Source organism: Plutella xylostella, chromosome 19 (genome assembly GCF_932276165.1).
Source record: "Plutella xylostella chromosome 19, ilPluXylo3.1, whole genome shotgun sequence".
Lineage (NCBI taxonomy): Eukaryota > Metazoa > Arthropoda > Insecta > Lepidoptera > Plutellidae > Plutella > Plutella xylostella.
In genome coordinates this window covers 1,114,423-1,186,511 of record NC_063999.1, presented here as the reverse complement: position 1 = coordinate 1,186,511, position 72,089 = coordinate 1,114,423, and the positions used below count along the sequence as shown (strand labels likewise).

General features: G+C 37.0%; 2 protein-coding genes across 3 annotated transcripts; both read left to right on the top strand.

The window, feature by feature from the left end:
- The first annotated feature begins 33,957 nt into the window (after positions 1-33,957).
- Positions 33,958-35,538, top strand: LOC125489995. Its single transcript, XM_048627898.1, has one exon. The coding sequence runs from the start codon at positions 34,075-34,077 to the stop codon at positions 35,536-35,538; it is 1,464 nt and encodes a 487-aa protein (XP_048483855.1). The 5' UTR covers positions 33,958-34,074.
- A 4,266-nt stretch (positions 35,539-39,804) lies between these two features.
- LOC105383359 (zwei Ig domain protein zig-8) lies at positions 39,805-68,244 on the top strand. 2 transcript variants are annotated; one of them, XM_048627994.1, is made up of 7 exons: positions 39,805-40,006; positions 48,124-48,308; positions 49,135-49,251; positions 53,659-53,752; positions 54,625-54,776; positions 63,989-64,157; positions 67,118-68,244. In XM_048627994.1, the coding sequence occupies exons 1-7, from the start codon at positions 39,958-39,960 to the stop codon at positions 67,216-67,218; spliced, it is 867 nt and encodes a 288-aa protein (XP_048483951.1). In that variant the 5' UTR covers positions 39,805-39,957; the 3' UTR covers positions 67,219-68,244. The 2 variants fall into 2 exon arrangements, with proteins under 2 accessions (XP_048483951.1, XP_048483952.1); XM_048627995.1 differs by having other exon boundaries at positions 39,812-40,006; positions 54,625-54,752.
- The last annotated feature ends 3,845 nt before the right edge of the window (positions 68,245-72,089 follow it).

The following is a 72,089-nucleotide window of genomic DNA, read 5'->3' as shown; positions in this document are numbered from 1 at the left end:
GACACCAAAGAGTATTTTTCGCCGAGAAAAGTGGAGTTACAATGTTTGCGATCTAAAGTGATGATAGAACTAGAACTTATTTTTTCAGTTCACCTGCTGTTGAGTGAAATCGTAATTAGGTAAATGACTCCTTGACATGAAAATAACTTTTTTTTAATAATCGTTATAACAAAACCGTTTTTTTTTAATACAGCAATATTTGTAGGTGTACTTACAGTGAGCAAAAGAGCGCAGCAAGGTGTAAATTTTTTGGTTTTTAAGAAACAAAAATATTATTTCTATCATATCCCAAATACACATAAGTACTTAAAAAAAAAAATACACACTCTCGCCTTGTACTAATGTACTCCCTTGCGGGGGTACTTACATGTTATTATTTTTCTGGTGACCTCCCCATATCCCTTTGCCAGCTACGTAACCTTTTGTGACACCCTGTATATGCAGAGTTCTGCAAACTACTGTTCTGCTTTTGAAACACCAAAAAAAAACAGGTCGTCTAACTAAAAGGTCACGTGACCAAAAAAAAATTATATGAAGAAGCGTTTTTTTCATGAATATAAAAAATTACGTAGGATAAAAGTTTTTCAGAGTGACGCCTGAGTAACGCCCTTTCGGATAACTATACTTTTTTTATTACACGGGGGCAGAGTTTAATACAACACCCTGAACTATTAAACTCTGATAATATTTTCGCGATTTTTTTACATTCTGATTTCATTTCCTGGCTTAGAAATAACATCAATAACATACTGCACACGTAGGTTTCGGCATAGTATTAAACCCTTTTTGCAACAACCTGTATAAATATCGGCACGGGTACGACTTTATATATAATTAATTATTAAATATTAAAAATACTTTCAAATAAAAATAAATATTTTCGTATCACAAAACAATACTACTTACTTAGTATATTTTTAACAAAGTGGCATGTCTACACTTTTATGTTTTCGAGTACTATGTTAAAATTTCATGTCATTGTCCGTAGAACGCCCCGCATACCTCAACCCCCCCTCACTAGATTTGACAGATTCTGATTTTCTTCCAGCTTTAGTGACAGCCTTAACGTAGATTCTTAGTTCGTCAAACCGTACCTACTTCTTTTGAATCAGCGAAATCGTTCCAACATGCTACCTCCGTCTCGCTCCCTGTTCAAAACCTTTACAGATAAAGATATACACAAAAGTTCAAAAGTCGTGAGCAGGCAAACATAAACAAACATAATGTACATACCTATGTTTTTGAAACTCAAACACTAACAACTTTGGAACTGCCAAGACGTAATTAAGCAGCAAATGTTTGTTAAGGAAATTTAAGCCGTATATTACAAGGGATTAGAGCTGAAGTTGTTTTGAGAGGTTCTTCCTGAGTAATCTGGGTGCGATGCTTGTAATGCCTCGGTGTTCGAGCGGGGATATTCAAATTATGTCGAGCAGGGCTTGGTTACTCCGTTAATACGGGAAGATTATTGTCTTCTGATTTCCTTTCGATATACAGGGCGGGACTTTATTGACTGTGTTAACCGTGTAGTGCTGAACGTTCTAAATCCTAATCCTAACTAATATTATAAATGCGAAAGTAACTGTGTCTGTCTGTCTGTCTGTTACTCTTTCACGCCAAAACTACTAAACGGATGTGAATGAAATTTGTTATAGGTACATACATCTAGAAATGGGAAAGAAAATAGACAACAACCTCTTGACGCCAATCCGGCAAATATTTTAATTCAATTACAACTCTCTCAGCTAAAGCTTGCTTGTGTTGGGGTCCACTGTGTATATACATATAAGGCCTAAAACCCTTCTTTCATTGGTAGGAGATCTTTGCCTTAGCAGTGTGGACTTTATAAACACATAAGCCACGTAAGAGAACTCGATTGGCGACAAACAGATAGGTATAACAATCAAATCACTATCGAAATTATTTTACAAAATATCACTTCAGTATTAACGAGTTACATTTATTACGCTACCCTACCGCTCCTTCTGTAGGTCAATCTTGAAACGAAACTTGACTTAACCTAGTTGAGAGGCGGGCGGATCGTTGCAGATAGCAATCTACTCGTCTATTAGATACCGATCGATCTGTTAGTACAAGGAACCCAGATGCTAGACTATTTATTGGACCGAGAACACAATGTCCGCTTGTGGACCAAGAGGGTCTCTCTAGAATAGAATAGAATACTCTTTATTTTGCACCATTAAAGAAAACATAACAATTTCACAACTTATATATAAAATAGTACAAAAAAATGCGGTTTTATTGCTTAAAGCAATCTCTACCAGACAACCTTTGCATGGAAGAGTCAATTTTAACTTTTATTACTTACTAGCTGTTCCCGCGCGCTTCGCTTCGCCTTAAAAAGTTTTCCCGTGGGAATTCCGGGATAAAAAGTAGCCTATGTTCTTTCCCAGGGTCTAAACCGTATGTATACCAAATTTCATTCAAATCCGTTCAGTAGTTTTGGCGTGAAACAGTAACAGACAGACAGACCCAGTTACTTTCACATTTATAATATTAGTTAGGAATAGTTAGGATTAGGATAATAGGAGTAGAGGTGCAAGGTATACTACTTAAACAGTACATACTATATATAAATAAAACAACACAATATAAAAACTATACCTATTCAAAACTCACATATTATATATTACATAATGTCGTTAACATAAATACATATATAAACACTAACTACCTACATATATTTATAATCAACTGTTCAGTGAATATTCAATTCTCTATTTAACAATTTTTTCATTGACGAACCGCAAACTCTATCATCTGACTCAAAGAACCATAATATAAAAAATAATGTACAAACCCTTTTTCTGACACCCTCCTTACCCACTGACATAGTCAAAATTATAAAAAATATAAAAAATACATCTAGCGTAGGTTACGATGGAGTATCAACCAACGTCATAAAAATGGTCGCTGAAGCTCTATCATTTCCGCTAAGTTACATTATTAATTTAAGCATCACAGATGGCATATTTCCCACTAAACTGAAAACATCTGTAATAATACCAATGCATAAAAAAGAAAATAAAGAACTTATGAAATATTATCGACCAATTGCACTTCTTTCCGTCTTCTCCAAAATTTTTGAAAAATATTTATATAACAACATTTATAACTTTTTGGAGAAATTTAGCATATTAGTAAAAGAACAAAATGGCTTTCGCAGGAACACCTCAATAAACATGGCTTTCTATCAACTTTTAAAAAATACAATACACAATATGGACATCAAAAAAAGCACATGTGCTATTTTCATGGATATGAAAAAAGCCTTTGATCTTGTAAACCACAAGCTTCTTTTAAATAAACTCGAATGTTACGGAATACGCGGAAATATATTAAAACTTATACAATCTTACCTTAGCGACAGAAACCAACTAGTAGAAATATCAAAAATTGACTTATTATCAAAATCTGAAATAAAATATCAATCTAAACTTAGAAGTAATAATCGTGGAGTTCCGCAGGGTAGCGTATTGGGGCCACTTTTATTTCTTTTATATATAAATGATCTCCCGTTGTGCGTAGAATATCCCATGGTTTTATTTGCCGACGACAGCACTCTTATCGTTGAATGTAACAATCCAATAGATTATGAAAGAGACATAAATCAATCACTTGTATCTATTACAGAATGGCTAACTAAGAATGACCTTATTATTAGCATAGAAAAAACTAAATTAATGCATTTTTACCAAAGGATAGCACCAGTCTCTATAAATGTTGCTTGTCTAGGAGAACCAATTGAAACTGTGTCGGTCACTCGTTTCCTAGGGTTAATGATCGATAGCGGTCTAACATGGAAAGCTCAAATAGACCATATATGTAAAAAGTTAAGTCGCTCCGCATATGCTCTTAGAAAACTGTCAGAAGTTGTCGATATAAGCACAACAGTCATAGCATATCACGGATATGTGTCCTCGATCATTAGATATGGAATTATATTTTGGGGCAACTCAACCGACAAAGAGAAAGCCTTTAAGGCCCAAAAAAAATGTATAAGAGCGATGTATAGACTCAAACAGACTGACTCGTGTAAACCCTACTTCACTAAATTTCGACTATTAACTCTGCCATGTATGTACATTTTTGAAGTTGCAATGTTCATAAAATGTAATCCAGATCTTTTCAAAACAAAGGGATGTGTAACTAATAGGGCAGGCCGAAATAGAGATAAACTATACACAGAACCTTCACATACCACACTGCTACAAAAGAGTTTAATCTGCATGGGACCTAAGATTTACAATAAACTACCTAATCATTTAAGAAACCTTGACATACCTAAATTTAAGAATGCTCTAACATCAATGTTGCTTGACAAATGCTATTATTCAGTTCAGGACTATTTTAATGATTACTAATTTTATTTTGTATTTTATCACAATAATTAATTAATGAACTTATGTGAAAATTTATTCAATTGACTGCACAAATTACTAACTAACTTACTTGTAAATAGGTGTGTCTTTGTAATATATTTGTATATAAATTTGTACGCCATTAATTTGAGCAAAGCATGGAGCACACTATATGCATTTAGTATAAGACCTATATTGTAACCACCCATGTTTACAAATAAATATATTTGATTTGATTTGATTTGATTATACGACGAAAAACGAACGAACGGGAGCTGTCGCGCAATCGGCACGTTTAATACAACGAGATAGAGTCGTGACTCGCGCAGCTGCGCTCTAAAACGTTTTTCGTCGTGGAGTGACCCCCCAGACTCGGATAGACGCTGTTTTTAGAGGCCATGCTGTATGTGTGTTGAATTGTGTACCATTCCTTTTGTAGTAGCTAATAAGACGCTCTGAGTATTGTTTTAACTTTTTTTAAATAGTTATACAGGTAAAATTTCAAAACTTTTTTTTGTATTGTAATTTATTCCTGATTATTAAAACAGTACATATAATTTAAAAATTCTTACAAGTAAGATTAAGGAATTTTAATTTAGTTTTGTTAATGATGAAGCTTAAAATGAATCTGAATCTAGTTATGTTTCAAACGAAATTATACTGTAAAAAAAGTCTGTTTCTACGTTAAACTCGTTAATCTAACGTCCCTTGATACTTAAAGCGAAACTGCAAAACTAATATCGTCAGAAAGTGCAAAAATTTCCAGCTTTTTCAGTTTAAAAGTATAAGTTCCTACGAAACGGGCCATCGCATTATGCGAATAAAGAGCCCAGGGGAAAAATATGGTACACCACGTTTTATTTTTGGAAAACTTTAAAAGTAATAGCCATAAAGATGTAATTTTACAATAACTGGCGTAGTATCTGAGAGTTATGGGCATAGTTCAGGGAGCTAGTTTGAGTTATGCTGAGGTTTTATCATTTAGTGCTAGTGATTTAGATCCTAATTTTGTTTGTGCAACTTACTTGAGAGATTTTGATATCTTATTTGCGTACATCAATTATTATTATGATTATGTTACAAAGAAAGTGTTGGAAATGAGACCTGAAGGAAGGCGCAAGAGAGGAAGACCAAGAAAGACGTGGCTTGATTGCGTGAAAGAAAATATGAGAGAGTGTGGAGTGAATGAGGATATGACAGAGGATAGGGTAAAATGGCGTGACATGACCAACAAAGCCGACCCTAAATAAGGATAAGGCAAGGAAGAAGAAGAAGAAGATTTGCGTACATCAATGACTGTTATAGTGCAGGCAGAAAAATACGTCAATAACTACTATCCTCAACAGTACGTGATAGATAAAAACAGTTTTTTTCTCGTATAATTATATAAATATATTTCATCAAAATATTGCTGGCCTTTTGAACAAGTCAGACCTACTTACTTTAAGACTTGAAGAGCTTTCATCTAAAAATAAAGCAGTAGATATAATATGTGTCACTGAACATTTTATTCAGGAAGGTCATGAAGAAATGCTCACAATAGCAAATTTTAAATTAGCCGCTCAATTTTCCAGGGACTATGTAAAACGAGGGGGGTCATGTATTCTTGTAAAAAATGTACACCAATTTAAAGAACTGCCTGAAATTTCAAAATTATCAATCAATTCAATTATTGAGTGTTGTGGAATAGAATTACCTAGTCATAAAATTATAATTGTATGTGTATATAGAGTACCCAAATCTGACATTACTGTATTTTATGAACAACTATGAACAACAAAGTTGAAGGAATGCTTACTCAAACTAGATTATTAATGTACTGAGGATATCCTATAATACTCGTAGAATTATTACCAGCATTATCTATTGATTGATTTAAAGATTTTATTTAAGATTTAAGATTTTATTTCTATAATTAGTTACCATAACAAGAAGACTGCTTAAGATAATTTTATGTTTTGTTTTGTTTTTGAAATTTTATTTCACTCTTGTGTGACATAGTTACACTGTTTATGTTTTACTAATTAATTTAAATTCACTTTAGTCAAGTCATTTTTGGTACCCCAAGATACGGGCTGAGCCTAGTTTGGGGACCCCTGCTCCTTGTGATTGATGTCCAATTCAGACGTGTGCATAGATATACTTTAAGTATAATACCTTGTTTAGTATATAGTAAATATGTAACATTTCTTTTGCGCAATAAAGATTTTTATTATTATTATTATTATAACTGGAAAAAATATTATGTAAACTTATCACTAAGAAGACTAATAGCAAAATAATATTTTGTGGGGACTTTAACATTGATATTCTTAAAAAAACATCTCGGGCATTAGATTTCGAGCATTTCCTATTATCCTACAACCTCAAACTCGAAATAAGACAACCCACTCGTCTCTCAAGTAAAACATGTATAGATAATTTTGCACACAACATTAATAAGAACTGTAAGGGTGAGGTGCTTGATTTCGCGCTCTCTGATCATACGGGACAATTGTTTTCCTGTCCAATAAAAAAGACATGCATATTTACCAAATGGTACAAAAATGTTCGAGATTTTAGCAGTGAAAACTTGGTTAAATTTCGATCATGTATAGAGAGCCTTTCGTTTTCAAATATATATAATACAGATGACCCAAATACGGCATATAACGAATTCATAAACTTATTTAAGTTATTCTACGAATTATGCTTCCCATTTAAAAAGATCTGTGTAAATTCATTAAAAAAATCAAAATGGATTTCTCGCGGCATAAAACAATGCAGTAAAACACAAAGGCGATTTCTATGGAACTACAGGTTCAATCCGACCGCTAACAACAAGAAAACCTTAAACACTTACTCCAAACGACTTAAAAAAATAATTCAATTAACTCAAAAAGCACAAAACAACAACTATATAAAAACAGCAGAGAATAAGTCAAAGGCCACTTGGCAAGTTATAAATAAATGCAAAGCCGTATTTCCAAAGGAGCCTATACACAAGATTAAACAAGGGGGCAATGTACTGACAGACCCTAGTACAATCGCCAACGCATTTAATGATTATTTTATAGATCTAGTCAAACCATCCTCTCAAAGTTCAACTCAAAACCAATCACAACCTGACATAAAATCCTCGCTTCATTCCATGTTTATTGCACCTACAACAGCTGAAGATGTCTTTAAAATCATCCTATCCCTAAAAAATAAAAGAAGTGTAGGTTACGATTGCATATCAACTAACGTTTTAAAATATGTAGCAGACTTAGTAGCATGCCCCATGAGTCACATAATTAATCTGTGCATTAGTGAAGGTATATATCCAGACGGTTTAAAACCGACAATTGTAAAACCTTTATTTAAGAAAGACGACAGAGAAGATATGCAATACTATAGACCTATTGCATTAATACCCATCATATCTAAGGTATTTGAAAGAGTCATTTACAATTCAATTTATTCTTTTATTTCTAAAAACAATATTTTGGCAACCGAACAGAAAGGTTTCCAAAAAAATGTAAATATAAACATGGCCATATACGACCTTTTAAAAACTGTCATAAACAACATGGACAATAGAATGCCGATTTGTGCAGTTTATATGGACCTTACAAAGGCATTCGACTACGTCGACCACAGTAAATTATTAAAAAAATTAAGCATGTATGGTATAAGGGGTAATGTCCTCAGTCTTCTAAAATCATATTTATCAAATAGAATTCAGATTACACAGATAGATAAAATTAACATTAAAAATAAATTTGAAGAAAGTCACAAGTCATTAGGACGCTACAATACAAGTGGGGTACCTCAAGGCAGTGTATTGGGGCCTTTGTTATTCTTGCTGTACATAAATGACCTGCCAAAGGCCATACCACATCCTATGATCCTGTTTGCAGACGACAGTACAGTTTTAATTAAATGTGAATCAATAGATAATTATGAAATGACTATAAATAATACAATAAATAAAATTATTGAATGGCTTTCATGTAATAATTTAAAAATAAATTTGTCAAAAACAAAAATTATGCAATTTTACCAAAGAATGAATAAAACACCAAGCTTATATATACACAATAATGGAAATAAAATAGAAGAAGTTGCAATGACAAAATTTTTAGGATTAATAATAGACAATAAACTGACATGGAATGAACAAGCTGATACGATTTGTAAAAGATTGAGTAAATCATCCTACGCTCTTTACAAACTTAGTAAAATTGTCGACAAGAATGCTGTTGTCACAGCTTATCATGGCTTAGTAGCATCGATATTGCACTACGGCGTAATATTCTGGGGAAACTGCACCAAAAGAGAACAGATCTTTAAATCACAGAAACGCTGTATCAGGGCAATGTGTGGCATCAAGTCAATAGATAGCTGTAGGGATCATTTTAAAAGATTGTCACTGCTTTCATTTCCATGCATATATATCTATGAAGTGGCTCTTTTTGTAAAAACCAACCCCGAACTGTTTAAAAATGCAGGTCAAATACATAGTCGCAATCTTAGAAACAGAAAAAGACTTGTCAGTGTCAAATATAAGACATCCTTACTAACAAATAGTTTACTTCTTTGCCCGCGCGGTTTGCCGTTAAAATTGCACGAGTTAACTCTCCATCATATAAATTAAAAATATAGTCATTTATCAAATAATAAAGTCAAAAACTTATTTGCCTACAATCATAAACACTAAAGTAAAGTAAAATTAAAGTACTGGGTGGTAAATATCTCGATTAAAGTGCTATAGTGATCGAAAATTCGAAAATATCCAACTGCGGGTGTGAAGATAAACACCGCGGTACGCCGTGCGGCAGTAAACAACTCTCGCCGCTACGCGTGGGACGCAGCGTCGATATTTGCCCAGCAGCCCTCCAGCCGATGACTCAGTGACGCCAGAGCGGGTTTGTTATAGATTAAGCCGCGTAGAAGCGAATATAACTTTGCACTGACGTGTCTTGCCTCTGCGAGGAAACCCGAATTTTATCTTCACGGCCCACTAATTGGAAGTATGAATGGGAGTAAAGCAGTTATTTGCAAGCACTGCAACGACAATATTTCCGATGGCGCACTGTGTTCGGCTTGCAAAAATCTCTACCATCTAAATACTTGTGCCAACATTACGGAGACGGGATGGAACAGACTTGGATCCCGCCAAGCGGGCTGGAAATGTCCCCAGTGTAAGATAACTAAATCTCCAAGCATTAGTCACTCGTTACCCACGGCTCTCCCTTCGACTCCTACGCAGCAGGTAATACACGAGGATCGAGCTTCAACTGGCGAAATAAATGGACTGGCATCGGAGGTTCGCCTCCTAACTCAACAGATCACCTCACTGAAGACGAAGTTAGAGGAAGCCACGATATCCCTCTCACGCTGCAACGAACGCTTGGAGGAACTTGGAGGCTTTATGGTATCAGCTGATCAACGCCTGAAAAAACTAGAGTCCCGGGAGATTCAGGTCCTAGAATTACAGGCCACAGTGACGGAACTAAAGCTAAACCTAAATACACAAGCTCAAAATCAGCTCAAAAATGAATTAGAACTTTCTGGGATCCCTGAGCATGCTAATGAAAACCTCCACCATGTGGTGCTAGTTGCCGCCCGCAAGGCGGGAGTGTCACTGGCAGATCAAGATATAGACTGGATAAGTCGCGTAGGTCCACGACGCCCTTCAGCCACACCTACTGCCAGTGATTCAGATATTGCAAGCAGGCTCCCTCGCACAATTGTAGTGAGAATGCTCCGTCGCTCGAAACGGGATGAATTTATCAAAGCGTTTAGAACCCGCAGGAGTAAGTTAACGAACAAAGACCTAGAAGTGGACGGACCAACACTCAAAATTTTCTGCAATGAGCGACTCACAAAGGAAAACCGCATGTTATTTCGTGAGGCAAGAGTTCGATCCAAGCAGCACGGCTACGCCCATTGTTGGTGCCACCATGGAAACATATTCGTGCGACAGCGGGAGGGCAAGCCCTCTAAACAGATTCAGACTCGAGATGACCTGGATCGTTTGCTACCTTGTATTACTGAACCTCATGCTTAATAATAAGTGCTATACAGTTCTAGCCAGTAGATTATTTTTAATTTGGATATTTGCACTATTTCTTTTCTCTTGTACAGTTCCCGTCTCTTTGTATTATCACGTATGCCATTATTATGATAGTACATTCCTAAATATATACCTCTATTATGCTTATATAATATATAAAACAGCTGTATGTATCTGTTATTCTTCTCGTATATTTATATATATAAATAATAAAGATAAAGACCAAAAACTATTTAAGATGCTTCTTACCTTGATATATGTAATTTGCCAATCGTTCGTGACAAAACCCAAACTCTTCGTTTCAATTGCGTCCGTGAAGCATCACGTCGTAATATTATTTCAAATAAAATGATATTAAACGAATTTTGTGATGATTTAGACTCGTTAAACATTTCATGTCACGAAATAATAGAAGCTGAGCTTTGCGAGACAATACTGACACCAAATTACAATTTCAAACTGTTAAGTTTTAATATAAGAAGCATCAATAAGAACTTTGATAATTTTCTGGTCACACTTCAACGCCAAAAAATCACTTTCGATGTTATTGTATTGACAGAGTGTAGAATATCAGAATGCTCAAATATACCTAGTTTTCCTGGTTACAACGCACATCGTACCAATAAGATAATTAACCAAAATAGTGGAGTTGTGGTATATGTTAGAGAAAACTGGAACACAGTGGTCACTGAGCCATGTTTTGAGGAAGCAGACTGTTTGGCTATTGATATACCTAATATATTATCCATAATCGCGATATACAGATCTCCGTCCTTCAAACAAACAAATACATTTCTTGCTGATCTCTCATCTCAACTGGAACGCTTCAGCGGTAGTCTTAATTTAATCGTTGCAGGTGACATAAATATTAATATATTACCTAACGAAAAAGAAACACCAAATATCGAATATCTCTGCTTAACTGCCGAACATGGTCTGCTACCAGCAATCACCAAAACAACTAGAGGTCAATCATGTCTGGACCACATATTTGTAAGATCCCAGTGCTCTTCTACTGCTCTAGTTTATAGGACTGATGTGACAGATCACTCTATGACAATGCTTGGTCTTGCCACTAAGAAATTAAATGCGCAATCTATTAAACGTAAAAGACTGAAAAGGGATTATGAAGCAATTAAAGTGGCCCTAAATAACACCGACTGGAGTGAACTTTATAACCAAAATGATGTGAACGATGCTGTAAAAATATTCACTGAGGTTTTGACGAATATCGTTGAAAATCACACATCAATGGTAGTTATCAGTCGCTCGAAATTTAATTTGACTCCATGGATCACTCCAGGCTTAATGAGGTGTATGAGACATCGTGATCGTCTACATAACAAAGCCAGGAAAAGTCCAAATAATCCCATCCTCCAGATAACATACAAGAGATATCGAAACTTCTGCAACGAATTACTTCGAAAAATTAAAACAGAATATGAATCCAAACAATTAAAGGACAGTTGCGGTCAACCTAAAAAACTATGGAAAGCAGTCAAAGAAATCTGCAGTCTCTCTCGAGCAAATAAAGATCCGGTTGAGTTATTGAACATAACAGGTACATCTACCCCTGCCCAATCTCTTGGATTATGCAATGAATTCTTTACTAATGTTGGACTAGATTTGGCCAATAACACTCTGGACTCCTTGGGTACCACTGAAAATGAGCTTGCTTCTTCAATCAAAGTTGGTAACAGCAGTTCAATAGACTCGATATTCCTGGAACCCACAGACTTTGTCGAAGTAGAAGGACATATAAGGCATCTACAAACTACCAAGGCACCAGGAATCGATGGTCTGGGAAATATTCTTATTAAATCCATTGGGTCATGTATAATTGAACCCTTGACACACATTTATAATTTGAGTATTGCTTCAGGTGTTTTCCCAACGGAATGGAAGGTCGCTGCAGTCATACCAATACATAAAGGGGGACCCAAAGACATGCCTGATAAATATAGACCCATATCATTACTTGGAGTATTTTCAAAAATTTTAGAAAAACTTATTAATAAACGGCTTGTAAAATATCTAGAAACGAAAGGTCTAATATCCCCACGACAATTTGGCTTTAGGGAAGGTATGTCAACAGAGGATGCAGTGTCTTTACTTGTAAAAATTGTTTCCGGTCACCTAGATAATAACAAAAAGTGTGTGGGTATATTTATTGACCTCGCAAAGGCTTTTGACACCATTTCCATACCAATACTTCTGAAAAAGCTAGAAACCTTGGGCGTACGCGGGGTTGCTTTAGACTGGTTCCGGAGTTATTTGACCAACCGAAAACAATGTGTGAAAGTTGGCGAACACATGAGTACACTACTCGATACCCGTTTTGGTGTTCCACAGGGGAGTATATTGGGTCCGACGTTATTCATCCTCTACATGAACGACATCCATTCGCTAGCCGTTACAAATGCGGATTTATTATGTTATGCTGACGATACTGCAATAATTTTTCATGGTGACTCGTGGGACCAAACCTTTGCAAATGCTGAAGCTGGTATGGAACTGGTGGCAAAATGGCTGCAGACTAACCTACTAACCCTTAATACCAATAAAACCAAATATCTGGCATTTCGAATTACTCAGGCTTCGCAAATTCCTTCGAACAAAGAAATAAAAGTACATATCTGTAACCATACTGACTCTATGTGTGTTTGTGAGGGAATAGCGAATGTCAAAGAGATTAAATACCTTGGTGTTATAATAGATGAAAAGTTAAACTTTCAGTCACATATCAACGCACTGTCTGCCAGAATCAGAAGGACTATACCCATTTTTAAGCACCTCAGACATGTAGCTACCCTGGAACTACTGAGAACCATATACTTTGCTCTGTGTCAATCTCTTATAGTATACTGCATATCCTGCTGGGGCAGTGCCCATAAATCAAGTTTGATAGTAGCCGAAAGAGCACAACGTTCTGTCTTAAAGGTATTACTGAAAAAGCCGCGTCGATATTCCACAAAAACGCTCTATGAGGACATGACAGTTCTAAGTGTACGTAAGTTATTTATTTTAAAATCCTTCATTACTGCATACAGGCACACTGTAAACTCAAATAATTACGCGGACATCCTAGAGAAACGTGTGTTTAAAATTCCTTTGCCTAAAATTAAAACTGCTTTTGCAAGGCGTTTTGCACCCTTTATAACAGCTCACATATTTAATGAAATCGCCAGGCAATGTAATATCAAACATTTATCCGATAGAGAAGCCAAAGTGGTAGTCCTGCGCTGGTTGACCGTATCATCCTACTCCGATGCAGAGAACATGTTAATGTGCGTTTATTAGCTATTTATTATAATATATATTATATTATTCTTTTATTATTTCTGTATCTATGTATTCCATATGTTATATATATTGTACTTTTGGCATACGTAATTACTCATATTTTTATTTCTTATATGCATGCCTAAATAATTTTAATATAACAAATCTTTTTATTTTGCGTCCTGCGTGACAAACTGTGTTTTACGGCTTGTTTTTGTGTAAGTTCGAACCTGATCTCTCACGATACAGGTGTTACCTAGTGTGAGGATCACAGTGTGTTGTGATTTAAGTTAAACTTTTAAATTTTAATAAAGATTTTTTCATTTTTCATTTTCATTTCACTTGGTATGGCGTCAAAAATATACAATAAAATTCCGAGCACAATCAAAGACCTCACTCTCCAGAGCTTTAAAAAGGAACTGAAAAAATGTCTTATTGATAAAACATATTATTCTTTAAATGAGTTTTTTAATGACAAACTGTAATATTATTATTAAGTGTGTACCAATTATTATGACCTCATTGATGACAATTTCCGTAATTTAAATTAATTTATTCTCATTGACATTGTAAATAATTTAATATATTTATAGAATGTAAGCTGAAAGTATCTGACTTATTTGTATAATAAATAGTTTTAACTTAATGCATGCATGCTACCACCAACATAAAATTTTGTGCGCCAATTAGGCATAACATAGAGGACTTAAACATAAACACCCAACAGCATTTTAATTGTACCTATGTTAACAAATAAATGTATTTGATTTGATTTGATTTGATTTGCGCAGTAAAGAGTTTTTTTTTTTGTCATGTTTAAATAACAATAACGTGTAACAAAACAAAATAGTTTTTATTGAACAAATTGAAATTCCTCTCATACATGGGTAAGAAAAAAAAAACTGATTTGGATACGTTCATAAAATAACTTCACTTATAAACAACTGAACTGTAGTTAATAGTACCTTGTGTACTAAGTACTTACCTTCCTTACAACACACAAAATCGATTACTTTTCTCTTTCCATTTTGTTCTCACAACCATTTATCTACAAAATAAAACAAAAAATAAGTGGGTACGTACAATTTACACCAGTTTATTTTTAACATCGGTGGCAAAGTACTATTCAGCTTAGTGCCAATTTCTCCATACTCGGTTATCTAACCGACAGGGATTGATTCATAAATTATACGTCATCTCCATATAAAATTCATGACCGATGTGTAAAAAGATAACCAATACTCCCTGGTTATGCTCTAACCGACTATGGAGAAATTGGCACTTAAAAAGCTAAACAAGATCGGCTATAGCTTCCGACGTCGATATAAGCGAACCGTAAGATTACACAACTCATTTACCTCTTACAACCTCTTAACACCCAATAATAAGTCTTAAGTTCCCACAAGACCTTTACCTGTGCCCCGATCTTACGAAATTAGCCGCTTTGAGGTCAGAATTAGGGTGTGTTTTCGAGTGCTTTGTGGAATGAAATCGCATTGCCGCTAGCGACTCGAACTCAAGTCTCAGTAACTCAATTTTTCGCTCCGAGTCGACTGTTCGAGGACTCGGCCTGCTAATATGCAATCTCATTTTTAAAAATAATTTTTCGTCTTTATTTTTGAACGTATGTTGAATTCCTATCTTATTTTCTCTATGAATGCCGGATGTCGTAGCGAGTGCTACGAGTTTTGCTACGGCGTAGGCTTTGGCTACGAGATGGTAAATTATTGTACTTTTACATTAGAAACACGCGTATCTTTTTAAGTATAGTAGGAATATCTTGTTTGCTCTTTTAGAGCTTGGATACCGAAGCGAGCATCCTGTATTAACCCATAGGTTACTTTCCATCCCAGATATTATTACGTTAATAACTTTTAAAGTGAAAAGAAACACGTAGGAATCACTTAAAAAACACAACAAGGTAAGAGTTATCGGACTCAATAGGTACTTTACATTAACTTAAATGATTATTATTCATTACCTTTATTCACACTTCAAAATCGTTTAGATAAACACTTCAGTTCCGACTCAATCAACGATATTAAAAGGTCTCGATTCCAGATTGTTGTTTATCTGAATTGTTTGTTTTGGAATATTTTTAGACTTTATTAAGAAATAAAATTGGAAAGAAACTCTCTTTTAACATGACCGCCTATTATTTTTTCGGGAAGTTTTTCTTTTGAAGTTTCCTGTATTTGAATTGAAAAACTTGGAAGTAGCAGGTATTTTGGACGCATTTTTTGTAGTGCTTTTTATGTTAAAAAGATTATACAGGGTGTTGCAAAAAGGGTATACTAAGCCGAAAGGGGGTGAATCAGGGCGTCATTCTGAACAACACTAGTGTTTTACGAGTTTTGGAGTTCGCGAAAAATAATTTTCGTTCTCCATTGTAAAAAAGTAACGTGACCAACAAAGTGTCTATGGAAAAGGAAATTTTATATATAATATACCTAAAATACCTTATTTTAATGCAGTATTTTTATAAAATGTATATTATATCTAATAGGCACATACCTACTTTTTATTTTTGCAAATCACTACGCACCTTTTGTAAAATGCTGAGTGTAAAAAGCAAACCCTTGGACCCAGTAAATTCAGCCCTTTCACATTTAATTTATGCAAAATCATGAAAAAGTCGTATGTTAACTCTGTTTAATGCATTATATATCTTTCCTAAATAATTTTGTTTAATTTTTTTACTAAAATTTGTCGTTGTGAGATTTGTGTTGTAATTTAAAATAAAATTAAGTGATAATTATTATGATGACGATATAAGATAAGTACATTAAATTATAATGATATATCTGTGTTTGGAAAAGGAGGTATATAGCGTCTTTTTATGATTCTATTCTATTCTGAGAGGCGGTGAAGCTCCTGTACGTCAAACAAATTTTATAGTTTTTTTTGCAGTACCTACCTATTGTTTATTTAAAAAAATATGTATACCGGTTATAGTTTAATCAATTTAATATTTTTGGTTAACAATGATTTTGTGATACAAACTCAATTATGAGTTAAAATAATTAAATTTGGAACCAAAAATCTTATAAAGCTAAATTACATTTTAGCGCATTCTTTTGTACAAAAATAAAAAGTTGAATTTGTAAGATGTTCTCAAGTTCGAACTAGAACTGTAACAATCTACTCGAACGGAGTACTCTACTTCGACATCCGTATCCGGTAAAAAAACAACCTTATTTACAGTTTGTTAACTCAAAGAATATGATTTGGTTTCTATTAGTTTTACTAGTGTTTATCATAATTCTTATTATTATTATATTGAAATGCATAAAAGATAAGTGCGTTCCCGTGGAAATAACGGGGATGAAAGTACATAATTATAAACGTTCCATCTAAATCACTATATCTATAAAAAATAGTGTCAATATTCGTTATACAGTAAACTTTTAAAGATCTTTACGTACAAATACAAAATTATTGAATGTTTTATTTATGTTAGATCTATTTTTCAACCGAATCTCATTCTATGAGCTATTCTTTGTACATACACATTGTCTATAAATTTCCTTTATTATGTTTTCCTCTGGAAAAGCGGATTGCTGGACCTATTTGTCATATTACAAACAATAAAGATAGCTTTACTTGTGAGGAAGTGGCGTATCAACAATATATGGATGGAAGGAATTCAATTTGACCAAAGAATGTGGTTCGCGATAGAAAATATTACTTTGTTGCATTCTTAGTATAACATAAATAAAATATAATACGTAGTAGCTATTTTCACTCACATTTCTAGCTTCAGTAACATCAAAATGTGTTGGAACGTGGAAGAAAATATGCACTGTAAGTATTCGTGTCACGAACGTTTTGTGATACAAGTTCTAGACAGTTAATGGTGCTATTGTTTTTTTTTAAATTACCTTCAGCTTTATTTTTCAGTTGTGTCCCTAAAATTACTAATCCACAAATCTTTATATGCAAAATTAAACATTATTATGACTATACTTATGTTAATTTATATTAAAAGAATACTGAATGCGATTGGTCCGTTGCGCACGATGCCTACACGGTGGACTTTCACATCACATCACTGCTTTTCTGTCAAACTTTCAATAAAGAATATGCCAGTATAGAAATATAAACAATGCTGTTGAAGTATTGTTTATCGATGTTTTGTATGTGCGTTAGTAGCAGGCATGTAAAGGGAACACTCTGTAACTGCCAATTTCTATAACTCTATCTATCCACAACTGGTAGTTACTTTCATACGTTGTTGACAGTTTGTTACTTTTGATTATGTCAAAATCGTATGAAAATAACTACCAGTTATGGATAGATAGAGTTATAGAAACTGGCAGCTAATCGACGAAAGAACGAAAGAGAATGGTCACGCTATCAGCACACTTAATACAACGACATAAAGTCGTGGTTTCCGAAGCTTTAGAGCGCTGCGCTAACCACAGCTCTATGTCGTTGCGTTAAGCCTGCAAATTGCGTGATAATTCTTGTCATGTAACCCTGCTGACATGTAGCAGGTGCGATATGCTGTCATCTTTCGTGAATCAAAGTTGAATATCACTTTCGGTGTATTAACTTGCCAGTTCACACACATTATATCACTTGCGGTTTATCCATTCAACTGTACATTAATAATACACCTTAGTGAGTCTCTATTAATAATTATGTACAATTATATAGAAGGACTGAGAGTCAATATAATTAGCCGCATTCCCCGTATTTGCATATTATTCTAATTGCGTTCATACCATTGAATCTATAATGGGGGTCGTTTCATATCTACTGACAGTCTGGAGGCTGCTCTAGCTTATATTTTCTTACTTTTTTTATTTCGACGACCGAATGGCGTAGTGGTTAATAGTGGTACTGACTACTGAGCCGAAGCTCCCAGGTTCGATTCCCGGCTGGGGTAGATATTTATTTTAACACAGATATTTGTTCTCGGGTCTTGGATGTGCCCGTAAAATGGCAATAGACCCGCCCCCTATTACATTGGGACTAACATAACACTGACGAAAAGTGGGTGCAGCAATGCACCTCTGCCTACCCCGCAAGGGAATACATTAGTACAAGGTGTGAGTGTTTGTTTTTTATTTTTTTTATTTCATTTTATAGTCAGAGTAGATCACGATTAATCAGATTACTAAGATTCGATCAGTACCCGCTTGAGAGTGATTTTTATGTTTTATTTGCAGGTTTTGTATCTATAGCATGAATGAATTCTTATTTCTATACAAAAAGAGTCACTTTAAAATTATCACAAGTGATGATCTGACATAAGTAGTTTTTTTTAAGTTAAATTATTTTTCGTCTTGTCCATAACAGTTTGACTGTAGATACTGTTCGTGGTACGACTTAACTGAATAAATAGTCTAACTAAACTGACGAGCCATGAAAAAAAAAAACAGTGACAATAGCAAGAAATTACTCCTAAACGGAAAAAGCTAGCTCAATAGCCGTCTGCAATATTGAAGCAAATAAAATGTTGAAAAAATCGGGGTCATTTTGGTGTCAACATTTTGTATGTGGAACTTTTTCATTGCTTGTGTGTGTATTTATAACTTTATAACTCATGCTAACGTTTTTTTTATAGGTAAGTGTAGAGTTTATCTTTATAACTTAGTTGGGTGTAACTTTATAAACACAAATAAATAGTGTAATAAAACACAGAGCATTAGTCATAAAAAGTTTTAAGACGACTCTCCGTAACAGTTTTCTAACTCAAGATATATTCTGACTTGAATAGAAATGTCTCAGCAATAAAATTTCTATTTAGGTCTGATATCCATGCGGAGTAAGATCAGAAAGCTAGCAGGAATTATGAATGATTTCATTTGAATACTAGCTAGTAGCTTATCTTTCGTAGTTAAATCAATAGACATGAGGTTACTTTACGTTACATATACTGTGTTTTACTTTGCCAATCGTAGATGTCTTAGAACTTTTTATGTTTTGTATACTTACATATTTTTATCATAATTATGTATACTTTTCCTATCCCAACATGAATACAAATTAATGTACTCACAGCGAAAAGTGGGTGGCTTACTTGCGAGTCACCTCTACCTAGCCCTTGGGAGATTACAGTCGTGAGCATTACGTATCGTATGAGCCTGATTCAAGCTATTCAAGAAACCTCTAGGTTATTTTATTACGAATTTCAAACTTCTTAATTTTAAACTTACAGATCAAATTATCGAAATTTCACTCTTCACTTGGTAGGTAACGACCCAAGAACTGCGTAAGGACAATTATCGCTTGAACTTTAATAATTCGATTTAATACGAGTTGCCTCGGGGTTCGAGTCATTTTAAACTATGTTAATGACTCTTATTGTACTTAAGGTGGTGGAGGGGGGAGTAAAACTTTAGAGTTTACGCATAAAGCAGGGTGTTAGGAAATTTTATTAGGTAGGTATTTAGTAACCGACATATCTCCATCTCCAGGGTCACTTGCACGAAACATTTAAGTTAAATCTATTGCTCTCTTACTTCGACAGTATACTGATTGAGTAGAGCAGCAATAGATTTAATTTTGTTTAAATATTTGTTGCAATTCACCCTAAATGTGCAAGCCAAACTAGCAGTGGGCAGGCCATGAACCGATGACCGGTCTGGCAAACAAGATCACGAAGGACGACCACGAAGAAGCAAGCGTGGGACGCCCTCCGGCCCTCTGGTCCAACGACTTTAGACAGGTGGCTGGTAGAGGCTGGAGGAAAATGGTTAGAGACAGAGTTTTATGGCGCTCGTTAGAATATTACTTTAGCCATTGTCAAGCAGTATTTAAAGGTTACATACCCACATCTGATCGAGCACAGTTTTTTTTTTTCAAAGGAGAAAAGTATTATATTTGTATATTATCCATACACATTCTTGTCTATCTGTGTCTGTGTACATACATTACAATACAATATAACTTTATTAAAAAAAACACAACATACATTAAATAACAAAAAGGGGTAAGCACAATAGGCGGCCTTATCGCTAAAAGCTATCTCTTCCAGGTAACCTTTGAGTGAATGAAAGACTTATGTAAATTTAATTAAATAATATGGAGTACATAATTACAATCATAAATACAATTTTATGAATGAACTGGAATATTTCATTGATATTACGTTATAATCAGACTAATGGATAATCAACACCAGTCCTCGCTGCACTCTAATGAACACCGCTCTTAGATTCCTAGCCTTGTCCTCTTGATCTAGAATCTAGACCAAAGCCAGTGCTCGTAATTAAGTCTAGCCTGCGCACCGTCTAATAGGTTTTTATTTGTTGTAATGAAATAGAAGAGAGTAAAGGATCTTTCATTGAACTTTATTGCTTCTTTATTGGATTAAAATTGAGTTTCATTGTTGTTTGAGATAGGTACATTGATAGATAGATCTATACATAAATGCTCCCAACTGTAATCCCCGAAGTCTCGCCGTTTTTTTATGAGTACAATGCACTGCGTCGTGTATTAAATACATCCAATAAAACTATTAATAGAGCGGTAACATTATGAACATCCTGTGTGTTTTTAATCATATATTATTATTATCTAACAATATACAGAGACCCTGGAAGTGTAATGGTCCACTGAATCCTCAGGCTTTAGTGTTACTATAATCGCTTGCGCTTACAAAGGGGCAGTGGTCAAACAAGGTATTTTGCTCAATTATTAACACACCCTTAGTTTAATACCTGCTTAGATTTAACGTAATAATTATGTATTATGAGGTTGTCCTATCGTGGGAGTGGTAGATAGGAAACAAACTCAGGGAATACACTATGTTCACAGTATATTTCAGGTTCTACAGACACGAATAGGCAAGTAGGTAGTCTTTGTGCTTAAAACTATTAACTATTTCCGAAGCGGCGCAAGAGCGAGCGTGTAGCCGGGAAACGGGTTGGCGCCGACTGACTGCGCGGGCTTCGCTGGCCGGTGGCGCGAGCGCGGGGTGCGCGCGGGTGAAGGGGAGGACGCGGGACGCGGTCTGCGCAGTAAAGCTGCGCAGTAAAACGGCGCGGCGGCGTGGGACGCTAACCGTTTTCGGCGCGCGATTTGTTTTCGCGGGAAAACGGTTAGCAGTCTTGTTACATCCTCCCCCTCTAGTCCGAACTAAGCGCCCTCGCGTTCGGAGTAGCATGGTGACAGCCCTGGTCCTCCCCCTAAACTGTTCGTCGTCCTCGAGAACACTGATGGTCGGACGGTGGGGTGGTCTGCGCAGGGGTTCTGCGCGCGCGGGGGTACTGCGCGCCGCGCGCTGCGTGCTGGTAGAAGGCACCGGGCGGGCCAGCTCTGCCTGACGAGGCGGGCGGCCGGGCTCCGTGTGCTCCCAGAAGGCACCGGGCGGGCCAGCTCTGCCTGACGAGGCGGGCGGCCGGGCTCCGTGTGCTCCCAGAAGGCACCGGGCGGGCCAGCTCTGCCTGACGAGGCGGGCGGCCGGGCTCCGTGTGCTCCCAGAAGGCACCGGGCGGGCCAGCTCTGCCTGACGAGGCGGGCGGCCGGGCTCCGTGTGCTCCCAGAAGGCACCGGGCGGGCCAGCTCTGCCTGACGAGGCGGGCGGCCGGGCTCCGTGTGCTGGTAGGCGAGGCGGCGGGAGCGCGCGCCGCGGTCACGCTGGGCGCGCCGGGGCGGGTCATCACCGTCCTCTCCATGAAGCCAGAGAGCTGCGCCGCCGTTACGCAGGCGAACGCGTCGAGTATAGCGGCGGTCGCGGCGGGGGTAGCGCGCGCCGCGGGGGCTGCACGCCGCTTACTCGTAGGGCGCGTCGTGCGTGGCGGGCGCGTCGTGCGTGGCAGGGGAGGCGGCGGGAGCGCGCGCCGCGGGCACACTGGGCGCGCCGGGGCGGGTCATCACCATCCTCTGCATAAAGACGCGGTTGGTCTTGGCGGCCTTGGCGACGGTGTCCAGCAGCACGCAGGCGAACGCGTCGAGTGTAGCGGCGGAAGCGGCGGAATTTGCGCGCCGCGGGGGCTGCACGCCGCTTACTCGTAGGGCGTGTCGTGCGTGGCGGGCGCGTCGTGCGTGGCAGGGGAGGCGGCGGGAGCGCGCGCCGCGGGCACACTGGGCGCGCCGGGGCGGGTCATCACCGTCCTCTCCATAAAGACGCGGTTGGTCTTGGCGGCCTTGGCGACGGTATCCAGCAGCACGCAGGCGAACGCGTCGAGTGTAGCGGCGGGAGCGGCGGAATTTGCGCGCCGCGGGGGGGCTGCGCGCCGCGTACTCGTATAGCGCGTCGTGCGTGGCGGGCGCATCAGGCGCGGCGGGGGAGGCGGCGGGAGCGCGCGCCGCGGGCACGCTGGGCGCGCCGGGGCGGGTCGTCACCTTCCTCTCGCCGGTGCAGCTGCGGTCGTCATCGTCGTCAAGGCCGCGCGCCGCGTGTCCATAGGACGCGCCAGGCGGCCCGGGCGAGGCGGGGCGGTCGCGCGCCGCGTGCTCGGAAGACGCGCCGGGCTTGGCGGGGGGGCCGCACTGCAGGGGGCCCGCGCGCCGCGTTCTCCTCGTGCGCGTAGGGCGCGCCGGGCGAGGCGGGGCGGCTGCGCTCTGCGTCCTCGTAGGACGCGCCGGGCGTGGCGGGGCGGCCGGGCACCGCAGGGGGCCCGCACGCCGCGTGCTCCTCGTGCGCGTAGGGCGCGCCGGGCGCGGCATGGAGGCCGCTCGCTGCGGGAGGGCCACGCGCCGCATGCTCGGCGGGCGCGCCGCCGCTTGCGGGCATTACCGTGATCTCGCCGGCGGTGCCGCTGTTTTCGTCACGACGCTTCGCTCTTCCTTTTCCGCTGGCATATTGTTTTCTCCTCGCACTAAAAGTTCGCACACACTTAGTTTCGCGTCTCCGCTAGTTGGGCGCCACTATGAGGTTGTCCTATCGTGGGAGTGGTAGATAGGAAACAAACTCAGGGAATACACTATGTTCACAGTATATTTCAGGTTCTACAGACACGAATAGGCAAGTAGGTAGTCTTTGTGCTTAAAACTATTAACTATTTCCGAAGCGGCGCAAGAGCGAGCGTGTAGCCGGGAAACGGGTTGGCGCCGACTGACTGCGCGGGCTTCGCTGGCCGGTGGCGCGAGCGCGGGGTGCGCGCGGGTGAAGGGGAGGACGCGGGACGCGGTCTGCGCAGTAAAGCTGCGCAGTAAAACGGCGCGGCGGCGTGGGACGCTAACCGTTTTCGGCGCGCGATTTGTTTTCGCGGGAAAACGGTTAGCAGTCTTGTTACAGTATTTATTTATTAGTTCAACGTCATTTTTATAATATGAATACAAATATACACTTATAAGTACAAAATTATACTGTATATTTAACTGCATATTCCCATTTCATTCTTAAGCACAACAAAACCTAAAAATTTAATCTGAAAGGTCTGTAAAGGCACTACATTTTCGAGATAAAGAAACACGGTTTTACTTATTAGCCCAATAATGTTTTCACTTAAGATTCTGAGGCCTACTTCGATGTTTAAATTAGCATTTTTTGAAATAAGAGCACTTCAATGGATGGAAATCCACAATTAGACACAAGAGTCTCTTCTCTTTACCCTATATTTTTTAATAAAAATATCGTAACCTTACAAGAGGATTACTCTAACATGACAAAAAACGATCGCCCGAGAGCTGTTATGTAACCGGTACGTTTAATACAATGGAATAAAGAAGTGGTTAGTACAGAAGCACACCCAAAGGTTGTCTGAAAGAGATCGCTTTTAGCGATAAGGCCGCCTATTGCGTTGTATTGTAAATTGTTATTTGTGTAAATTGTTTTTAAGTCAATAAAGTAGTATTCTATTCTATTCTATTTTAAATTTCGTTTTTGCAAGGCAAAATAGCCTCCTCAGAGGTAACACTCAATAGGATACCTAGTTAATAAAATCGGACAAGCTGTTTCGGAGTAGTATCTATCTAGCATATTAGTCGAAACGGGATCAGCAACCCGAAATGACAATTGCAACCCAAGAAAGTTAATAAAGGAAAGCACTATAAGTATTATTAAAAATACTAGGTTACTACCACACTAATAATAAAATTATTATTGAAAACTTGAAACAGTAAACAAGTTATCAATAAAATTAAATCTGTACTCATTTTGTCGAGATTGCAGATTTCCGTCAAAATAAGAAGCTAGAGATGGTGCAGTCAGAACTATATTCTAATGATGAATACAGTTCAAAACAGAACCCTCTTATGTCGCAACAATTATTTGAGTAAGACGAACTGCTAAGAACGGAACTACACGCTTCGACGGCTTTGTAAAGAAGTTTCTTTGAGTGCTGCAACCCTGGTACCGCTCTATTGGATATGAAGGAATATTTAGTTAAAAGGATGTTAGAATTGTTTTTTTTGTTTGCATTTTTTTTGTTATCTACTATTTTCTTAACTAATTTTACGTAATTTTAAATATTTTCAAATTTAAACCCATTTTTGGTGTAAACACACTTTTTTTTCGAACATACACACAAATTACGCGGTTACGTTATAAGTCTCCTAACTAAAAAAAACTCCGGATAAATGCCATTGAATCATTCAGCAGTTTTGACCAGAACATCATGTGATTGTGTTTCCAGAAGCATGTCATTCACACCCTGTATGAATGATAACACTGCCTATGCATATCCAATAGGATTATCAAATCCTATGCAGCGAGTTCGGAAGTAGATGTACAGGCTGCTTATTTTCTTTTAGTTATCTCAGCAGTAAGGTGAGATGAAAAAGTTCCGCGTTTGTTGACTCGACATTTTTCTACAAAAAACCACTACAACACTGTGTTTTTCTTGTACTCTGGGTTGTCTGACTGAGTGTTCTGGCTATTTTGCAAATGCTAAATGCTTTTTGTTTTTATTTCCATGTTGGAGTTGCCTACTTTGCGTAGTTTCGGTGTAAGTTTTTAGAGAATAACCCATGTAAAATTCAGACAGGAGACCACGAACAAAAATATAAAAGCGTAGCGTAGAACGCCCTATACAATAGAAAGAAAGAAAGAAAAACTTTATTAGGCATAGACAGCAATATTAATTTACATTTAATTCAAATTTAATTTACATATACAGAGAAAGAGAAATATATACTAGTGATAAATCATAATTAATATAATGTTTTTTGTCGTCGTCAAAATGGTGTCCACTCAACTACTGCAGCGCCTTTGGTTAGTTCAAAGGACACTGCGCTGGTTTGCAGTGGAAGCCTTATAATGACGCACTACGTGTAGGTAGTTACAATACAGTCACCTGTTATGGCAAGCTTAGACAGCTAACCAAGCACTAGCCTGATTGAGGAAAAGATTTTAGGGTAAAAAGCTTTCATCCAGTGGAAAATTACGGGTGATGACCAAAACCTTCCTAGAATGTATGGGTAAAAACATTATTGATGAAACTGGATACCTACGGCTTGTAATTATTGCTTTCATAATTGATTACTTTGTGTATTAGTCTAGTCTTGCGCCGACTAATACGACACGTGATCGTATTACATTACTTAAGAATATTACTAAGAGAAAAATATTTGGGTACAATCGCCATTTGCTAAAAGATTCGGACCGTCGTTCTTACTTTAACAAAGACTTAATGCGTTAATTTCATAATATTGAAGCTAAACATTTTTTAAGTATATTTACCAGATCCATCCAACCAACCAAAAAATTAAAATCTAGCTAGGATGGCAGTATGGCTGTATAGTCTGGATACATAGAATAACCGTATAAAACCTTACTGTTACAGCGAATAACAACTTAATTACCTATATGATTATAAATGCACATAATATGTGCACTGTGATTCTTTCCATTTACCTCAACCCTACGTTTCGTTGACCAGATCATTATCAGTCCAACTTCAAGACTTAACGTGGATAGACATAGTTGATTACCGAGGTTTCACGTTTCTATTTCAGGAAATTCAGCCCTGTATACTGTAAGATAAGACCATTCTGCTATCGTGAAAGCCGTTGCGCCGCCGTAACGTATACCATTACCAAATCGATTAACAAGCCCCGATTCACGCCTCTATCTAATTCCGAGGAGTCGATATCGAGTCTGGAACCTGATTCTGGTAACTGGACTCTAGACTCTCATTCATTCAACAGAAGTCCCGTTTTTTCTTTAAATAAATCTAATCACGTCACAATATTTTAACCAATACCAGCTTACATGAAATGCATGTCCAAAAAATCACACTTTGCAATAAAAACCTGTGCCATGACAAAAAAAGTTTAATAGGATTTCATTCATCATTCATTAATTTATGCAACTCCGAAAAATTATAATTACAGTAAGGTGTTGTAAACGTTGTATACAGGGTGTTGCAAAAAGGGTATACTAAGCCGAAACCTACATGTGCAGCTTGTTATATCTAAGCCCGAAACTGAAATCAGAATTTGAAAATTCGCGAATTTTTTTTATCATTTTCCATAGAAACTTTGTTGGTCACGTGACTTTTTACTATGGAAAATTAATATTTTTTTTCGCGCATTTTCAAATTCTGATTTCAGTTTCAGGCTTAGATGTACCATGCTGCACATGCAGGTTTCGGCTTAGTATACCCTTTTTGCAACACCCTGTATAGTATACGAAATGGAGTGACTCCCTGAGCCACCCTCTTTCGGTGTACTATACCACTCTTTACCCCGTAGGTATGAAAGAGGTAGATATGGCAAAGCCCCCCGAAAGTTGTAGCGTGCAATATTTAGTTTTTTTACTATTCCCGTCGTATATATTGAATTTTTTCTTGATGAAGGTCTATTTCAGAACTAACTGTGAGATCATGGGCAACATATCTGTAACCAAGGGGTATATTGCTATGACATGACATTATTAAAAAGTATATCACTTTTTTGGTTATCTCCTTAGTTAGCAGAATGAGCCCCGGTGCTAATACGATGTATGTCGTTACGGAGGACAGAAGTGCTATCGATCCCAGACTGAGCTGAGCTGAGGAGTCTGAGAGGTTACTGAGGAATCTGCAATGTGAGCTGCTCAACTCTTGATATGTAAGATTAGGCGTATTGTATTTCAGAATCGTATCCCTACAATGTCAAATAGATTAAAAAGCGGTGTATTCGTGAATTCGTGAAAGTATATTTTATTTATTTATTTCCACACTTAGGGCCAGTTTTTTGATCCGTGGTCAACTTTTTAACCATTAGTCAAGTCACTTGTCAAGCATGAGAGCTGCATACAAATTTGGGTGGTTTTTAACTAATGGTCGCCATTTTTGACCAATGGTTGAGTTAACTAGGGATCAAAAAACTGGCCCTTAATTGTATTCAAAACATAAACTAAAAATTGAGTTAGAAATAGTAAGTACAAAAAGGCGGGCTTATTGCCAAAAAATAATTTCTTCCAGGCAACCCTTGTAAGTGACCATAAATGAACAGACAAGCTAAGTAGTTGAAGAGGGGTCGAACTTTAGTACATCGGACAAAACTCAGGTACAGTACCGAATCATAGCACATACTCACTCGGTAAACTTACAACAGCCCTAAGGGGATAGGTAGTTAGGAAGCAGAGTTAGACCCTAGATTAATCTGTTACCGACATGGTTACTGGTGAAACGTGTAACCAGTAAATTACTGATGTAGCTACGGTTATGTCACGCCAGGTATACTTGTACCATTGGGAAGACATGGTGGCCCGATTATCACAACAACATCTCTTGCGCAGCTCGTGCGAGCGTATGTGTTTATACAGGGTGTTGCAAAAAGGGTATACTAAGCCGAAACCTACGTGTGCAGCATGTTAAATGTAAGCCCAGAAATGAAATCAGAATGTCAAAATTCGGAAAAAAATATAATTCGTGAATTTACTTCGTGAAAATATTGAATCATTACAGTATTTTTTTATTTATTCTAGAGCTTAAATTATTAAGTCGCCATGAATTCATATTTCATTAAATAAAACATTTTATAATATTTTACCTTACCTGTAGCATTTTCGTTATTATTCTAGTGCTGGTGAAGAGGAAAATTTAAATGAAAATTATCATTAACCAACTAAAGCACTAACCAAAGTCATTTTACTAAAACTCCGGGAACCTTCAACAACTACCGACAACTTTAAATTCGATGTTTAGAAACCTACAACACCTGGAAACTCCCACAGAAACCTCTGTAAGCACTATTCTGAAATACTCAGAGATTCAATGGTGGCACTGAGTTTATCTTAGATTAACAATATACTTACGAACAAGATGATAATATAATATGTCACATACAAATACAAAGAAAAAAGACAAAACGAACGCCAGCCCCCGTATTGTGTAACTCCGAGTGGGGTTGGTTGGTATAAAATGGCTGACAGCTTAGAGCATTATTAATTAATAACTTTTTACTGACTTGTCTGATTTCACAAACGTTTACTTATGTTGAATGTAAGGATATATTGTTAGGCTTCTTGCATATTTCTTTCACTAAGATTTTTGGTGTTTTCGGTTAATAAGTCTCTAAGTTGATACCAATTATCACCGGTTGCTAACTCTCAAAAAGTTACAAAATACGGGGGCTGGTTAACAGAAAAAAAACGTTTTCGTTAACTTATAACATGCTGAGTGCTGAGACCGTTACTTGTCGATATGTTTCATTCACTAAACTCCATCTGATTCATATTAAGCTGCGTACAGACCGGCCAAACGAACGCCAACAAACGGGTTACGTTGACCTTCGTTGCTGCAATCTGCCCTGTATTATGTATGATAAATATCCATCGTTGGGCGTTCGTTCGGCGTTTGTTGGGCCGGTCTGTACGCAGCTTTAAAATATCGTTGGTAGGCATCGATTAATGTATATGCATAAAACACGTATTCTTCTGTCACCTGCACATACTTTGTGCTAGTAATGATATGATAGATTCGCGCAATGTAAACTTTCCTAGTTTATGAAAACTATCAAAACCTAACCGACTAGGTATTGTGTAGTAGACGATGTGTAAACATGGCCAAACTTTTTCGACAATCACTTCAATATCTCCGTTCCCTTTCACCATCACTTTAAAATCGCTTAGCGCCCCCGAATAGCGTGGCAAGTTTGCGGGTTGCCAGCAGCCTAGCGGGGTGGAAAACGCAGGGAGGAAACTGGCGCATTCCAGCCCAACAGGTACAAAGATTTAATTACAAATTGTACGTTTTACACCGGCCCCGAACACGTAATTTTGTTACGCCAACTGCAGTGGTTTAGCTGCGGGTAGTGACTAGTGAACTGTTGCAGTGCTATGTTTAAAACATGTGGTCTACGGTATTTACTTACCTATACATTAGCCCCCTTTGTCCTTCTCCTTTAACTGTTTTGTCACTCTCTGTCAAAGAACAAATTGTTCTCTGTCAGAGAGTGACAAAACAGTTCATTAGATAGAGCGTCCAGTAACTTTTTTTATGAATAAGGGGGTAAAGCTATATGATATAACATGTATAGCATACGCTAAGGGGCACTTTATTTCGTTACAGCTAAAAGGATAGACATACGCTAGTAGCTATTGAATTTTAAATATATGTTTTTTGGGCTAAGTAAGGAAGTACTTTATTATTTTCCAACTATCCCTGTACTAAGTACTTTTAAAACAATATGCTAGAAACCCAATATCATGAATAATCCAAGCGGAAGGCAGGAACTAGCAAAACAGTAGTTAATTTCGAAGGCAACCTTTCAAAGTCAGCCTTCCTGACTCTGCTTAACGACTGCCAAAAGTTACCGTAACTGTAGTCGAGGGCTGACACTTTGACGTTTTATAGTTATTCATGTTGTACAGCAGCATGCGGGAATGTTCCAGAAATAGGTTGTAGTCGTGGTCACGGTAAAAGCGCAGAATTAGGCAAGAATTAGATAAAACATGACCAAAACCTACATGCAAATTGCAAATAGACAGAGTAATAACGTACCTAATACGTAGTTATAATAAGTATCTATACATTTTAATTGTTGCCAGGGTCAAATTATATCGTCCTGTTAAATTGTATTTTTTACCAAAGCCAAATCACCATTTATCATCTCTACGTAATACTTAACCCGCGGATAGTCGCGCGTGGGTCGAAAAGACCCAGCACTCTATTTATAATTTATGTTCCTATGTAGATAAATAAGAACATGAAGCATAGTACTTTTGAAACTGTCAAAACATATTTTTTTATCCATAAATTCATAAATAATTATGATTTGAATATAGATTTATTACTAACCTTACGTTTGATGTACAATAATATCTAAATTTTCTTTTTTTTCGAGAAAATAGATCAATTTACTTTCGGGTCTAAAAGACCCACATGCGACTGTTTGTGTCACGAAATTTGACGCGAGCACTGGCGGGTTAACTTATCAGGCCTTATTCAGGGACAGATAATAAAATAAAATTAAATAAATAGTCACCTTTCACAAATCAATCTCTCGTCCAAAAAATCCATAACCGTCAATAAAAAATCTGTAACGTATTTTTCGATATAAACTCTGCAAGATCAGCAAGCAGTAAGTCTATCAACCTTTAAAACTACTTAAATACTAAGTCTGCCGTTCACTTCACACCCAGACTCCGGCTATGACCTAGACTGTAATCTAGCGGCTGAGAGCGTCGTGGCACCAGGATATTGCCTGCCAGCCTCACACGACGCGCGACTCTGTACGTAGCAGAGGCGACATGTATCGAGATATACACTTTATATGTGGCTGATGTAGTTCTATCTATCATGGCGAGCTGATTTTCCGCATTTAGCCTCTAAGGTGGGCCATTATGCGTGAAATACCTATGGGGTAACTAGCTATTAAGCCACCCAAGCTCAAAAGACTAGACAACCTTAGGTAGCTTACGACTTTCCGGAGAGACCCCGGAGATCCGAGGGTGTTTTATCGTAGTGTCTCCACGTCTTTGCAATGTAACAAGACATGGGAAGCTGTTTCATCTTCCTCGGGCTGATGTAGTGATGTATCTGTGTATGAATGCGCAAATACTGGGTGTTGAAAAGGCGTATAAAAGTGGGTGACCCAAATAGTCAAAAACTTTTTATCTACAACTTTTGAAAAAACAAGGATCATGTGTGCTGTGTATACTGAGTGTTGGAAATGAGTAATAATACAATGTGTTTTTTTTCGAACCCGACATTTCCATTTCTAGAATATTGAGATTTGACCCCACATATGGGGGTGTTTTCTTGATGGAATCACTCGTAAAATACACCCTTAAAGTTTGTCGGGTTCGAAAAAAAACACATTGTATTAAAGTATGTGACCCAAAGAGTCAACAACTATTGTTGTACAACTTTTGAAAATTTGCTATATCGGAAGAATTTATGCTTTATCGGACGACTTTAAACCGTGTGTATAACGGCAGGAGGAGGGGTGATTTACCTACTCCACCATAATAAATCCAAGATTTGAATTATATAATTGCTTTCTACAAAATGTATACCCGTTGTCCGTTTTACTAATACAGGGTGTTGCAAAAAGGGCATACTAAGCCGAAACCAGCATGTGCAGCATGTTTTATCTTAGCCCGAAACTGAAATCAGAATTTCAAAATTCGTGAAAAAATGACAATTCCCATAGAAACGTACTAGGTTACGTGACTTTTTACTATGGAGAATGAATTAGTATACCCTTTTTGCACCACCCTGTATACCGACCAATATTGCATTGATACATCATTGTGTACAGCACGATGTATGTAGTAAGTTCGGACGGTTATCTGCGGAAGTTGCTCCAGTACAACTTGGTCGGATTGTGCGGAAGACGAATGGGCTATAATTTGATTGGGCCGAGGATGCAGCTTGTATGTTAGATTGTAAGTAGTGTTGTGTGCTCAAAACTTCTGCGTGGCGATCTGTGGTCTATGTATGTTTGTGGGTTTAGGATTTCAATTTGAATACGTATAGTTTTGTTTGCGTATGTTTTTATGTATTCTTTGCTGTTTTATTCTTCCATTTTGCTATGGAAAGTGTACATGTAACAATTTTATTCACGAATTTCCAAAACTTTTTTTCTGTAGCACAGAATTTATTCAGAATGATCCATTGAGTCCCCCTTTTCAGCATACTATAACTCTTTTGCAACACCCTGTATACTAACTAACGTCGTCATCGTAAAAACCCCAAACCCCAAATTTACCCATTTATTCTACCAACCTGCAGATTATGTAAGGATCTAAAAGCTTTATCATTTATCAGTCACTCTAGACAAAACCTCTAAAATATTTCAGTTTTTACAGAGAAAAATGAATGAAAACTCCAACAAACCCCTGTTCACAATACCCTAGGGTTGTTTCGTTGTTTCTTTTCACTCCTAACAACGTAATATGTTTTTTAAGGAAAATCTAAAAGGTTTTTTGAATAAAATATGGTGGAGGCAAACATTTTCGCTTTGCATTTGGAAATAAAAGCGCTTGTTTAGAAGATAACAATGTACTGTGTGTATTTATGATATTAATTGAAGATATCATTGACATAAACATGACACACTCTCGAGCAATAAAAAAGTTTCAGTAAGAAAAGCACCAAGTTACGCATGAATGGACAAGTCTGCAATATTGAAGTAAATTGAACTGCGCCATTATACCTAATAATATTACCAACATAAAACGAAAATATGGTCTTCAAATTTAGGTTCAAAGTTTTAAATTATTGTGGCATTCTGTAAATGGAACTTTTTCACTGATAGTGAGTTTACTATACAATTATTCAGGGAATAACTAGATAACTGTGACATTGATAAAAGGGAAAAACCTAATTGTATATTTTTTCATCTGACTTACTATATTATGCACTTGTTGAAGACAGACATTATTACGAGCGTCGGGCTCTATGCCCGGCGCTTCAGCTGAAGAAGAAATACTTATGTCAATCACACACAAATAACAACACGAAGAAATTCATACCACATTTTATTAATTACTAATTCTAATACATAATTCTTATATCTCATATCTTGTAAAATACTATTCAATATACTTACTATTATTACGCAAATCTCTACACATCGTCTTAATCATCACCGTCACGCTCATCGACCCTCTTCGACTTCGAGCCTTCGCCATCATTTTCGAGCCGGATCTGGCTATACAACCAGATCGGCGAGACCAAGTCGAGGGACGCGATTGAGAACAACCCGTCAACATTCATTCACAAGGAAGGAGAAGGTCATCGGAGTTCGGTCATCACTCATCATTGGAGAGTCAAGCTAACGCATGAAGATCCTCATCAAGGTCGCCGTGTAGATGCACAAGAGCACCATAGTGTCAAGACTCAACTATCATACAAACCAGGAAGGGCGCCTTCGGCTGAGTGAGTCCGTTCCGATCTATCTAATCCCCAATTAGTTTCGATTCTCGTTAATTTTCCTTAGTTATTAATTTCTACCGATTTATTCACGTACTTATCGTCTTCTCATATGTCATTTGTTTGATTACCACAAGATTTTAACGTTCTAAAACATTTCCTAATCATGGATGCAAAAACATTAAAAAAGAATAGAGGTTCTGTAAAGGCCAAATTGACAATATTTAAGGGCCATCTCGAACAACTGACACCTTGCACCAAATTAAACACCTTGCAGTTTCGTGAACTATCCGCACGCCTCAACCGCATTAATGAATTGTATAAAGAATTTGACTCTATTCAAAATAATTTGGAAACTTTATCGGACACTCCAGAAGACGAGTTTAAAGAACGACAGGAGTTCGAGGCTGGATATTTCAGCACGGTCGCTGCCGCGCAGGAGCTGCTGGACCGGAGTGTGGAGCGCCCGGCCCCTGCGGGCCACGACCTGGCCGTGGCAGGATCCAGCACTGCCAATGATTCAGGTGCATTTCTTCCAACACTTAAGTTACCTACGATACATCTACCTACATTTGCTGGTGGCTATCAAGATTGGCTAGAATTCCACGACACGTACATGAGTCTCATTCATCTAAATGATTCAATTCCAAAAATTCAAAAATATCATTACTTACGATCATCACTAAGGGATAATGCAGCCTTGTTGATCCAATCATTAGACCTATCAGGTGACAATTACGATGTAGCCTGGGATTTACTATGTGAGCGCTACAACAACACCAAGTTATTAGTAAACAATCATTTGAAGGCTCTCTTCAATCTTGAACCCATGTTCAAGGAATCGTCCACGGGCCTTCGTAATATCATTGATTCGGTAAATAAAAACATTAGAGCTCTAAAAACACTACATCTGCCCACGGAGCATTGGGATGCGATAATAATTTACGTTATCTGCACAAAATTAGACCACGCAACACTGAAGGATTGGGAGATGCAGCGCGGACCCAACAACGCAATTCCAACATTTTCGGAATTTAATTCATTTATAAAAAACCGCGCTGCATGGCTGGAATCCATCGAAGAAAATCACCAAAAACTGCGTAGATATAGCGATACTCCACCCGTTCGCGCCAAAACCTTTGTGGCAAATTATTCGAACTCCGCGCATGCGACTGGCTCCAATCCTTCACAAAATTCCTATTTCTGCCCAATTTGTAAACAATCACATAGCATATATGAATGCACAAAATTCAGATCCATGACCATAGAAGGGAGGATGGATAAGGTAAAACAATTAAACCTTTGCCAGAATTGTCTGCGTAAAGGTCACGATGAAACACATTTTTGGAACCGTTTCTACAAGGAATACATATCCGAGCTCCAGCAGAGGAACAAATGGCGCACAATTGGAGAGCAGCCACAAACAGGGGAACTTGTGCTAGTGAAGGACGATCGATTACCCCCAAATCGATGGCTGCTAGGCAGAGTCACGGCAGTATACCCCGGCACGGACGGGGTCAATAGAGTGGCAGATCTGATCACGAGGGCCGGGACGCTCAGAAGAGCGTACAACCGGTTGTGCCCTCTTCCACTCTTGGAACAGACCGTTACAAGGGGGGGACCATGTTGAAGACAGACATTATTACGAGCGTCGGGCTCTATGCCCGGCGCTTCAGCTGAAGAAGAAATACTTATGTCAATCACACACAAATAACAACACGAAGAAATTCATACCACATTTTATTAATTACTAATTCTAATACATAATTCTTATATCTCATATCTTGTAAAATACTATTCAATATACTTACTATTATTACGCAAATCTCTACACATCGTCTTAATCATCACCGTCACGCTCATCGACCCTCTTCGACTTCGAGCCTTCGCCATCAGCACTCGTAAGTGCTATTCAAGAATTAACTTTATGTAAATTCCTTTTTTGTTATAGTCTTCACGGATTAAGGAATAATTTTAAAGGTAAAGGGGATACCCCTTTGAGGTTTTGTGTATCCGTGGCCATCAAATATTATCATCAACATACCACGAGAGTTTTGCCAAACATATTTGTAGAGATACTTTTGTTCCAATCTCTTTGCTCCACTATATTTACTGAGGATGGCCTTTGGCGATATTTCTTGTTTGCCTAAAATGGTGGCTTTGGACCTATGCCAGGGTAGTTTTCCTTAACCCTCTGTACTGATGTATAATTTTGCGACTGTACCACTGAGCATATTGATAACCATAGATTCTATCCAGATTTAGATTATTTTACTCTGGGCGCAGAAGAGGATGTTATAAGATCAACCGGCGGCAGGTTTTGTAAACTTATGTACCTATATATACCTATATATATATATATATAACCAGTAACTGTCCACCGACGATCGTGATAAACAGATACTTACATAATCTAGCTCTATTCACTTAAATAAAATAAGTTATTCATGCAGTGTAAATAAATATTTATGCTCTTAGTAAATCTGCTGTGCTAACCACGACTCTATATCGTTGTATTAAGCGTTCCAATTGCGTGACAATTATCGCTCGTTCGTTCGTTCGTCAATTTAGAGAGTGCTTCTGATATACAGGGTGTTGCAAAAAGGGTATACTAAGCCGAAACCTACATGTGCAGCATGGTATATCTAAGCCCGAAACTGAAATCAGAATTTGAAAATTCGCGAAAAAAAAACATTTTCCATAGAAACTTTGTTGGTCACGTGACTTTTTACTATGGGAAAATAATATTTTTTTTCGCGAATTTCCAAATTCTGATTTCAGATTCGGGCTTAGATATACCATGCTGCACATGTAGGTTTCGGCTTAGTATACCAATTTTGCAACACCCTGTAGTACTTTACTACACTCCTACGGCTTTGTCTGATACCCCTTTCTCCTCCACCCTTCGTCAATACCTAACTACCATATTCACACTATAACACTGTTACTAAGACGCTGTGAGCCATTCAATCATCTATTCATGGGTGCTAGTGATGTGGTCATGTAATTGAAAAGTAACAAAAAAATCTTATCGAAGATGATTTAATTTTTGAAAAATACATTATTAGTCAAAATTTATAGGAGCTATGAAATGATCATGTGGTGAATATTTAATGTCGTCCTTCTAACGTAGAGTGTACAATTTTGTATACAGACGTCGTTTAGAGACCGCATCACCAAATAATACATCTGTCAAATTTGACTCAAAACACTTTTTAACCGACTTCAAAAAAAGGAGGAGGTTCTCAATTCGTCGGGATATTTGTTTTTTTTTTATGTATGTTCACCGTTTATGAACCGATTTTGAAAATTCTTTTTTTGTTGTATTGGGTTCAGCTCCCAGGTGGTCCCATTTTTTTTCAGAATTTTATCTCACCCCCAAGGGTGGGTAAAGGGGTAAAAACAGGGTATGAATTTCCATTTTGGGCACATGTTAACCGATTCTAATGAAATTAAGAACGTAAATATAGTTCTTATAACAAAAAAATATGATGGTGACCTTGAGCTGATCTGATGATGGAAACGGAAGGCAGTCAGGGGAACTCCTCAACGGTATATAGCAACTACTTCGTGTTTAGGCTTGAATGATTCGTATTGATTAGTAGGACTTTTTGGTATCATTTGCACCTTACTTATGATTGAAAATTATTGCAAATAAACTAAACACTATAAAATAAAATAATAATTAAAATAATAAAAAACCGACTTCAAAAAACCACTAAAATGTAAAAAATAATTTAAGCTTTACACAAAAATAAACAGAATTTGTGTAAACCTTAAATTATTTTTTACATTTTAGTGGTTTTTTGAAGTCGGTTTTTTATTTTTTTAATTATCACATTGCAATAAGGTTAGTTTTTACCCGACTGCCGAAGGAGGAGGGTAATGTTTTTCGATTGTATGTTTGTATGTATGTATGTATGTTTGTATGTATGTATGTATGTTTGTCTGTTTCTTTGTTCCCTCCTGTAGCCTAGGCTTGATAGATTTTGATGTATGAGGTATCGTTAGAAGCGTATTGATTGCGCGATGGTTATAGCCTATGCGACGTTACATTAAAATGTAGGGTCAAGGTGTTGTACCTATGGACGGCTTTACCTGTGGACACCATCAATTTGTTAAAGTATTTTTCAAACGCATCTATAAAGTTTTATTTATTATTGGCAACACTGACTAACACCATTTTCATTTTCTCAACGAAAGTGTCTTGTAAAAAAAAACTTTTTTGCTTCAAAATCTTTCATGAAAGATTTTGAAGCAAAAAAGTTTTTTTTTACCTTGGTTTTGTAAGGTTTTGTGATAAAAATACCCACACCTAGCAGATGATTGTTATGTATTTACGAACTCAGTCTATTCTTATTGAAAGTACCTACTGGTTTGAGCGAGTCTTTAACCGGTTTAATTTCACATACAACAAATGTTTTTGTTTTTTATGTCGTAATTTGTACCTGTGGACAGAGACATGTGTGTACCTATGGACATTAAGGTGGTCCACATTTGTATGCTAAAAATTCAATCTTGACCTAGAGGTCAGGCCACCCCCTCATTTTGTTATAGATCTCTATAATATCATGTGTGTAAATTTTCAAAAAGATACCTTTACTAGAAGGGGATGCTCATCGCATATAAAATATTTTGTGTGTCCTAAGGTATAAAGATGTACACAGGTACATCTGTCCTGTCCACAAGTACAAACGTCTGTTGTACCTATGGACAAACCAAAGGTTTAAAAAAAAACGTTCCTATCTTTCATACTGTTAAGGTTATCGTAACTAAACTGTGTGATTTTAAAAGGCTGATTATCACGTATATAATAAACCAAATAAAAATATTTTCACATTTTTATGCTACAAATACTTTTACTCCAAATTCTGGACACTGTCCACAGGTGTAACACATAGCGCCCTCTAGAGGACATAAAGTGATAAACGAAAAAAATATATTTTTCCAACTTAGCTATAATGCTTCAACACACAGATATAGCATGTTTTTTTTCGGCAGGTCTTAAGTGAGTCTCCACTCTTCTTAATATTATGTTAGTCCTTTACTGTACATTTACGTTAAGTACACAAAATTTTTCCAACTATGCCGGGCTTTGTTAGCACATTACAAAAATATGCATTTTGTAGGTAAGGGACCAACTTGACCGCCACACAATGTATGTACAACCCTCTGTTGGTCCCCGCCTGCGATACTTTCTGTTAACATTGGGCTTGTTTTCATCTTTTAAGCGTGCAGTTGAGTTTTTTTGTTTTTTCTGTTTGTTTCAGAGGTTTTGTTTGGTAAAACGCTCTCTAAAGTCTGTTTTTTAATATCAGATACCAAATTCACAGATTCTGAACGATTCATCAACAGTCCCGCCAATAGAACGATACGTCAATTAATCGCGGGACAACGAGCTGTTGAAAAACTGTTCAGAATCTGTCAATTTAGTATCTGAGATTAAAAAAAGACTTTAGTTGGCACCTACATCCCTAGTTCACACATAAGTTTAGTCGTGTCATGTTAAGAGTCCTTCTATAGTCTGGGAATTCAGTCAAGGCAAAAGTAACCTTACTGTTTTGAACCGAAAGTTTACATTTCTTTCACTGCTAATTAACTCCTGAAAATTATTTATTCTTTATATATAGAAGTAACAAAGTCATGTACCTAACTAATTTATGTTTTTTTTTGTTTAACTTATATTAGGTTATACTTTTTTATTATATTATTACATCGTAATTTTATCAATCATCACATCATTAGTATTGATATGGTTTATGTCTTATATTAGCACAGCTACTTTAATGTTTTTTAGATATATTTACAGATATATTGAATGGTTGGTACCTTCATCAACCTTACGTTTAACACTATTTCTTTTCCTCAAAAAAACTAACCTAAGACCTGTCCCTCAACACTACCACCCCATTCCCAACGTATTTCAACCAGAAACGGACCCAAACCCTTTGTAACACGTTCTATTTTGTCCACAGATGCGTCAGGGGTCATGCGGCGGCTTAGAGGGGCAAAGATGTGCAATTATGCGTAGACACGACAACTAGGCACTATGGCGCTGCTTCTGACTCTCGGCGCTTTGGCGCTCATGAGTAGGACGGGTGAGCTTGTCTGCATATTTTTACGCCTTCATAAAGACACGATGTACACGACACATGTGCTAAAGTTTGCGTAATGTGAAAACTAGCAAACGTTTTTGTTTGCGTTGACTAAAGGTAAGCATTCATTTATCGGTATCGTACCTACGTTTTTCATAAATGAATGGAGAAACGGCGTCTGTTATACCAATGAACTACATTGAATGAAGTGGACGCACTTATGTTAATTTCTATACAAAGAATACTGAATGCGATGCGTCCGATGCTGATAGGTGGGCGTTTACTTTAAAAGGGTTTGCTAGAATCACACTATGTAGAGATAACACAAATCAAAAATTTTAAACATAAGATCTGTAAAAAATATGGTACAGTGCCACAAACTTATCTGTTCCGGTGAGAGCTCACGTAAATGTCTAATATTTCTTAATTCTTTAAGATGTTAAGCTTTCCCGTAATGGTAATTCACCTTTGCGGTTTTAATAAACCCATCTAATCTATATCAATATATAATTTATTAGTAAATAATGAGATATGGATCAATTTAGTGAACTGTCACCGTAACAGATAAGTTTGTCGCACTTTAAGTACTTATAATTATCTATCTGTTTGACATAAAACAATCAAAATGTAAATGCAAGAGCCTCCCTGAGTTACGAAGAATGTATAGATAGGGTGTGGTAAAAAGTGTACACTTTTGCACAACCTGTGCACCGAGCACATGATTCGATACTATTTTCGAATCTACACGAAGGGCCACTTTTACCAAACGCTAAACGTATTTAAATCAAATTTTAAATACATTTTGTACTAACTGACAGACGTATGACAGGCTACTAAATACGTTTAGCGTTTGGTGAAATTCCACCTAACATATGGATAAAACAAATTATGTCACTTTTGGAACTAACTTTGCCTTACATTTTGACAGTGACAGTTGGCGATACGCAAAGTTAACGGAGGATCGAAACTTGAGTCGCGACTCTGTCAGTGACTGAAGCTATTCTGTTCTATTCTACTGAGACCTAGACTGAGGCTAATCCGACAATCTATTCCACGCGGTGACAAACCCATGTCAAAGGATGATTTAATTTTTTAACAATAGCAGAAAAACATTTTATAAAACGCAAATAAAAAAATATTGAAAGCATTAAACGTTTTATTGCATTCAGTAACTAAATCATTTTGAACTTCGGCAAATAACGGATTTCAACTAAACTCTATTTTCAAATAGATTAAATCCATTTGAATCTCATAAAATAGTGATGGTTTTTCCGCGTGGCTGTATTTCATTTTATTAGCGATAGCTGTAAACGAATTGCATTTGAATTCCAATGTTTTTTTACATCGCTATAGTGTTGCATCATAAAGTAATATATGTAAAATGAGTTAAATATTCACTGAACACCGAATAAAGATTTTTTATCTTATCTTTATCTTTAATGAGGTGCATTCCAACCAGTTTCCCAGGTGATATTTGCAACAAATAATTCCAGGATAAAAGCCTAAGGAACTGTTTCACAATGTCTGGATAATGGCTAAATATGGGATGAAAGACATGCTGGCACTGTCTAAAACATAATAACAGAGAGTGATATCATGTATTTTTTACCCCACAGGTAGCCACTATTCAAGACATTGTGAAACAAGCCCTTAGTGTCTCAGTACGGAGGCTAAAATAATAAGTAATGATGGTTCTCTTTGTCATAATTTAGTCCACAATGTTAATGGTTTCTACCTATTTAGACTTGACGTACAAAAGTGTAATAAAATATACTTACTTAATATATCTACGTATGTAAATTGGTTTTATCATTTATCGGATCCAAACCGATTCTATCTGCGCTACCCTTCACAAAAAAAAAACAATTATGAAAAATTCACGGTCTGGTGGGCCGGATACAAAATTAGGATAAACGATAAACCCTTAAATTACTTTTTGGTCTGCAAAGCAATGTTGGAGGGGTGTTAAACAATGTAGAGCTACCTACCCGATAAGCCAAGGGACCGGAAAATGAAAAAAACCGGGCGATACACCGTAGAAATAAGGTTTTCTCTTACCTAACACGGGTCGATAGTCGTTACCCAGAGAACAGTTCTTTTAATCGCTAAAAGAATAGTTGTTTCACGAGTATGTGGTAAAGGATCAGGAAAGTATTTTTTAGATAATAGGTCATCCATTTATAATATATATAAATGGATGACCTATTATCTAAGTTAGTTAGTCACTTAAGTTATATACATACGTATATATATATATTATATATATAGGTTCTCTTAACTTAAGTGACCTAACCGTATCACTAACTAACTATTTTAACTAACCAATTGCTAATTGACTAAAAAACTTAGTTTCACTACTAATTATTTATTTCGGCCAATAGAACAAAGTCTATACAAGTGACTTCCATCTGGCCACGCCATCAAATCCACTGAAAACTGAACGTTTTAGTGCAAATTGCCACCGCTTTTAGCTTCAATAACAAAAGAAGGCGCAAGTTTAAATTCCTCCTTTTTCAAACTACATTCAATAGGATCTACAACAATTGTCAACGGCAGATGTTTTTCCATTTCGCGTTGAATACGCTCTTGTACTGTCCCAGGAGTATAGAAGTGGGGCTTAAAGTGGACTAGAGAGGCGCTCCAGGTACTGTGGGGGAAATTAATAGTTCCAAGTAGAAGCTATTTCTGCCTTACAATCTAAGTAGAAGGATGAAAATTATATTTTAAGGAATAATGAAGTTACACTTTTCGATTTTGAATTGATTTTAAATCTGATTTGAAATGTATTTGTAACAGACGGCGTGCGTTTTGCACAAAAACATAATGAAACATTACTGACAAAAAAATTGCATATGTAATAACAATAACTTTATTATTACAGTACCTATATATTATCAGTATATCACTATCTCTTGTATATTTTTCAAGTATTTTAAAAAATATATTGAACAGATTTACTTACTTATAAAGGTAAATCTGAAAACGATACTTATGAAAATTTGAATTTACTTTGCGCATTGAATAACATAACTTATAATATAACTTCTGGCTATTCACAATTATATTTATTTCTTAAGTCTTATCGCTATATTTCCTTTGCTTGGCCCTTCCCTCAGGTTGCTGTGCCCTTACAGGGTGTAACATTTGTAACTAATAAAATCATAACCACGTAATTCCACAATGTGACTTGCTATAATTAATTTGAATTTGGCAGGTTTCTAATAATATGTCACACATCACTATAGAACAAGACCGACTCGGGCAAATCACAATACAATCCATAAAAACTACTTCTGGAAGCTGGTATTCACTAATTTTGACCAGCATTTATGTCTTCCGAAGTTGAATAACCAGATTGCGCGGTCTGTCTGTGCTAATATCTAGCCTGGATGTCATGCTCGACTATGGTAGGTTTATCTTAATCTGGGTCTGGGACTGGGGTTACTCTAGAGTGACTAAAAACAAATGAACGCCAGCTGTCATGCAATCGAAACGTTTGAAACAACAAGATAGAGTCGTGGTTAGAGCAGCAGACTTCAAAAACTTTGTTTTGGTATGCTAGAGTGACCGGCCGTTTCCCAAACTTCCTAGTTTTGGAGATGTGACGAACTTGGGTTGAAATTAATTTTGCAAAGACGTAGATAAAGTTTGGGAAACTCCTTATTTTGTTCTCCGTGCTATCGCCGAGTTTCAAAATAAGATAATATTAATGAAATGATGATAGAAATTCAACGTTTAGGGACGGTAGGGAAGGTATATTATTGGATCTTCTAGGAGATAAAGTGGATTAAATTAATCGTAGTTCAATGATCTTAGTAATTATTAGAAAGAAAATTTAATTTTGGAACTACTGTTGCCACGAGATTCCATTCAACGTAGGTCTGATTTTTCAATAGCCAGTTAAAAGTTATAAAAAAACAAACACTATACCTTGTACTAGTGTACTCCCTTGCAGGGTAGGCAGAGGTGCATTGCTGCATAAAAGTTATCTGGGGAATAATTCTGATGCTGTCGCGTCTGAAAGTTTGTATTAGACAGTGACAGCAACAATTTTATTTCTCAGATAACACTTATCTGACTATTGGAAAATCAACCCTTAAAAGGTTAACCTGTAGGAATTCCGGCATAAAAAATAGACTTCGGGTCGTCAACTCTCTGAATGTGCCAAATTTCATAAGTTCTTTTGAAAGAGTTACAAACGTTATTATATTTTGTATAAAAAAATGTAGCATGGTTATAACAATATTGAACATACACCGGTCAAACAAAATAACACCCCATTTTTACGCTGGAGACTAAAAAGAAGTAGCTATAGATACGATTTTCTTTCTTCTTTCTACTATTACTTTCTCCAAACTTATAACACATCTCTTGTTCGGTGCCTACAGCTGCCGCTGGCAGGCGCCTTATTGATTTTACGAAATAACGCAACCTAGCCTAGTTGGCTTCCACCCAATATGACAGTTAATAACACAGAAACTAATTAATAATTCACTGTATAACATGTGTAAATATTAAGTAGGATCAAATTAATTCAGTTAAATACAAAATGTGACGGGTGAAATTTTAAAACCCAGTTATTAATACTTCATTCATTACTGATAATAATAATTGTTTTGTTTTTAATATAAAGTAAACAAATGAAACATCATGATGTTGTAATCCTAGAATGTTGGACACCATTTTAACATAATACCAAATTACATTGAATACCCAAATATAAATTAAAATAGATTTTTTTAAGTGAGTGGAATGGACAGAAACAGCTATTGAGATTTCTAGAAAATGTACACAACAAAAACATTAAATACTTCTTGATTCTATAAATTCTATACTCTTATGGCGTAGTCCCACTTAAACCCATTAAAATAATAAACTATGCTCTTTGATCGCTGCTGTACTTTAATTTGCTCATTCCAAAGCTTGGTAATATTGAGGATTCAGCGAAATGCTACGCTGTTGCTACGACGATACTGCTACGCCGCGACGTAGGCAAGTTGCGCTACGAACGTTCGTAGGCTTCGTAGCAAATAGTTGATGGTTGAGAATAAAAACAAAACTAGCTGTTCCCGCGAGCTTTGCCTCGCCTTAAAGAGTTTTCCCATGGGAATTCCGCTATAAAAGTAGCCCAAGTGTTAATCCAGGGTGTCAGCTAACTCCATACCAAATTTCATTAAAATCTGTTCAGTCGTTTTGACGTAAAGAAGTAACAAAGAGAGACACACATACTCATAAAATTTTGCCTTCATAATATTTGTAGGATTTAGCGCATGGAAAGCTTTACAAATATTGTGAAATACAACTCACATATTTTATTGTAAAAATCATCTTTAAGTTAGTTCATAACACGTAGGTACATATTTTATGAAATAGGGCATGTATCTAATACATACCAGTTCATCAAGTGCTTTATTAATAAATAAATAAATAAATAAATAAAGTGTAAAAAAGTATGTAATTTTACTGTCCTTTCTATTTCTTCCTTACTAGGTACGTAATAAGCGAGAAAATTTCAACTCACTGTTTATACAAACTTCCTACCCAAGGCCAACTGAACAAGGCTAACTAAACATACCCAAACTAGAGTATTAACATGTATTAAGCTACACTACAAAGGCTGTGTACTCCTCTCCTTGTCCCCGTCTCTGCAGCCAGTACTTTTGTCTTCCGCCGCGGTCGGTAAGCGCCATTCACGATCCGACATCCATTGTTGCGCGGAGAGTTACAACGCCATCTATCTTGCTATTATTTAACCACTATCCTGTCGAAAGACTTGATAATTTCGCCTTTGTTGTGCAGTAAATAGCGACGACTGATTTATGTGAGACGCTCACGGTTTTTAGTTGCAATTTTAATTATGAGGAAGGAAGGTTTTGTTCGGTGTTTTGGTAGGAGGTTTTATTAAAATATGGAAGGAGGAGGTCGTCTGTTTTTAGTTACTTTTATACTGAAAATTTTACAAAACAATGATTGAATTTATAATAAATTTGATAATTATTAATGTTTATATTTTATTATACAATTTTTTTTTAATAAAACACTTATGTAAATATATCCTTGATAACGTTATTAAAACAGAAATCGAACAGGGCCCGAAGTGTGTTAAATTTTATACAATGTCAATGGCATGAATTATTCTGTCTATTTGCAGACTTCAGGCCAAGGTATAAAATACCTACGCATTAATAATTTCTGTTTAAATATTAGGACAACACCCAAATGCATAATTGCTTGAAGTTTACATTTAGTTACAATACCGAGCAAAATAAATAGTAGAGTATCAAGTTAAAACCAAAACACAACATTGTAATACATACAGAAACAGCATATCGCTGTTAATTGGGTCAAACTTTGTTTTCAGATATTGTGTAAACAATAAAATTGCTGTTGGTATTGAATACAAGGTTTTATGAAAGCAAGGCGGTTCATTTTAAGCTCGAGAATAAACTCTCATTGGCAGTTTTACTCGTATTTTAAGTGCCTCACACAAAACCAAATGCAATTGAACTCTTTAATCTCTAATGAATTTGCAACGGATGTCTCATTTTCTGAAACATTTACGTAGCCTTCTTTTAGACTGTCACCAGGGATTTCATACAACTTAACCAGAGTTGGTTAAATAGTATTAATAGAAATAGAATAATTATAGTTTAAATAGGTATGATGTCCTTGCTTCTATTATATTACAATATAATTCAGTAGGTAGGTACCTAACTTGACTAGCATTCAACCTGTTTCAGTTGATCAATTAATTATGAGCCCTAAAGCTATACGCACAGGGTTTAATTTAACAGCCGTTATTGTCCACCTCGGTTGCAGCAGTGGGTATTTACTACAACAGAATTGAATTCCACACAAGACCGCACAATGGGCAACGAATGACCATATTGGTATTTGGGCTTCAGCGTTTTATTAATAAAGGGAGGCCGGGTGAATTAGAAAATCTATTTGCAGGTAGGTATTTCTGGGTCGACTGTGAATTGAAATGTATTGTTTATTAAAAAAACGTGAAAGTCGATAGCTTCATCCTAACTATCCTAACTAATATTATAAATGCCAAAGTAACTGTGTCTGTCTGTCTGTTACTCTTTCACGCCAAAACTACTGAACGGATTTGAATGAAATTTGGTATACATATGATCTAGACCCTGAGAAAGAAAAGATGCTACTTGTTATTCCGGAATTCTGTAGTTTTTCTTTGAAAGTTTATACAAATATAAAGCTTTGTTTTAAGCCTCAAATCCTTTTAGTTTTTTGAGGTAAGAATATACAGAATATTTTGAGTGTAATAATACTCACATTTATAGATATACTTAGAGATTTTATACAAAAAATAATTATATTTGTTGCAATAACACGATTTATCTAACTGGTATCTGTCTATAAGTTCCAAAGTCACTTATCAGATTGGTATACTTTTGTTAAAGTGGATAAGTTTCAACATTACTCTGGTTGTGCCTTTCAGGTTCCCACATTATCAGCAATGTTACAAAAAGTTATATACTTAATGTGCTGTGTGTTGTTTCACGGAATTAGCAAAGTACTTGTTACTCATAACTAGAGGTTATTCCGTATATTATTATAGGTGGATACGCATACGTTGGGATATACGGAAATACATACGTTGGGATAGAAAAAAAAATGAATTTGGACATGGTTTAATGTGAGTTCAGAAGTCAAATTTTATTTCAACTTGTTCTTAACTTATGGTTTTCAAGATGGACTGTAGGTATCGATGGCAAACACAAGACCTAGACTAGGCTTTGTCACCGTGATGATAGGATTGGCTAGTCAGATTAATAGCGTCAGTTACTATTCAGGATGCATTGGACGGACACCCTGTATAAAGACCAGACGAACCTTAACTTCCTTAGCTTAACAGAGCATCTATCTTATCTATTAGATTTTTTCATTTATTTATTTCCATAAAATTACATGTCATAAAAATATACGTACAACACCGATGCTTGCTCAATTTAAACGGAAATTATTTTTTCAAAACATTTTATTTTTCGTTCAGGTGTAATTTGGTCACTTTTTCATTGCTCACGCAGTCGTGAGTCGCAGTCGTACAATTTACATAGAAATAATACAATACAACCTTATTTTTTTCTCCCCAGGAGGCACAGACAACACGAATGCGGTGGGCACAGACGGCGTCCCGGAGCTCGACTACGCGGACGTGGAGTTGGGCCTGCACCAGAGAGGGCCGTTCTTCGACGTGGCCTACTCCAAGAATGTCACCGCTCTCGTCGGCAAGACCGCACAGCTGAACTGCAGAGTGCATGAGCTGGGGAATCGGACGGTAATTTTCTTCTTCTCATAGGTTACCTTAGTAATACAACGCAATCGGTTGGAGTTTAAACGCTATAACTTCTCATATACAACCTTAGTAAAAGATACCAGTCAGTTCGAGTTGGCGGCTAAGTAGTGGTGCAAGAGTTTTGTTTGTTGTTCCACAATGATCCGTGTTGTGCCCGGAATAAAGATTTCTGGTCTACATAACCTTTGCTGATGATGTTTAGATACTGTGGGAGAGAGTTTTTTTGCAATGCGATGCGACGGTGCATTGCAGTTTTGTATCCAAGGCGTTGCATCATTTCCCTATACATATACGTTATCTATGATAAACACTCTGTGCTTCAGTAATGAACCGCCATGTTGCATTATTTAGAATGAAATTTTATCAGTGTATGAAATTTTACCTTATATAGTCGCTTCTTTAGCGTAGCCTACTCGAAGAATGTGACAGCAATGTATGAATTTACACCTCTTTAACACGCACATTTAGATATGCACAGAACCATGTCATATCTGCCATCCTTGAAATATCTCTGCTGCATCATAATGTTATTCTCAAGTTGTCCTTGCCATTTGAATACCTACTTATTGTAATACTGAGATGCCTACCCTAATATTTATGTTGTTGTACCAACTTACTTCCTACATAATATCAACTTAACTTACCAATGTTCAATTTTATTTTATTGCCGACCAATGTACGGAAGATGCATGGCTAGCTGGCTACCGATAACATAGGATATTCAAATTTACCAAACCTTCCAGGAACCCAAAATGCTGTAGTAAACTAACTAAGAAAGCAAAGAAACTTATTTCTTCTACCCCTGCAGGTGTCGTGGATCCGGCACCGCGACATCCACCTGCTGACGTCGGGCCGCATGACCTACACCTCCGACCAGCGCTTCGTCAGCGTGCACAACCCGCACACCGAGGACTGGATCTTGAAGGTGGGCGCTAGTAGCTAGTAGAAGAAATACTTAACAGAAAGTCTATTGTCCCCCTTAACGGCTTGTACACAAAACTGCGTTGCGACGTCGCAAACGTGCCTTGAAAAACTGTTCAGTTTTTCAGGGCATATGCTTTTTAATGTCGCAGATTTTTGCGATGCGACGTCGCAACGCAGTTTTGTGTACAAGCCCTAAAAGACAGTCGCAAACAAAACAAAAACTGTATTTTTTATTTAGACCTCAAACATAGGACAAGGTTTAGGGATGTGAAGTCAAAGCTACAACATGGCTTTTTTATAAATCATAGATAAAAAATAATTTATTTGCTATAAATTTTTTTAAAAAAGTTTATAAGAATTAATCCAGTTTCACGGTTGCATGAAACTCTAAGGCCTTGTTTCACGATGTCTGATTAGTGGCTACGTGTGAGGAAAATACATTCTGTCACTGTCAAAAAATTTATATCAGAGAGTGACAGCATGTATCATGTCTCACAGGTAGCCACTAACCAGACATTGTGAAACAGGGCCTAAGTCTAATCTTATCATGTCGATATCTTTCCGATAGATTCGGCAAAAAGTCAGAACGAACTTCTTCACCCTCTCACTAAATATCCGTTCCGATCATGTTCCATTAGATATTATTTTATCCATGTTTACCTACAGACAAAAAAATAACTTTTTTTTTGTTTTTAACGCTGGCATCAGCTTTATATTGATTAAAAATCCCAAAAAATATGAATCCGCTGCTCTGTAAATGATGAAGTATTTTTATTACATCTGCATGAATTTTGATATATTTTTTTCAATTAAACATTTATCTTGATTAAGTTTTCAGTATCATGTACTGCGACTACACACTACCTATTGAAATATATTTCGAGTTTTTACGTTCCAAATTGATAATTTAGTTACATTGGTCCATCTTGAGGAAACATAGATCCTAAATGACAACTACCTAATTAGTAAATCACAGCTCTGCATTGCATACTCTAGTTCTGTAGGTGTGAAACTGTCAGTTAAACTTTTATTTCTTTTTCATTATACTTACTCAAGAGCCTCAATACATGACATTATATTCATCATCATCAGCACGTACCTAATTGCTCTTTGCTATAAATAGGGACATTATACTTCTTCAATTGAAATACTACTAATACCTATATGATTTCTCTAGGAACTAAGAACACGTCATAGTTAGGGAGACCTGACAACTAAAATTCACAATAATCTACAAGGCAGACTTCGTAACGTCTCTAAACCCAAATATCTTGACTACCCTCACGATGTGCACGCGACAAGCACTTCTATTCATACGCAATTTAGGACCAAAATCACACGAAAAGTTCAACAGAAATAGGAGCTGATTTTCAAGTTGAAATTATAATATCTCTTGGCGTTTTAGAATATTGTCTTACTCACTCATTAGACCTTAGGTACTTCAGCTATTAGATGTATATACCTATGTATATGAAAAGTCGAGCGTTATTGTGTTTTCGATCAATGCATCGTCAATGGGGCCCTTTCGTGAAGACAAAACGATTTAACATTTACGAAATAATTAGTGTCAAATTAAATACAGTTTTAACTCGTAAATCGTTGTCAAAACAATTTTGCGATAGGAAGTCTGAATCAAACAGGCTCTGTTAAAAATCAGGCTAATGAATTTCAAAAAACAATAGGTACAAATTCAGGACGACCTGAAGTACTCTTTCAGATAATACTTCAGCAGCACTCTGCATATTAAAATTTGTCAGTAACTGCATATAAAGTAAGGGTGTCCGCACACACATGACCGACTTTTTGTAGGATAGATAGCTGAAGTGGCAGTCGGCCGGCCATATGTGCCGAAGAACCGATAACCAACGGGGCAAAGAGTTCTAAAGTGGAGACCATGACTAGCAGGCGTAGCGTGACGCCCTATCCGGCCCGCTGGACTGACGACCTCACAAATGTGGTGGGATGAGGGTGGCCAAGGACATAGTGTTGTGGTACTGCCTGGGAGAGGCGTATAACCAGCAGTGGATGACTACGATGATGATGATGATGATGATTTTGTAGGACGATCATCATCATCAGCCAATAATCATCCACGGCTGGACATAGGCCTCGTCCTACGCTACGCTTGCTTGTCCTAGTCTCCACTGAGAAATCGTTTGCCCAAGGAGCGCCCCAACACTCGGTCCTCGGCCTTCCTCATCCAGCCACTACCGGCGACCCGCCTAAGGTCGTCGGTCCAGAAGTGCGTCCGACGCTGCGTTTGCCTGTTCGTGGTCTCCGCTCAAGAACTCGTCTCATCATCGGTTATCGGCTATTCGGCTGATATGACCAGCTTTCTGCAATTTCAGCTTGTAGAATGTGTGCGTTGCACTAATTGCAATCACGTTCACGTCACGTTACGTACGTTTTATTTTCTCCCTACGAAAAAGCCATCGATTGTCGGTCGCGCTAACCCTCACATTTCACCGCTCCCGACAATCCGATCAAGCGGCGCGTGAGGTGTTAACGTTTGAAGCAATTTGCCTGTCCTTTATATCATTACCTTTGATTAGATTAACCCCTCGACTGTGTGTGTGTGTGGTTAATCTGCCGCAGACTGGTCGCGTGTCCTGATTAGGCTGGTGATTGGTGGGTTAGAGCTACTTGGTTTGTGTTCGACACATGTTTTGTGTGTTGCCGTGGCTCGGCCAGAGAAGAGAAGGAAAATAAATACAAGAGTAGTAGTCTTTTGTTAGTTCTTGTTATAGGTAAAACAGATATAGACTGTATTTTTATTTTTTAAGTAATTGACTGATCTGTTTTCTACCTGACGCCTTCCGCAAAAAAAAAAAACGGAAATTATTTGGATTACGGTTTTGGTGGCTTACAATAAATATAATTCGCGAAATATAAAATACGATTTAACTGCTGCTGTTACACAAGTGGGAGTGTACGAATATTGTCTAACCCATGAATAATTCCATCTTCCTACCATCCTATACCCCTGTAGGTTCTACCACAGTTGACTATATATACAAATAAATAAAAATAAATAAATAAATAAAATAAAATTTATTTGAGCAGTAAAATAGTAACATTACAATTAAATAGTGTCACTGTTACCCGTACTAGGTCATCCCTGTATTACAGGCAACAGTGCCCTCCATAAGATAGCACAGTTTGTGAGTTTTACTTGTACAATTTGGTAGACTTAATATAAATTTAACATGCTTAAAATTAACATGCAGACATAACTAATAAATTGAAACGTGTATTACAAAAACTTTATCACAAATAAGGTAAAACAAATGTTGTAGAATTATCTCTAAAATATAGAACTAGTATGTATTTAATAACTAAATACCTACTACAATAGATTAAATAATTAATGAAAATCCAGTATTGACAATATCCATGAGTAATTAATTAATTAAAATTATTTATTTTATATAAAATTAATTGCTACTAAATTTATTTTATTTAAAATTTTCATATTTATAATTAGATATTATTACAATAAAAATAAAAATATGCATATTTGATTTTTAGATTATTATTAGGCAATTGTGATTAGTAAATTTTCTGTTTCTGCATATGTTAACGACATTAGAAAAGTGGTAGTCCATTTTTTTAATTCAAATTTTTTTAGAGTATACAATGTGTTGAGTTGACTTAATTTATTATATAAAAATTTACCAATGGCCGGTTTGAAACCTCTTGCAAACTCAGTTCTGCAAGTGTCTAAATCGAAGACTATGTCCTTACGCCTTTTATATCTAAAGTTAGTTTTACCATGTTGTAGTGTAATAGAGTGTGCGTCAAGAACACAGTTCAAGATGAATGATTTCCTGATAGACAATATGCATGAGGAGTTGTAGACAATAGTTGTTGGGGTTCTAATAGGCAGGTATAAACAGACTTTTAGAGCAGCTCGCTGACCACGCTCTAGTGGTATACAGGTGTACCACAGCTACGATCTTCGTACCACTTCCTATACCACGGCATCTTCTAAAACAGTTGACTACATACGCAGGATATTCCACAGGTCCGGTCCTTGTATTATTTGCTTACCCTTGCACGTTTTACCACAGTTGACTACATATACAGGATGCCCCATAGATCCGATCTTCGTATTATTTCCTATTCCCCTGCACGTTTTACCACAGTTCACTACATATACAGGCTGCTCCACAGATCTGATCTTAGTATTATTTCTTATACCCATGTAGGCCTATCACAAGTGCTGTTGACTCAATAAGTCGCTAGCGTAACTCGTTAGCAATTTGTATGACATCTTGATCAGCGTCACTGTCGGTAACGTTAGAAACTGATAAAACGCATACAAATTCCAGTGACTTTATCGACAACACTGGTTATCGCACTAATGCACGTTCTGCCACAGTTGACTACATATACAGGGTGTCCACAGATCCGGTTCCCGCAGCGGCGTGACTCCGGGGTGTACGAGTGCCAGGTGGGCACCACGCCGCCCATCGGGCACCGGATGTACCTCTCCGTTGTCGGTGAGTTTTGTCATCCTGCAGGGCTAGCACGGGGCCCAAGACATGATAAAAGTTTTGCGTCACGCTCGCTCTCATCGAGCGGCAACGAGGTCTTGCGCTCCGTGCTAGGATAGATGTATAATGTACGAGCTGGAATTCTATCGGTATTGTATACCATCTCTAAAAGGTACAAAATAAGTTTTTTATTTTTATTTAATGGATACGTGTAATCAATGTGAAAATGTGACCTAAAATTTATGATACACTTTATATCATCATATTTAGATAGTATTTCAGCTGACAAAGTTTATTGTCGAAGCACAGTTTTGAATACACGGACAATTTCAAAGTCAAATACCTACAATCCAACTCCAATGCTGCATTGCAACTACAAACGTTGACTTTGACTTTACTACTCTGCTTTATTGTTTGAACTTCAAAACGCAGTTTTGTTTCTATCTTGTTTGTTTGTACCGCTACCTTTACTTAACTATATACTACGTGAAAAAGTGCAAAGAATGCGATATCGTAAGCAGAAAGAGACTCATTTTTTCAGCTCCTTGTTAAGAGTACACGTATTTATAAAATCTATATAAGTTCCTTCCCTTATAATGTAGCGCAATAGCGATAACGGTCATATTTATACTGACTCAGTATGATACCACAGCGATAGATAGGACCGGTTTTTTAATCCGAGGTCAACTGTAACGTGTTAAGCATGCAGCAGCCTACATACGGATTATATTGGTTTTTAACTAATGGCTACCATTTTTGACCAATGGTTGAGTTAACTACGAATCACAAACCTGGACATAGGTACCCCTTTGATACACAGGTAAAAAACCGTTCGTAATTAAATTAATGGCCAGATCTGATCCTTCCTTCCTCCACAGAGCCGCTAACAACGATCCTGGGCGGGCCCGAGCTGTTCATCAACCAGGGCAGCACCATCAACCTGACGTGCGTGGTGCAACACTCCCCCGAGCCGCCGCCGGCCATCCGGTGGACGCACAACGATGAGGTACGGTGGACGTTTAATGAACAGGTCAGATATGGCACGAAGCGATTTGTACCCACCGTCTGAGTCTTTAGTGCGGGTTTTATAGTTGGTCGAAAACTATAAAGCGTTTTTAACCCTTAATAAGGCATGGCATTAAAAAAAATCATTGTTTTTTGCCCGTTACTCAAGGTATAATATAAGGTAACTTGGGAACTATTTTCCCTTTGCCTTATTAGGGGTAGCTAAAATAGTGGCGCCTCTAGCGGAGACTATCATGAAACTTTTGACAGATAGCGTATACAGAAGAAAATGTAAACTTGTTTTGTTTTCGTTCATTGCAAAACCCGTGCTAGAGGCCCTCTGTTGTGTTATTTTGTTAGTAACTGTGGATTATTAACCATTGGCTATCAGTTTGTTTGTCTACTCTCCAGAGTTTCCCATTGTCATCGAACACCTTGTATGTACTTACTCGGTGATAATACTACCTGAGGGGACAGGTTTCTTTGCCCCGCACTGTACAAGTTACAGTTGATATGTCACTCGGGGAGGCTCTTTTCGCGAAGGGAGTGTAAGTCCCTTATTATTAATCATCAAGCATCTTTGAAATTACTCTGTTATAATATGTTTCTTTCTCACTAGCTCATCATTAAATATATAATTATAACCTATTATTAATATAGATTTGTAATGGACGGTTGGTGCAAGTCGCAAGTTGATTCTGTATTTATTTTTTCTCTGTATCCGGTTAATAGCTACTCTAAAAATAAAATATGACTACCTTACTGAAATAGGAATTCTCACAACCAGACTATTTCCAGATATCATGTCTAGTACCTAGTAGTATTTAAACCGTGCAATTATTTAGCACAACTGCAATTGTCGGTAAAACCCACGCGTATATGGATAGTGGGTACTGAAATAAACCATTGCAATCTGAACTACGCTTCTCTCTCCAGTTACTATCAATAAGGCACGTAAAAATTTGCAATCCTAACTAATATTATAAATGCGAAAGTAACTGTGTCTGTCTGTCTGTCTGTTACTAATAATAATAATAATAAATAACTTTTATTGATCCAAAAACATGTAAAAATATACATCGAGTGAACACTATAAATATGGTAAACCTTGCCACCTAAACTAGGTTTAAAGCCTGTAATATAGGTGACAAGCTCTTCCGTTAAATCTAAGTAAGAGCATGTGAATGTATACAATTTTACAGACAAAAAGTATTGACAAAAACAAGAAAATTAAAAATAACATGCAAACTTAACTAACTATAATATCTTTTGAAAAACAATTTTGAATGTTATATAATATATTTATGTATATAATCACTAAGATTATTAATTTTTATATGTATGTAGGTATCTAGTTAGTAGACTAAATTTATAAGCAAATAGCAGCTATACCTCACAGATAATTAATTTGAGTTACAGTATTTTCATTATAGAAGGAACTACATTATCCCCGAAGGGGTGATATTAATAATTTTTCTGTCTCTTCATAATTAAGTGGTTTGAGCCAGTTTAAAAGTATTCGCTTGATTTCAAATTTATTTAGAGCATGAATATTATATAATTTGTTAGCAACATTATAAAGAAATCCACCAAGGTAGGTCTCTAATCTGTTAATAAAACAAGTCTTAAAGCCTTCAGTTTTAGAGATGTTATGGGAACGACGGGTCGCGATGGTGGCACAGGAGGGAGAATAATGCGTAGACGAATGGTACCGAATTATAGCACACTGGATATATAACTGCCTCACCGTAAGCACACCGCACTCTCTGAATAGGTCGGAAGTTGGGTATCTGATGGGCTTGAAAGAGCTTACTTTCAGTATTGCTCTTTGAGCGCGCTCAAGTGGTAGCAAGTACGTTTTGAACGTACCTCCCCAAGAATTAATGCAATACGTAAGTATTGATTGGCAAAGCGTAAAATATACCATTTTAAGGAGACAAGGGTTAGCTATATGGCGTAAAGTGCTAAAAATTGCCATCAGTCTTCTTATTCTTAGGGTAAGGTTGGCAATATGGTACTTAAATGTAAGATTACAGTCGATAACAACTCCTAAATACTTTATTTTATCTACACTTTCAAGTAGAGTGCAGTTGCAATCCTGTGAAGCCGATGAAGCATCGCCGGGGCAGATGTGAGCCCGGATTTTGAGGGACTGAATTGATTTCCGAGGTTTGCGAATAGAAAAGGACATATACTTGGTTTTATCTGCATTTAACGTCAAACTATTTATGAGTAACCAATTGTTTATTATGTTAAAACCGATTTGGGCGCAGTTAAAAGTATCGTTCCAGTCGTCCCCTTGAAACAAAAGCGCCGTGTCATCGGCAAAGGTAACGATTTTACCTTTAAGCAAATCTATGCTACACAGCTCATTTATGTATAGCAAAAAGAGGGTTGGCCCAAGGATGCTACCCTGTGGGACACCATAAGTAACAGGTAATGGATCGCTAACGTAATTTCCCACCCTAACAACTTGAACCCTGTCTGTAAGATAGTCTCTGAACAAGTCTAGAGGGACACCACGAACTCCAACGCTTTCAAGCTTGCACAATAACTTCGGAACCGATACCGTGTCGAAAGCTTTTGCCAAGTCTAGAAATATTCCTAAGCATTTCTTCCCTTTGTCTAAATTTGTAGCAATAAAGTTAGTCAGCTGCGACACTGCATCGGCCGTTGATTTGCCACTTCGGAAGCCGAACTGATTAGGAGACAAAATAGACATTGACTCGAGGTATGAGACAAGACGGTTGTTCAATAGACGTTCCAATATTTTCGATAGCGTAGGCAAGATAGAAATCGGTCTATAGTTATTGATCAACGTTCTGTCACCAGCCTTGTATACAGGTATAATAATTGCCTTTTTGAAAGCGGTGGGAAAAATACCTGTGGTGAGGGCCAGATTGCAGATATGGGTGAGAGGTGATATTAGGTATTCTTTGTTTTGTTTGATGACTTTTGAGGAGATGCCATCCCATCCTACTGAGCCAAGTAATTTAAGGGAATCAATAGTAGCATTTATTTCAAATTGGTCAGTTGGAATCATTGTAAATGAATTTGGAAGCTCCGCTGGTGGAGAATGACGCCGAGGTATATCGAGGTTAGCTATTTTCTCTGCCAGATTTTTACCTACGTTAGCGAAAAAGGAGTTTGTTTTATTTACAGCGACAGTCGGTGAGCTATCCGATTTCAGTATGTCCTGGGCAGAATCCTTTTTAGGTTTACGGTGAGTAATGCTGTTAATAGCTTCCCATGTTTTTTTGATTCCCAAATTGCTAGCACTTTCTAGTTCATTTCGATCATACTGCCTTTTTATTTTTTTAATTAATTTCCCGCAAAAATTCCTATACCGCGAATAGGTGAGTTTTAAAAGATAATTATCTGGATCCTTCCTAACTTCACTGTGTAACTTGTCTCTATGTTTGACACAACGAAGAAGACCTGGTGTCATCCACTGCTTTAAAACCACTTTTCTTCTAGGTATCTTGACATAGATAGTATTTTTAGTGACTATATCCGAAATACACCGGACCAGGTAGTCAGTTGCTATGTTGCAGTCGTTAGATTCTAATATTGGACTAAAATTTAAATTTGAGAGATCTTTGCTTATCGCCGGAAAGATAATTTTGGGTACAGTGGTACATGGTTTGAATTTTTTGAGGTCAGATTTTAGTGAAAATAATATTGAATCATGATCCGTTATAGAGCTCTTTATCACTAAAGTGGTGGTGGCATTATTACTTCTTACGAGCACGTGATCTAAACAGCTGTTAACTCTTGTAGGGATGGTGTGAGAGGGCCAGAAACCTAAAGAATGAGTCATGTTTAGGTACTCCTCAGCATGCCGGTCTGTCGACATAGGAGTAATGTCAATGTTGATATCTCCAACTAATACAATATTTTTATATCTAAGAAGTGAACCGAGAAGCGAGCTTAGAGAATCTAGGAAATTCTCAATTGACTTGTAAGAAGGTGATCGATATATAGAGACTATTGCAGTAGATTCAATGATTGAAACTAGGCAATTAGCATCTTGGAATTTTGGCTCATAAGATTGACTAGATATATCACTTCTGATGTACACAATGACACCATCATTTTGTAAAATATAGTTGCTAGTTATATAGGTGTAGTAACCGTCAAGTGGAGGGGCAGAATTATTTACCGATAACCAACATTCCGTTAACACAATAATATCCGGTAGTAAGCCAATTCGAGTTAGGAGAGTGGAAAAACTGTGAAAGTTACACCAAGCACTTCTGATATTTTGCGTTATAATAGTAAATGAATTTTCCTGCGATAACATATATTTAGGGCAATCCTCAGCACTACATATCAAAGACTCTGGGTTAGAAAGGCTATCCAATATGTTAGAATTAAAATTAAAGTTATCATCCATTTGTATATTTGTTAGCAAATACACTAGCAACATTAACCACAGGGGTAATTAACTGTTTTGGGACAGAAATATTTAACTGACAGAGTAGCCCAATAATAAGTGGGTAGCTAACTGCAGCGTGAGTCATCAGTCGGTTAATACTGCTTTTAAATGAGAGGATTACAATACGAGAGATGCTAAATAAATAAATGCTAAAGTACAAGCTGTTAGGCCTAGCGATCATATCAGAATTCTTTATACCTAAAAATATCAGAGGTTGGATTACATGCAAGCATAGTTTACAGAGTTTTATTTTAACATCATTCAAACCACATACATTTTTTTGAGGTTGTAACAATAGCATACAGAAATAAAGCATTAACCTAAATAAAATAATTAACCTTTTAGTAGCATGCATTAGGTAGGTAGAGCAAAAATATACTAGTCATTTACTTAATGAAGTTTCATTCTTCTTTAATTCATCCAAATGAGCTTCACTCCTTATCATTATATGAGGTCTGCCTTCTTCTTTTCGCAAGAACACGCGCCCATTCGACGACCAAGTGTAGGCAAAGTTAAATTTCTTAGCGAATTCACGGGCGCAAAAGAATAAGCGCTTAGTGTTTGCTGATAGGAGTTCAGATGCGAATATCGGCTGTTTAGTACCTGCCATTCCTAGGTTAAGAGAGCTCAGTTTGTCAGTGGGATGAGATTTGTTGTAGACTTTTATTCCATCCAGAATTTGAGATTTCTTAAGCGTGTTGCACAGTTCAATGCAAACTGAGGATGATGTTGTCTCCTTTTTAGAAGGTAATCGGTAGACGTCACGGATGTCAATATCTCTAATACTCAGTTCGAGTGAGTCACACAACTTAAGGACGCTATTATATAACTGATCCCTTTTCTCTCCTGGAATTTTGGGGACGTTTCTCAGCTCAACACTTGTTTTAAGAGAAGTAAACTCTACATAATCTAATTTGCTCTCGATTTGCGCGACACTCAGCTCGAGTTTTTTCTTTTCTTGCTCAAGATAAGAGAGTTTAGTTTCTATATTTTTCATGTCTTCACTCAGACCATTCATCGCTTTTTCTATCTCTTTGTTGGTGGTTTGAATGGATTTATTTTGTTCCTGGATGGATATTATACGATCTTCCAACTTATCGAGGCGAAGAGAGTGGTTAGCCATCAGAGTTTTCATGGATGTGAGAAGTTCCTCCTTCAGATTACTCATTTCATCTGCAAAATCAGTGCTATGGGATCTCTGTCGTTTATTCCGCTGAGTTGCAGAGCTTTGTTGTACATTTAATGTACTGGACTCTGATAAATTAATTTGAGTTTTGTCCGGTTTAGCAGCTTTGGACGGCGGCGATCTTTGACATTTTGACATTGTTAATTACAATGTGTGGACAGAAAACTTTGCGCTACCAGGATCACAGCAAATGCAGGAGATCGTCGCTATCGCTCGGGCCGATGACGTGACCGCGATGACGTCAAATAGATCGGTAACAACTCGCGCCCGCTACCAGGGGCGCAGACAGAAGTAGGAGCTGCAGTTAACCGGTACACCGGTGGGCGTGGCTTGGACGTAATGAGCTGTCAATCAACTTTGGTTACTCACGCGCCGCTGCGCCGCTAGACCTCTTCTGGTGTCATGCGCTCCTATTATTACAGCTGATTTAACTTGCACAGAATTACTTTATATTATTTAAAAATAAATTCGACACTCTAATTGCACGTTTACACTCGAGAGCGGGCCGGGGGGAAGAGGACTACTCTTTCACGCCAAAACTACTGAACGGATTTGAAAGAAATTTGGTATACATACGGTCTAGACCCTGGGAAAGAACATAGGCTACTTTTTATCCCGGAATTCCCACGGGAAAACTATTTAAGGCGAAGCGAAGCGCGCGGGAACAGCTTGTCAGATATAAAAGAGCGATTTTTATTCGCATTTTCTTTTAGGACCGTACATATTTCTCCACATAATGCCTGACCCCAGATAAGTCAGCAATTTAGATCGGTATCGATATTGTTCATTCGGACTTAAAGCCGAGCGATATGAATCTTTTAATAAATTGAAAGAATGTGAAGTTATATTCTGTGCTGTTTTCTTTTTTGTAAGAATGCAAAAGTTATTCAACCCCTGATGGTATGGGTGTCTGCATTGAAGTGTGTGAATCTCCAAAACGTGTGAAGTAAATTGATTTGAAGGTGAATTTTTAGTTTCAAAAGAATTCTCGTAGTTTTAGAATATGAAATTAGATCTGAATAAGCCTTGAATGAAATAGTAACTAAGTGGACAGGATATACGCCATTTTTATTTCTCCTAAGTATAAAAATACTTTTGGTGTAATATAACTATCTATTGATATCGAACTTTGAAACAAAAGCAGTTTTTTTTACATTTTGAGTAACAAAAGTTGCTAAAACTTTTAAAACGATTAAATGGCAATAGCGTTCATAAATTTCAATCGCCCATAATGTGTTATCTGGCGTTGGCACGTCCACTTACAATTTCATTAACTTTAACTATTCTGGAATGGCCTGCCAAAAAGTGCGCCCGTTTTATCGACTTCCAGTTAGTGAAGCAAAGAGTCGATGTTCCAACTTGTATTATAAACTAGAGGATCCGGGATGTGGACCAAAACAAAAAACAACTATAATAGCACACACTGCCTGATGTTCGACGTCGATAAAAAGAACTATACATATACAGGGTGTTGGAAAAGTGGTAAGTATTGTAAACTCAAAGGGGATGACTCAGGAGGGCATTTGAACAACTTTTGTTGTGCGACGCTTGTAAATTTAGCTTCTTCATAGTCATTTTCTTGGTCACGTGACTTTCGTGCGATGAAATAACTGCAGATTTATTTTGACGCGAATTTCCAAAAGCCCTAGGTAAAACAAAAGTGGTTCACTGTTCATTATGACCCCCTGAATCACCCTTTCGACTTACCATACTAGTTTTGCAACACCCTGCACAGCTCGACCGTTTCTGGGTCACGGATACTTACAAACGCTAATAGCAGCACACAGCTGCTTAGCATTCAGGCCGACAAACAATCTCCTTATCTCACCATTCCGCTATTTACAGTAACTGTCTTGAAACTGTTTGCTGGTCCAAATTGCGCAGTCAGGAGCGGGGGTGGTTCCGATTTTTATTTACAAGAAAGCGGCAGTCGATTTGATTCTCTGCCAGGATGAGCTGTGACCAGGGGGGTTACTCTCTAAATTGACGAACTAAAGACAAGAATTGTCACACAATAGACTTGCTTCATACAACGAAATATAACCGTGGTTAGCGCTGCGTTGCTTTTACGAAATTTCGAAGCGCTGCGTTAACTATGGCTCTATCTTACTTATTGATGCAATAAAAGATTGAGTATTGAGTATCTTGTTGTATTAAGTTCTTCGTTTTAATTCTTGTTCGTTCGTTCATCGGTAGAGTGACCCTCCAGTGACCCGGGGGCATGGCCTCATGGTTGCCAGCGTGGCAATCGTCTGAGACGCCTGCCCATTGTTAGATTGCATTTTATGCCCCAGTTTTTGAGACGCCACGCTCGCCGGTTTGGGGCTGTTGGCAGTTTTGACAAAATTGATGGCTGTTACTGCCTTGTTTGGCAGGCTTAAGCTTTGGTGAAACTTTGAGATGGCAGTGGGAATTGTCATTGCGTTTGTGGGAAATTGTTTACTTACGTAAGTCGTCATTAACACAAGTGTCTGGCCGAGTTTGTCCGCTGTTGTTTTTTTGGTATATGGGAATATAAATATGCTAAGCAATGCGGGAAACCTTGGCTAAATAACGGTGTAAATCATAATTCTGCTCATTCCAAAAGTGTGGTAAAAGGAAAGTACTGTTGAAATTTTCCTGTTTCGTGTTTAATATCAAATGGAAATAGCACATAATTATTATTCCTGTAAGAGAATGTTACCTTACCTTTTTACACCCATTCGTCCCAGTTTTTTCGCACCGTAATTTTTTGTGCTATAAAAGAGTAAAGGAATTTGCTAAAAAGCATTTCCAGAATCCACATTTGGCGAAGCTCCAACGTTACCATTCCGCGTAGCTGTCTATATGTGGACGTAAAAATATAAAAACAGTCTTTAAATGAAATTGTTTGCCGGTCAAAGTTTAGCATCGTTCCGTTTTAGCGTTTGACATAAAACGCTTGACCAAGATATGCTTCCGAAAATTTTATTTCACCTACACTACGAGTATACATGGAGAGAAAATAATGAAATTAGCTCGATTTCTGTTCTTTGTCTAGCGTCTTGCACTATTCCGTTTGACTGTGCCGTTGCTGCGACTGCTATAAGACCGAATTACTTTATTGAATGTTATAATAAAAGTAAATTAGCCGAGAACACGATAAACTTTTAACGCAACCGTATTATTCGTTATCAAATTATTTCTGTATGTTTATAATAATAATATAATATAAACACTCACACCTTGTACTAATGTACTCCCTTGCGGGGTAGGCAGAGGTGCATTGCTGCTGTATGTTTGTATCGACAAATACGGACTCCATATTCTTTATTCAGCCCGAACATTATGGACCACTTTTGTTCTACAATTTCAGACTATTCGTAAATAAAATTATACTCCCCACAGTCTCAATATTAAAAACATACGTGACCAACAAATTGTCTAAGCATAATCTTCGACTAATCAAAGTGCATAATATGGATACTTACTTACCCAATTATTTTTATCACGAATTTCCAAAATCTGCAGAACCAAGATTATTCAGGATGAACACCTGAGTGAATCCCTCGCTTTCGAATTACTTACCCTTTTTTCCACCCGTTCGCGTTACACTTTTTCAAAACTCCTCTACAACCCTCCCTTTTCCCCCCAGGAGATAAACTACGACTCGCCGCGCGGCGGGGTCTCAGTCATCACGGAGAAGGGGGAGACCACCACGTCGCACCTGCTAGTGCAGCGCGCGCGGCAGCCGGACTCCGGGCGGTACACGTGCTCCCCGGCTAATGCCAACCCGCGGTCCGTGCTCGTGCATGTGTTGAGCGGTGAGTTGTTATTCTGTATCATCTTCATCAGCCTATGTCAAGTTGTCAACCCACTGCAGGGTATAGGCCTCCTCCATGTTATGGCAAGTGCCACGGTCCTGTGCTACACTCATCCAATTTGGTTCATCTTAGTAGTTACTCTCCTAATGACATCGGACCAACGAGTCGGCGGTATACCGACTGATCGATTTTATTGTATTATAATAGGAAAATTTACAGCTATAACACAATATCGACATCTTAGGTAAGTAGCTACTAGCCAATCACAAGTTCCCGCATGTGGTTGTAATTATTATTATTATTTTTTTTTATTATTTATTATTTTCTTTATTTTGGCTACAAACAGTCATTACAAGACATATACTATGCTAGTTATCTCTAATAAACTATTACAGACCAAAAAGAGCCGAATATTAATTACTAAATAGTCTTTCATTTAGAGCATTTAGGGTTACTTAAGTAAGTACATAATTTATCAGACAGTTAAGCTAAACAGTATGTCGTTCATTAGCTTTACTATAAAAGAAAAATGTTCAAGTGTACATAGTTATACATTCTTATACATAATTATGCTTAATATATTAGGAGGGTAGTATACAAAAATACGACTAAGTATATCAGGCCCGGTAACCGGTTACAACTAACACCGGAGCGTGCATACCTACTAAGACAATGTATGTATAGCCAGTTAGTACATGGTATTGTCTATAATTATTATTTATTTTACCACAAATTTATAGGAACTTTACTATGACGGTTAAAGCCGTGCGATACAAATCTTACACACAATGCGTGATATAAATCTTATTAGTTCCATTTTAAAGTAAAGTTTGAAAGTACTTGGGCAATTACAAACCTAAAGTGTTTGTTAGCAACTAGCTATAAGAATACTAGTAGATAATTATAATCTTGAGTAGGTATGTAGGTATATAAAAGATACTCATATTGAAAAGGCAGACATAACGTTATCTATTCTCAATAACGATAGTAAAGCAAGTAGGTAGCTAAGTGACAAACAATAGTTAGTTCATAAAGAGAATAAGATGAAAGATACAAGCAATTCTAACCTTTAGCGACATACAATAATGATTAAATTAGTCAGTATGTGATGAGTTCTTTATGAGGTAGAATTAAAGTTACTAGGTTGTAGGTTGGTGTAATTTATTATATGTATGCAGAGTAATTTAAGTGTAAGTTTTATGTCCATAACGTATTAATAGGTAACACAAAAAATTATGAGGATTCTATGAACTCAAATAGGTACATATATTTATACTATGGTTTTACCTACAACTTTTCTGTGTCTGCTTCGTCTGAATGGGCACGATTATAATAATTATCATTACTTACAACCTTACAAGTATGACCTTACAGGTACAATATATTTTAACAGGTAGGTACAGTTACAGTTAACAGTTGAAACAGATTTGTGTTATTTTCTTTTTTGTTGAGGAATGAAGGCAGGTAATTAGTAAATACCTATTGAAGGTAACCCTGTTTGACCCTACGATTCAATATAAATAATTATAGTCTTGGGTTCGGTATTTAAGAATAAGTAAACCATCAAACAGGGTGTTCAGGTATTAATGAAAAATTACATTTTGTACTTTGTAAGTTGTCCTGTCTGACCCTACGATTATTACTAAGTTCTAATCTTGGGATCGGTAAGGTAAGCCATCAAACAGGATATACTTAATTAAATAGACTGGTTTTAATTTTTGTATTTACCTATGTAGTAAGTGAATAATAAAAGGTACATAAACAAAGTAAATGGCACTACAAATACATAGTAGGGAAGTTATTAGGATCCTATGCAGCTTTTATTACACAATTAACACATAAGTAATGTTATATAGTTAGGTACATTTAAGAGGTTACGGTATAATTTTTGTTACATAATAGCATGTATAGTTTATGCTTGAAGCTTTGTAAGGATACATTGAAGAGGTCTAAATCTAAGAATTGTTTATTGTAGGTATTTAGTGATCTCGGTATAAAGTGATTAAGAGTGTAGTTTTTGGTGAAGCGAGGTGGCTCAAACAGGTTCAGGGCACGAGAGGACCTGGCGGGCACTCGTCTACGGGCAACAAAGGTAACTTTGGATAATAGTGTTGGGGAATCAATCATATTGTTCAGTATTTTGTATAGATAAGCTAAATCAAATTGTACACGGCGGTTTTTTAAAGAAAGTAGGTTGTATTTTTTAAGTGAGCATTCGTAGGATATATTATTTATATTGTTACGATAATTAAGAATTTTAATAAACTTTTTTTGAACTTTTTCGATTCGTTGTATGTGTACATCATAATTCGGACTCCAAATTATACAGCTAAAATCTAGTAATGATCTAACGTAGGCAAAATAAAGAATTTTCAATGTGTCAGTACTACGAAAGGCTTTACTTATTCTGTTAATAAATGCTAGACTGTTTAATGCTCGTTGTATAATTGAGTCTATGTGAGAGTTAAAAGATAGTTTACTGTCCATAGTTATTCCTAAGTCCCTAATAGTGTTGACGCGTCTCAGCGTAATTGTAAGGATCATATTCTAGAACCCATCTCAAGAGTGCAGTGTGTAAACTCTCAAGAGTTAATGTATTCTGAAATCTGAAATTCGACACTCAGCGCTGAGATTGATTTAAACATCAGCTAGCCTAACACGGGGCGAAAGAAGCACACATCAGAAGGGCTAGTACGGGGCGCATTCAAGACGTGACAAGAGTTTTGCAACGCGCTCACTCACATCGCGCAGCCTCAAGAGAGAGCGCGACGGAGAACTTTTGTCATGTCTTAATAGGTACCGCCCCGTGCTACAGGGCCAGGACGTGAGAAAAGTTCTCCGTCGTTAATTTCTGGACTTATATTTTGCAATGCTACTTCATCTCCTTCTTCTTGCAACATCCTTCCACCCTAGTACATCTAACCATCAACCATTTCTATAAAAAACTTTTCTTCTACCAGGAGAGCACCCAGCGGCGATGCAGCACGGGGGCCAGCTGCGCATCCAGTACCCGCTATCGGCTGCCCTGCTCAGCGTCATCGTGACCATCATGGGCTGCTAGTACCCACACCCACTCATGCCACCCTGGTACTCGTACATCGGGTCAGCGAAATGGGGGATTTAGACGGAGTTTTAACTGTTTTATCACAAAAAAGTTAAGCTTGGTTTAACAGGACTTATGGTCTGATTCACAATGTCTGCATAATGGATATCTGTGGGATACATGCTGCCACTGTCTAAAACATAATGACAGAGAGTGTCAGTATATCTTTTGTCCAACATGTAGCCATTATCCAGACAATGTGAAAGAGGCCCTTAGACACGGGTTTTGACAGATACTTTAGGTGTTTGGAAGACAAAATACACCTTGTTTGTTTAGATACGCGTCAGGTTTTTGTGGTAAGACCGTTAGAGCGGTTTAGAAGCATTTATTGTAAGGTGAGGTTTGATTTCGAGATAGAATCTTGAGTCAAACTCGCTCTGCCAGATTTTCCTCTGTATGTAACATTACATTTGTAAAGACCTGTTCATCATGACTTATATTTAAGGTCTTTCGCTGATAGCTCTCTAGTAATAATTTAGACTCTAGTTTGTCACGTAAAGGTTCATAATGGCTTAATTTTCGACTGTAATTAGTCATTCAGTCCGTGACTACAGAAGCGTCACTCTAGCTTGCGAAAAACGAATTCGGTACGCTAAGGCCGTGTTCGCACCGCGAATATTTCGCCACGCGAATATTTTTCCGCAATTCTGTAACACATTATACGCGCGAAGGAAAATTCGCGCGAATTTTTTCCCGCAAGTACGGATTTTCTCAGCTGGGATCTGCATAGAAGTAACAATGTTCGCGCGAAATTTTATTCGCGGTGTGAAGAGGCGAACTTCGAGCGCGGAATATAATTCGCGGAATTAATTTCGCGCGGCGAAATATTCGCGGTGCGGACACGGCCTAAGACTCTATCTCGTTGTATTAAACGTACCGATGGCATGACAGTTCATTCATTCGTTTAATGTCAAGCTAGAGCAACCTTTCAGATTGTGTGGAAACATGGTGTGAGGCCGCACCTTTGACCTTAGGAGTGAAAGCGAAAAAAACATTTTTCATTTTTATGTTAGCGCTGTACAAAGTACGTTATGCTTTTAAATTTATTAGGTGTGAAGCACGGAGGGTCGGCAACTAGCTAATTAATTAAATTAGCAGTTTGAAGCACACCCACAGATTATTACGCTTGCGAGCGTCCACTTAACAGTGTAATAGTGTGTCAGAGTTCATTCATTTGCTGGAAACAGTAAGATTAAGTTTAAACAGTGCTAGTTAGGTCGTGGCCTGACACTCAAAGTCAGACACAAACTGTGCTAATTTGAACGCCTCAATAAGTATTTCATCAAAGGGGGTGACTCAGGGTGTCATTCTGAACAACTTAGGTTGCTCTGATACTGAAAATCTTGTGCACTTTCAAGTATATAATTAATTGGAACGAGATCTTAAGTTAGCTACAAAATTTATACAAATCCTTTTTAAATAATAATATTATTTTGCCGTTACGATTAGATTTTTTTATTTAATACAAACCCTAAACCATTAGAAATTATAGATTCTTAATAAGTATCGAATATCACATAACACCGATAGTTCAATACTTGTAATAGGTACATACAGTGTTAGCTAAGATACGGATCTGTACATGTAAATATAAATATACTAAAAGTATACATATTTATGTTTAGTCCGCTATGTATAATTCATATGAAATAACCAAAAAGTTTGGATTGAAATCTGATTGAATACTTCTATTAACAATAATTTTAAAATATGTACTTAAAATGTATATAACGTGGTGAAAAAACCAATATACTTATTCTTTGTCGGAAGGATAACGATATATTAAGTATGTTTTTTTGTTATCTACCATTTTTACATTGAGTTATCCATTCAATTGACCGTCCAATGCATCATGGAAAATTATAAGATCCAGAAAATAAAAGAAAAAAATGTTTGCTGTAGTTAAATCCTACCGATAAAGAATAATTATGAAAAAATATAAAAAGACTAGATATTAAATACAATATATATAAAACCTATAAACATTTGAATTTAATATTTCACCTGTATCTTTAAAGATATCATTTATTACTTTCAATTGTAAATATTAAAATTTTCAATCAAAATAAATTGACACAATCAAATCAACATAACTATGCATATTAGGTATATGTATTCACAGTCCATTCAGTAGATATTTTGACTTTCAATACATTTTTTTATTTTACAACATTTTGGGGTAACTTTCATCAAGAGATTTTGACAAAATGATGTTTATGAGCAGCAGTCATTTTTAATTATAGTTTACGAGTATATTATTTGAGTATAGCGGAAATATCACAATAATGAAGCCTGAAAATAACAATTTAGGTATATCAATGGCTGAATTTCAGGACAGAGCTTCATAACTAGTATTTTTTTATCATAGAATTTCACAGAATGCATAAACGGACTCATCTCAATATTATAATTTTACTATCTCTTAGCTTTGTCTTAATAATAATTAATAAAACATGATAGATCTCAAGCCTGACCTTCACATAGGAGTTTCAGGACTGAAAGAAGGAAAATAGATTTAGATATCTCTCACAAAATACCAAAAATATGTAAATTAATAATTAAATATTATACTAATATAGGTATACTAAGCTTTGACGTACACATTAGGTAAATTTAAATAATAGTCATATTTGTACCTAATAATTTATTATAGGTCACTATTATGTTATTTGATACCTATAAAATGTGTTTGAATACATTTAAATGTAAATTTTGTTTTTCTAATAATCGGATATTATATGGTTGTGTAAATAAAAAGTAATGTAAGATGTTATTTAAGAGAAATAAACTTATTGATCGTCGAACTTATGTTTTATTCTTGTTAATATCCTACTAAGTAGATTACTTTTTATACCGGAATTCCCATGAGAAAACTTTTAAGGCGGAGCCCCCGCAAGTTAACTAAAATAAAATCAAATCCAAACTGAAGTGGGACTGGGCGGGGCACGTCTGCCGTATGCAGCCTGATAGGTGGTCTAAAAATGCCACGGAAAGGAAACCCGATAACGGCCACCGGCGCAGCAGCCCCAGAAGCAGATAGCCGGATGACCTGGTGCCTTTTTAGGAACTGGAATGAGGAGGCCATGGACAGGGGGATAGGTGGATGAGCCAGAGAGACATTTTCCCAGCAGTGGGACACATCTAACATACCCCAAGAAGGGTGAACCTACCAACGAAATTAGCAAAGAGTTTATGATACTCGCCAGTGCATATAATTTCTTATGCATTATTATATTATAGATATTAGAGTATTATAATTATCCTTCAGGAGCTCTTCAACTTTCCAATTTCGTCTATTTTCCTACTTCATCTACTTTCCTTAATCCAGTATCGGATTACCTTAATACTTAGGTACCTAATAAAGGGGATTTCAGAGCACTGAATCTGCAAAATTACGACTTAAGTTCGGGAGACATTTTAAATTTATTGGCCTACAGTTTATGAGTTGGCGCTAAAGACTTTATTAGAATACTGATTACAAGGGACAGTCGGATATTGGGGAGGTGTTAATTATAATGGACACTTTACGGATTTCAAAGTAAAGTTTGATTAAAGTTAAAGTTTGTTAAATTTATGCGCAGGTATAAATTACTGGAATAGTAGAGAGGTACAATGAAATACGTGGGTAGGTACGTAATCTGTCTCAAGTATGTACCTATGTAATAAAAATTTCATGGAATATTTATCCACACAAGAAATAAAAATATTCCTATAAGTATATTGCAAGGCCGCCTATTGTTCATTGTTCCTAGTTTATAAGTTCTCTTTGTATGTTTTAATTTGTGGTGTTCAATAAAGATATATTCTTTTCTATTCTATTCTATTCTATTTTGTACTTGGTACTATTCCATAGACAAATCGAAAGTAATATGACGTGTGAAACTTCACTGGCAAATCAGTGTCAACAATAAAAATTGAAATTGTTCTATTAATAGTGGGGAAAAGGCCTACGGTCATAATATAATAATTATACCGGTATAGGTATACGGTTTCCCGCTGGAAGCATGACTACACTCTGACCTCAGCCTTCATCATCCAGCCACTGCCGGTGACCTGTCTAGTGACTATGTCCTACATCCTACGCTACGCTAAAACTAAATTCTCTAGCCATGTTGCCAACTCCAACATTTTATTCAAATAATATTTATATTTGCACTCTAGCAACTTTCTTCGTTCTCTCTACACGTGTACGCAACCATTTAAATGTAAATATATTCATATTACTTAAATCATTATTAATTATTATCAGTAAAGCGCTGTAATTGTATCAACATTCCTTTTTAAATGTAAGTAAGTAGGTATATTTCAAAGGGAATTACGTACACTGTACAGAATCGTTTTAACTGGGTATTAATTTCATGAAAAATATACAAGGAAAGACAGTGAAAATAAGTTGAGATTTAATGTTATTACTATAATATTTTCATACTTTAAACAAAAACGTACCGATTTTATACTTTTGAATTTTATGTCCCATTGCACTTATGAAATATTTAACTGATAGGTACATCAAGTTAAGCAGAAATATGATTGGATGAATTGTTATTATGTATAAGTATTAATATATTTAATCTAACATAACTTAGGCCCACAAGATCCTCTCTTTACGCATTCCATAAAAATTGCCGAGCAGATTTTACGTGAATTTAAGTTACAAACCTATTCACAAACATTCGCATTCATAGTATTAGTTGCATTATATACCTACTACTACTTAATGGTTCATAATAAAAAAATAAAAACTGACTTAAAAAAACCACTGAAATGTAAGAAATAATTTAAGGTTTACACAAATTCTACTCGTATGTGACAGTACAAATATACCTAAG

Coding starts and splice junctions, on each gene's coding strand:
- LOC125489995 (XM_048627898.1), top strand. CDS start 34,075: ATGGATGCAAAAACATTAAAAAAGAATAGAGGTTCTGTAAAGGCCAAA.
- LOC105383359 (XM_048627994.1), top strand. CDS start 39,958: ATGGCGCTGCTTCTGACTCTCGGCGCTTTGGCGCTCATGAGTAGGACG. Junction 48,309..49,134: donor ATGAGCTGGGGAATCGGACG/GTAATTTTCTTC, acceptor CTACCCCTGCAG/GTGTCGTGGATCCGGCACCG. Junction 49,252..53,658: donor CCGAGGACTGGATCTTGAAG/GTGGGCGCTAGT, acceptor GGGTGTCCACAG/ATCCGGTTCCCGCAGCGGCG.